The sequence below is a fragment of the Dipteris shenzhenensis genome, chromosome 8 (assembly GCF_047967505.1).
Source record: "Dipteris shenzhenensis isolate YYH24624 ecotype China chromosome 8, Dip_SZ_1.0, whole genome shotgun sequence".
NCBI classification, from domain to species: Eukaryota; Viridiplantae; Streptophyta; class Polypodiopsida; order Gleicheniales; family Dipteridaceae; genus Dipteris; species Dipteris shenzhenensis.
Window position 1 is genome coordinate 42,692,565 of NC_141603.1, and position 72,089 is coordinate 42,764,653.

General features: G+C 43.5%; 1 protein-coding gene across 1 annotated transcript; it reads right to left on the reverse strand.

The window, feature by feature from the left end:
• Positions 1-17,727: 17,727 nt before the first annotated feature.
• Positions 17,728-46,659, reverse strand: LOC147899542 (synaptotagmin-2-like). The gene is made up of 12 exons (XM_087377851.1): positions 46,234-46,659; positions 31,136-31,234; positions 30,974-31,024; positions 30,406-30,529; positions 28,530-28,648; positions 28,233-28,334; positions 28,017-28,091; positions 27,696-27,775; positions 27,359-27,602; positions 26,864-27,205; positions 26,621-26,752; positions 17,728-18,226 (listed from the first exon to the last, which is right to left on the reverse strand). The coding sequence occupies exons 1-12, from the start codon at positions 46,342-46,344 to the stop codon at positions 18,098-18,100; spliced, it is 1,608 nt and encodes a 535-aa protein (XP_087233977.1). The 5' UTR covers positions 46,345-46,659; the 3' UTR covers positions 17,728-18,097.
• Between the last annotated feature and the right edge of the window lie 25,430 nt (positions 46,660-72,089).

A 72,089-nucleotide genomic window follows, 5' to 3' on the forward strand; every position in this document is an offset into this window, starting at 1 on the left:
GGTATCAGAGCTCAGTTTGTGGTAAGGAGCTCAAGAAAGGAAACCAAGTTCGCGGTGTCTTGGTAGCAGGATCAGTGTTGCTTTCCTTTTTTGAGTTTGGAAGCAAATCTCTACAGGTAGCATAGCCGAAAAGTGCAAGAGTACACTATCTCAGATTGGGACACCCTTCGTGGTGTGGCGAGAGGGTAGTATATGCTACGGGAAAGGGCATTTTGGGGCCCGTTTTGGTGGTGGAAGTTTTCCGCAGGCATTCAAAAAAGTGCCCTCTTTTTTGCTATGTGACCACTGTTCCACAGGTCGGTGAAAAGTTGCCGCAGAAATTGCATCGTATGCCTGTGCATAGAGATATTGGGAGTGACAGAATCATTCTTATTGCCTGTTAATGCAAAATCGTCACTAGGAAGTGACTGTGTGGTCAAGTACCACTTTCGTCAGTTTTGCAGATTTGCCCTTGTGAGGCAAAAGTTGTGTTTTTTGAAGTGATAGAATATTTTTGCAGTGTTCTGTAATGGCGTCTGATGCTCTTTCACAGATAGTCACTGAAAAGCTTGACAAGAACAACTTCCAAGCATGGAAGTTTAGAATGACGAATTTCCTTAAGGGAAAAGGCTATAGGGAGTTCATTATTGGAGCTGAACAAGAACCAATTATTCCTAATGTTCCCAATCAATAGGAGTTGCAGGCATTTAAAGGCTGGCATGAGAGAGCCAGAAAAGTTATGTACTGGCTGTCTATCAGTATTTCAGATTCTATGATTGTGCATATTCAGGATGCGAGCACGCCGAAGGAGGCATGGGATACTTTGACAAAAATGTATAGCACAAATATGCAAGCCTGGAAAATGCAGCTCAAGTAGGAGTTCATAACGTGCAGAGAGAAAATATGAGCATCAATGACTACCACATGAAGGTGAAGAAGATTGCAGATGCACTTGCTTTTATTGGGTCGCCAGTGGAAGATGATGATTTAGTTTCTGTGACCTTGAATGGTCTAGGAAAGGATTATGCACAATTCCGTACATCCACCATTGCCGTCCATGAGAATTTTCCTATTTTGAGAAGTTGATTGCTCTTCTAATTTCTAAAGAGCAGAGAAATGGTGGTGCATCTTCTTCAAGAGTTGGTCAAATGGTTGAGCAGGGCTTGTAGGTCAGATTTAATCCTCATGGATGCTTTCTTGAGGATATGAAAAATAAAGGTCACTTGATAGCAAAAGGGAAGAAGAAGGCCATGATGTTTACGTTGGATGCAGACATGCTTGAATTAAGTGTAGCAATGTTTGCACATGGAACCGGTGTAGTTGCAGATATTGATATTTGGCATAAATGCATTGGTCATGTTAATGTACGACGACTTAAATTAATGCAAGCCCAAAATATTATTGCAGGATTGCCTAAGTTCAAGGTTGCAAAAATGTATAAGGTATGTGAAGCCTGTCAATTTGGAAAACAGGCAAGGAAAACATTTCCTAGACATGTTCAAGAGAGTAAGAGGCCATTGGAATTAATCCACTCTGATGTGTGGACTACTAAAGCTGCATCTATTGGAGGCTGTCATTATTTTGTCACTTTTATTTATGACTACAGCAGAAAAGTCTGGGTGTATTTTATGAAAAAGATAAGTGAAGTGTTTGGGCATTTCAAAGCTTTTAAAGCTATGGTTAAGAAAGAAACAGGCCTGCAAATAAAATGCCTAAGGTTAGATGGAGGGGGAGAGTACCTCTCAAATGAGTTTGCAAGGTTCCTGCAGGAGCATGGCATAAACCAACAATATTCATGCAGTCATACCCCACAGTAATTGGACTTGCAGAAAGGAAAAACAGGCATATTGGAGAGGTATCTCGTGCCATGCTCAACGAAAAAGACCTACCAAATTATTATTAGGCTGAAGCAATTGCTACAGCAGTCTACATAATGAGAACAGGACTCCCACTGCAGCAATACATGGCATGACGCCAGAGGAGAGGTATACTGGTAGGAAACCAGATATTTCTCATTTGAAAGTTTTTGGTTGCATTGCCTATGTTCATGTGCCAGATGAGTTGAGATCAAAGTTGGATCCAAAAGCTAAGGAGTGCATCTTTATTGGTTATTCTCTACAGCAGAAAGGGTATATTATGTATGCTATGATAGCTACTAGACCAGACATTGCATTTGCAGTGGGAGTTGTTAGCCGGTATATGGCTAATCCAGGAAAGAGGCATTGGGAGGCAGTTAAGTGCATCATGAGGTACATGAAGGGTACCAAGGAGATGTGCATCTGCTTTGGTAGAGGAGACATGCGTGTACTTGGGTACACAGATTCAGACTATGCAGGGCATGTGGATAGTAGGAGATCCACTTCTGGTTATGTGTTCACCTTTGCAGGTGGTGCAGTGTCGTGGATGTCTCGCGCATAGAAGTGCTTTGCTTTGTCTACGACAGAGGCTGAGTATGTTGCAGCCATAGAGGGTTGCAAGGAGGCTATATGGCTTGATCGGCTAGTGGGAGATTTGGGGATTCATACAGATGTACCGACATTGCATAGTGATTCCATGAGTGCTATTCAGCTAGCACGAAATCCGGTCTTTCATGCAAAGACCAAACACATTGAGGTCAGGTACCATTTCATCAGGGAGGTACTTGAGGACAAGCGCTTAGAGCTTGTCAAGGTTCATACAGATGATAACCCTGCAGATATGCTGACAAAGAGTCTACCTAGCTAGCGGTTTGAGTCTTGTCGTGTATTGATGGGCATTGGATAGTATGTGTGGGGGTTAAAGGTCACTGTGCCTTAACCCCGGTTATGTACAATACTCAAACACATATATAAATGAATGAAAAAAGAAGATTAGGGTGGTTTTGCACCCACCAAACTTGTGTGGCTCTCTGTCTCTCTCTCTCCTTCTTCCGTTCTTGCTTCTGTTGAGAGCACTCTCAACTGGTATCAGAGCCCGAGTGATCTAGCTGAGCGTGCGTGAATGCTGGAAGCTCAGCAGCTCTGTGGGAGGAAGGAGAAGCTCTGTGGGAAGCTTTGTGGGTGACTTTACTTGCATCCGAGTGTGCAGAGACCTTGGAGGAACCTTTGGAAAAGTCACTTTGGCTTTGCGAAATGGTTTTGAGAGCCTGTTAAGAGCTTTCAAAGAAAAAGTCGTTTTTTGAGCTTTTCCCTGTTCCGTTCGATGACAGAGACTCCGTATTGACTTGTAGAGGCAACTATTGCTTGCTTTTGGTGTCCACATTACTTTAGGAGCTTGGAAACACCTTCATTCTTGAATCTGGGATCATTTCATTGGATTTCTGACTCACTGTGTCAGTTCCTGCGTTTTTTGCCCGGGTGTTGGAACTCAAGTTTGGAGCAACCATTTGCAAATCTGTCAGTTCCAGTGGACTCAGGAGGTCCTAAAACTTCTATGTTGCTCATCATTCGCACTCCGGTGGAGTTTACAAACAGCTCTGTTTCAAAAAACGTTTTTCAGCCCGTGTGTTGGACCCAGTGATTGAGACCACGGTTTCCAAAACCGTCTGTCCCATTGCGTTCCGGACGCCCAAAAACCCCTACCTATCAGTTCTTGCGCGATTCGGTGGAGGATTTTTAGAGTTATAGATCTCTGTGTATTCGATTTTGTCTCTCTGTTATGCATTTTTCATTCTAAGGTTTTGAAACCTTAGATTTATGCCACATGGCAGTGGATAAGTGTTGACTCCCATTTCTCACTCATCGGTTGGGATTTTGGAGTTCTGGCAGAAGAGAGATAGATGCTATAACCCTTCTACTCGTAAGTTTACAGTAAGCAGAGATGTTGATTTTGATGAGGTGAGCAACTGGTATAAACCAGTAAATGTGATTGATGATGTAGATGCACAAAATGGTAATGCTACATAGAATTCACATTAGCAATCACAAAATATTAGTGGCCTGTAGTGTCCTCTAGCAGTGGTTCACGTACTTCACCATGGACAGGCAGATTGAGATCAGAGGATCTCCTCAAAGCAATGCAGATAGTGGTATGCAAGTATCACAAAAAGGAAAAGAGAAAGTAGATCAGCCCATGTTTGATGTGAATGCAAGTCACTCTTATGTGGATGGTGAATCCAGTGGCTCAGAACAGAGCCTTGATGATGAGTTGGGTATTTTTTCTGTTGTTACACCTGGAGTAAGGAAGACAAGGGATGCTTTGAGAGCACTTAGTAGTGAGCCTACTTTGTGCAGGTCTACCAGAGCTAGGTATTTTGTGGATAGGCTGAAATATGATGGATTTACAGCCATTCACTATGCCTGTATGGTCAAAGTGATACATGAACCAAAACCCACTTCTTTTGAGCAAGCCATGGGAAAAGAAAAATGGGAGAAAGCCATGGATGAAGAAATGGATGCCTTGGAAGCAAATGCTACATGGGAATTGGTGCCTTTGCCTAAAGACAAGAATGCAATTGGCTGCAAGTGGGTTTGTAACGTGAAGCACAATGCAGATGGTTCTATGAACAGATACAAGGCAAGATTAGTTGTCAAGGGGTATGCACAGACATATGGCATTGATTATGAAGAAACATTCAATCCAGTTGCAAGGATGGCAACCATAATCACAGTCATTGCTATGGCTGCATCAAAGGGATGGTCTTTACATCAGATGGATGTAAAGAATGCCTTCTTGCATGGTGATTTGCAAGAAGAGGTCTATATGGAGCAACCACCAGGTTATGTGCATGCTGTTCATCCTGAGTTTGTTTGCAAGTTAAAGAAAGCCTTGTATGGTTTGAAGCAAGCACCCAGAGCATGGTCTGACAAGATAGGATAGTATCTTGTCACTATTGGCTTTCAGATTTCCAAGGCAAATTTCTCACTTTATGTGAGAAAAAGAGAGAAAGGCATTATGTTACTCGTCATTTATGTTGATGATTTGATCATCACAAGTGATAGTGATGAAGATATCCTTCATGTGAAAACATGCAAGAGCTGTGGATCTGATGGAGCCGGCTGTCAAGGCGTTGCACAAGTGAACTGTTACTATCTAGTTGATGTCCTCTTCCTCAATGTCCACGAGAGACCTCTTGCGCTTGAGCTCAAAAAAGGAGTTCCTAACAATCCTAAGTCTACACTTGCCACTGTGCCTCAATGGAGAAGGACTATGTCTAGAGGATAATGTAATGTAGTTGTCCCACACATCGTTCTCCTGGAGAGGAGGACAGTCAGCCTGAAGGGCAAGGTAGCAGCTGCAAAAACAGTGGGACCTACTCGGGGGGCAGTTGTGTCAAGTAGTCCTATCTAGTTTCACCGATGGAGTATAACTATAGTGGCAAGAGCTGAGGACTTTATCGGTAGAGCAGAGGAGCCTATTGTCTTGATGAAGAAGCGATAGTGGTAGCGATTACTGTCAAATCTATACTCAAAGGAGAGGTGTGATGGAACGAAGAAGAGAGGTGGAGGGTGACATAGGGCAGGAATGGAGAGTTGAGATGTGTTGTTCTACCACGTGCCTTAACTCTTTATGTGTGGATGCCATGCTTTATGTTATGATCATCTCGTGCACTTGTGCTTTTGGCATGATTTTTGCATTCATACGTTGCTTTCTCATTTTGTTGCAAAGGTATTACCGTGAGCTTTGTTTTGCTTCAATGGTAGTGTCAAATTGCTAATGATAATTCTGACTTAATGGACATGTAGAGCTCAAAAAGGCGATCACTTTTCCTTTTTGGAATGCATGCAAATTCTTTTTGGATTGCAAGTTATGGCTTGTCGAAGTTTTATGAAGAAAGAGTGGGCATGATGAGGTGGCACAAGGAGTCACATGCTGCTTACAAGCCATTGATTAGTAAGGTACTCTGTGCCTAGGTGGCACTCTACTGACCCTGATAAATTGGAAGCTAGTCATAGTTAAGATGACCTTCCCTCTCTGCCACATGGCATTTCCACGTGGCCTAAGGTTATCAAACCTTAGCTTCTAGATAGAAGGTCTGCACAATGACGGCATCGTGGAAGGATAACTCTTCTGCGGCTATAGCTGTGGCAAATATGTCCATCCACTCCGGCCAAAATTCCGTTCATTTCCATTGATCTTCATAGCATCTCTATTTCACGTCATATTTTTGGTAGTTTTACTCCATCTCAGACCTTAGCAACTTCCGTCCAATCTTCATAAGCTTTTGTCCATGTCCGTCACTTCCATTTAGGTTGTGATAGGAGAGATGTGTTGGTTCTGGAGGCTTGCCAACGATCTTCTACATCATCTCTGCAGTCTTCTACCGACAGTCTTCGTCTGCAGCACCGAAGCTTTGTCTGCAGCAATTGCTTATTTGAGGTTCTTGTACTCGCTATGCTCGGTCGACTTGAAGGTCTTGCTACAAGCTTGTGAGTGTCTTCTACGACAGCTTCATTGTCACAGCTCTAGCATGGATCAATATTCGTGAAATGTGCACTGTATGGAAGTTGATGATATGTGAGACTTGGAGCCTGCGAACTAGCAGCAATTGCCCACCATCAAAGCTCGTGTTTGCACCTTCATTGTCCCTGGAGCCGGTTGTAGATGGAGCAGGAGCCGCTTTGGAAAGGCTGGTCGGTGGTAGCCCGTGCTGGAGAGTTCGCCGTTAGATAGTTTGTAGAAGCCGATTGGAGCTTACTGCCTTAGTTGATGGCAGCTGCTAAGTGTGATGCTAAGTGTGATGCTTGTTGTTGGACCATTGTAGGACCGTAGGCCTATATAGAGGCAGCTTTGAGCTGGAGGCTTGTAGATGGAGGCCGAGTTGTTTGTGAGCTCGGTCTTGGCAGATAGTTTGTAGAAGCCAATTGGAGCTTGTTGCCTTAGTTGATGGTGGCAGCTGCTAAGTGTGTTGCTAAGTGAGTTGCTTGTTGTTAAGCCATTGTAGGACTCTAGGCATAGAGGCAGCTTTGAGCTAGAGGCTTGTAGATGGAGGCTGAGTTGTATATGAGCTTGAAGGAGCTTGAAGGAGGCAGAATATGTTTTTGAAGTCCCTCTCTCTAAAATGAAGCAATGACTTGAATGAACAACTCAAAGAATCTGTCTCTCTCGAAATACAAAGGAAGAAGAATGGACAAAAACTCTTTCTCTTCCTCAAGTAATGAACGGAAATATTTCTCTATCACTCAATGGAAGTGAAAGGATGCTCACTCAATCGCTCTCAATCAATCTCACTCTCACACAAAGGATGGCACCTCAGTGAAAGGCAAAACCATGCTCTTCCGGTACCATGTGAAAACATGCGTGCCTCAGGATCGATGGAGCAAGGTGGATGGAACAAACATGATGAAAAGAGTGCTCATGAATGTACCTCAAGTCAATTAGGTTCCAAGTTAGATTAGCTTGGACTCATAAACAAAATCTTGAGTGTATCTATATTTCAACAATACAAGAAGGCTTCTTATACAGAGAGAGCCTTTAGAATAGTCAACACTTGTGGGATCCTCTGATCCACATCTCTCCTTTTAGATTTCCTCAATCCACATCCTCACATCATGTAGTCCACATCCAAGGGTGGCTACTTAAATACATTCCTATACCATACCTTAGCCTCTAATTATGTGCTTATGGCACCATACGCCTCAACATCACCTGCATGGTCACTATCTAAGATCTTGTCGTCTTATCTCAAGGGAAGTCTCAGTCCAATAATGTCAACCTGAGATCTCAAAATGATGCTCATTGCTTCAACCACAAACAAATACAAGAAAGTGAAAAGAGCACATCCATGTCACATGATCTAAAATTTTGAAATCTCTCATCCCCTCTCATAAGCACTTGGTTGTAGGCTGATCTATACAAAGAAAAGACCGCTCTAATCCAAATTTGTGAGGATCCAAAATGCAAAAGAGTATCCTCCAAAAAACCCAATCTACTCTATCATAAGATTTCATGAAATCCAATGGAAGGATGGCAAGCCTTTGGCCACTCTACATCGCCCAATCCGAAGCCTCCCAAATGAAAAGATATTTATAAAAAATGCTTCGACCATGCAAAAAGCTCGTTCGTGTATCATAATGAGATTAGAAGGTGCTCAAAAGACTAATTGGTCTCCATTGGAAAACCAAATTTTTGCAACCCTCCTTTGGGATAATATCAATGAGATCCTTTGTGAGTGAATCAGGCATAGTACCACATCCCCAAATGCCGTGCAAGGCTAAAGTACCATGGTCCCAATCATGTCGCAAAAAGCAATAAAAAAGAGAATGTCGACCTATATGAGCCTTGGCACTTGCTCTTGTGTAGGACAAGAAGTGCAATCCTGACTACCAGATCAGTGAAAGGTGCATTATGTGAACTCTCATACCTGGTTTCACCAATGCTAGAATACCCTGCAAAACTCCCAAGTTTGACATCCTCTCTCGCAGACATGTCAAGAGAAGGAAGGCATAAAAGTCAGTAGCTATGTGTAAGACAACATCAGGATCTGACTATAAAACCCCATCAAAGTTAATAAGCTAAGAACAACTTTCTCTATCATGTCTTGGGCAAGAGTAGGGAAGAATTGTTTATTCTCCCATCTGAGTCCAAAATGACTCCATGCATGAAAGACACTCTCTTTTCTCTGATCTAAAAGAATATGTTGATAAGCTCTTGTTTTGCTCCAACAAGGCACTCTTAAATCTAGGCATCAGTACTAGCAAATTTGCAAGAACTGCTTTTCACAGCAATTTGGCAAGCCACGGCAAGCTAAGGGAGAGCCTGGGCAGGTAGTAAGTCAGTGCCTCTAGAGTCCCCTCAAAGCTGTAAAACATTTTCTAGTGTCGAATTCTAAAAACCAATGCTTCCAAGGAATATAGATAACGTTCTTCTTTTTAAAATATGGCGGCATTAGGGGAATTTTGAGCTCAAAAAGCACCTCTTGCATTAGGCCCTTAAGAAATGTGATTAGGGGGTTAGCCAATGAGGAGTCCCAAGCATTAAAAAACATGGAGGATTCTAAACTCCCTCTCATTAGTCTATAAATAGGCTTGCCAGACATTTCCCCTTTCACCACTGTAAAGGGGAATTTGAAATCTCATCTAAGAAGGGCGGCCATTGGATCAATCTTTGATCTAATGGTTTTAATTTCTCGCATTAAACTCCACGACCCACTTATCTAAGTCTCGCATGATGACCGTTAGATCCAAGTGAGATCCAAGGGCCATCATATTTCACCTTTGAGATCCATCGGATCTCTTTTGGTCCAACGGCATCGAGAGATGCATAGGCTATCATAACGACGGCTCTGCACCTCTATTTAATAGGGAATCATGGCCGCATAGGTGTTCTTGTAATGCGTTTGAGATCCATTGGATCTCTCTTTATCCAAGGGTGGCAAGACAATCTCGGCTCTGCGTCGTCAGATCGCCGCAAGAGACGGCAGTCGTCATACTGCGTGACAATACTAGAGACACAAAGACTATCGAATCTATGGGTCCATCGGACCGCTGAGGTGAGGCACTAAATGCGGGCCATCGATCAAGATGCATCTAATCGGACAATCCTCCCTACTCATATCAGACAGTCCTCCCTGCTCTGAACATGCACGCGCTGTCGCCACTTGTATGGCTTTAGAACCATTAGATGGCTCCTCAATCCTATGGCCATGTAAAGCACTACACTTCCACCGTTAGATTTCAAGTTGATCCTATGGCTAGAATAAAACAGTGGCCATGCACTCTTAGATCATTTGAGCCATTGATCTAGGCCATTAAAAAGACGTTTGTGTTCTCATGTATGCACTAGATCGTCTTTATTTCTTGTAAAAATACCAATGTACCATGACCTTCTAATGTAGTATTAAGAAAATTAATCTTTTCCTAATCCACTCCTTATGAGGCCCTTTTTGAGTCCATAATTCCCCTAATGTCTTGTGGAATAACAGTGAGTTACAACTCTACTGCACCAAGCCTACCAATTTATGGCGAGCATTTTAACATAGCCACTCTTTGGATCCCACCGGACCTCCCTCGAGGGCCTACCTTCCCAAAGCCAGAGGCGCCATCTGGGGGCATCCTGCTTTGGGATGCTGGGAGGACCAATGTGCCACTCCTTCCCCAATCAGGTCACCACTCTAATCATCTCCCAATGGATCCCATCTAGACTCCCGTTCATCTCAGGGTCTCTCTTGGTGAGTGCCTGAAGTAGGCCTCTAGGCCCTACACAGAAGACACCAAGCTGTGTGCTGCCTCACTGAATCATCATCCTCAAGGGGATCACAATCCGAGAAAACTGACCCCTCCCACCAAGACTCAGGGATAGCTAGATCAATCTCCCTCATCCGCTGCCTTGCCCCTCGCAAGTGCGCTATGGCATTAAGCCTCGCCTCTACCTACATGGGTAATCTGCTCCCTCTGCCAAAGGAGCAGGCCGGGCCACTATCCCACTGTGCCCACCAATGTGAGTCCGTTGCCCGAGCATACGTCCATCTCGATCCTTGATCTCCGGGTGCCAAATGAGGGACTGACGCTCGAACTCCTCTCTGCAACGGGATTGAACACGGATGAGGCTTCCTGCTAATCTCTACCAGACCCTATGGAGGCTCATCACGGGGGAACCCTTCCCCATCATGGGGGCCTTTGAAAAGATCCAACAGTGTGAATGTTGTCATTGCCCCCCAGTGCGTGGGGTCTTCCTAAGAATCCCTCGTTGTAAGAGGAGCTTCCAGGGCTCTGCGCCAAAAGTGAGGCCATGTAGGACCAACTTGCACAAGAGGGCTCTACTCTGCATCTCTGGATCAATGATACCCAAGCCTCTTAATGCCTGCGGCCATGATCACCATCTACCAAGCGACCCGGGCTCTAGTATTCCTCGTGCCGTCCGATCCTATTCAAAGGAAATTCTGAACCAAACATCGGAGCTGTCTAATGCACCCTCTATGAAAACACCAGTAGTAGGCAATGTACCAAGCCGTGGCAAGGAGGACCTAGTTTGCCACTAAGGCACAGCCCGCTAGGGAGAGTTTGGCCAAGCTCCAGTAAAGAATCTTGCGCCAAACACTCTCGAGGACCGGGGCAATCTGTTGCTCTGCTCTAATATCAATACCTACCTGGTATCCAAGGTATCTCGTTGTCTAGCCCCACGGTATCCAGCGGAAGCCAAAGGCACTCTCCAATCTCTGTGTCCCCTGCTCAAACCTGTGAAGAAGCCGATGGATTTTTTTCGGTTGATCCATGCACCTAAGGCCTCGCGGTAGATAGCCAAGGCTCCCTTGACTCTCTCCAAGCTCGCTATGGGGCCCTCTATGTACAAGGCTATGTCATCTGCAAACTCTGAGTCTAGCATTGCCTCCTGTCTAATTGGGAGCCTCAACCTTGTAAGGCCAGCCACCTGCGATCTCAAGTAGTAGCCCAATGGCTCCAAAAAGAAAAAGAAAGGGAGCTAGGGGACAGCCCTGATGGACTGAGCGAGAGAGAGGAAAGGCCTCGCCCATGTGTCCCCCGACAAGCATCTGACTAGAGCTCCTCATAAATTGCAAAGACTCCTCTAATCCGTCTGTCTATTAAGAAACCCAACCTCTATGCCCTCCAAGAAAGACCATTCCACCCTATCGTTATAAGCCTTCTCAAAATCCAAGAGAAGGATGGCCAAAGGCTATGACTCCTCCCTGGCCCAATCCACTGCCTCCCTGTCCTGGATGCTACACTCTTGAACAAAGCCCATCTGTGTGTCATGGATGATGTCGGTGAGATGAGGCCGTAATTGCAAACTCAAGACCTTGGCGAGGATCTTGTATGTGGTGTCAAGCAGGGTGATCGGTCTCCACTGCCAAATGTCTGACCTATCTCCCCCTTTCGGGATCAAACAAATCCGCCCCCTACTTAGGGACTAAGAAAGGGAGCCCGTGTCGAAGATCTCCTGGCAAGCTAAGTGGAAAGGGGTGGAAATGATCTCCTAGAAGTTCCGGAAGAAGGCCAGAGTGAAGCTGTCTTCACCAGGACACTTCTGGGTCAAGAGGGCCTTGAGGGCTTCCCAGAGCTCCTTATCCATGAAAGGCTTCTCCAAACTCCTGCATAACTCCCGCGAGACTACCATCAAAACATGATCCCAAACTAGATCACGGGCCACAAGGTAGGCTAGAGTCATCCTCTCTGCCTGAGAGAGCTGGCTGTATAAAACCGTGATCAGCTCAAGAATCTTGTGGATTGGTGTGCATAATGCCATGCAGGTCCCGTAAACACTATAATTGCATGCCTGCCAATCGAGGTCTAGTGGTCTGAAAGAATTGCCTGTCCCCCTGTTGGACCCAACGGGCTCGGGTTGAGTGGTAGGAGAAACCAGCCCGCCGAACCTCCATGTCCTGGAGGTCAAGGCGCACGCTCTCATATCTATCACTAAGCCACTAGGATCCTGGTCCTTCTCCCTGAGCCTCTCTATGGAGGCGAGCTCTCATTGTAGTACATGCTCGCACTCCTGAAGAGCCCTCCTCCATCTAAGGGTGTGAGACTGCGACTCCTCACTGCTCCTCTGTATCGCATCTGCCACCCACGAAGCCCAACCCTCACAAGGTGCTAACTCTGGCTACTGCCAAATCTCAGCCATAACCTACTAAATCTCCTCAAAATAAAAAGAGTTCCTCTCGAATGCGAACCCCCTTTTGGGGAAGACCCCAGTGGAGCTGCTCTAGGTAGAGTACTGCTAGAGAATGGTCGAACATCCTGGTGCCTACTAGAATCCCTGTAGAACCACCTTGTGGAGTGCCCAGTCCCCAACATAGAAGCGATCCAACCTCTCAAGCAGTCCATCATGTCTTCTCTGGTTGAATGAGAAGAGGAGGTTGCCAGGTATCCTATTGAACTCTGGCTCTCGCCATGGGTCTCTGCCACCACTGATCGTGAAGATGAACTGCTCCCATGTGCTCCGCTCTGCTACTGGCATCTCGGAGAATGAGACACCGCCCTGCTTGTCCTCCCCGAACTCCAGGTTGTTGAATTCTCCTCCAACTATCCAAGAGTCAACATTTGAAACACTCTGTCAACCTCCTCCAAAAGACCGGACGGTGTTGTCTGCACGTTGGGGCATACACATTCAAGATCCCAATCCTGGACTCTCCCATCCTCACTCTATTCCAAACTGCCCGCCCTAGGATAACCTCACCCTGATCATAGACCTCTCGGGCCACCGCCTATGAGACCGAGATGCAGATCTCTCCGCTCCGTCCTGGACCACACCTCCGAGCCTCTCCCTAGAAGAAGGTGGTGTCATCGTCTAATATCTGATGCTCAAAACATGTGCTCCTGTATCAAAAGAAATTCCACTACCCGCCCTACCATGCCCTCTTTAACTCCTGCCGAAGGATCAAGTACTGTGGCTGACTATGAGCACGATCGTGGAGCTTATGCACGTTCCAACTGCCTATGGTCCAACTCATGAGGACGGGAAAGCTGAAAACAAGGCTCTCCTTTGAGTGGGTGCCTGATCCATAAAAACTACCTTTTGTGACTTGAAAGGGGGTTTGGAGGGCGAGTAGTCTGTGTCCGTACGTCGGTGTACTAGGGTGGACACTGGCTCTATGCCAATCTTCCATGCCCATTTTATCATGAAGGAGACTTCTTCTCCAAACAAATCAACACACTTCTGGAGTGGCCAGTAGTATGCCTGATCAATCTTTGCCTCAGGAAGGCACCAATCTAATAACCCTTACTGCTAAACCTACATCGACTTCTCGTGCGTGAAGCTCAACTGAAAATTCACTTCAGCACTATGGGCGTGCCAAAGGTCCAGTCCCTATGGCCCCATCCATTCGTCCAGCATGCCTGAAATTTGATCCCCCAACATAGCATCAAATACCACTGGAGACCACTTTTGCAACCTTGTGGAGGCGGCGAACTGGAATCTCCAAACTTGGTGCGTTTGGGAGCCCACTACGCTGATCGAACCTCCTTTCCAAGGCTGCAAGATCATAAGCATTACCTCCAGAGGAAGAGGGTAAGAGTCTAAAATCTTTAGATAGTTCCATGGCCCAATCTTCAAAAGTCCCGCGATAGAGGACACCCAAGCTGGAGTTTGGGAGCTGTTGACCGGCAGGACGAGCCCCCTCCTTGGATCCCACCTTGAGTGGAGAGAGGAGACAAGATGTTGAGATGAGGAAACGGAAGCCTCGCCGTTGTCTTACCCTTGCCTAATGGCAGGGGAGTGGAGACAGGTCCAAGGGGGGGTTGGGAGGGGGGGACGCTGAAGAAGCTGCTATGGAGAGGGAGGGGGGGACAGGGGGAGGGGGGTGGGTGGTGAGGTTGACCATAGCAGGAGGGACGAGGGGGGGAGAAGGGTGGGGAAGCTCGGGAGGAAGGGGAGGGAGAGGGATCCGAGAGGGAGGGGAGCGGGGAGGAATAGGGCCAATCACAAGCCCACCCTGCTGATCAGGCTCGCAAAGGCTCTAGATCCCCTCTTCCAGGGCTAACCTCCGCAGCTTCCGCCATCACAACTCGGAGCTCCTAAGGCTTGCTATTGCTGACGTATGGGTTACTGCGGAGGCTAGATTTCCATTACGAGAGAATCGCCTAACTGGACAGTGACTCCTGTCGCGAGGGGGCTAAGGACTCCTTTAGTTGCTCCTCCGCGGGGGTGCCTCTCAAACTACTCTGTCTCTCTCCCCCTGCGTCTAGCTCGTTGCCTGTGGCTCTTTTGAGCCAATTTGCTTGGTTTCTTTTTCTCTTTTACATGGCTCCATTCTCCCTCTGAAGGTGTCACCCAAGGGGTCTGAGAATTCTACTACTCCTGTCCAAGGGGGTGCTGGGCCCTGGCCTGCTGACTCTGCTTGCACTGCGGGGGTGGGGGGAAGGAGCTCGACGCTGGCTGCGAGTTCAGTCTCTAGCTAAATGACCCATATGCCTGCAACGAAGACACTAGCCTAGTAACCCAGAAATCTCCACTTGCTGACGAAGTGTACCCCACGCAAGGGTCTCAAGGAAGATTAACTCTAGGAGGGACTCTAGGCTCTCAACCAGCAGTCTGATCCTTGAGACCCCGTCGTCTGCTACTAATGTTGCCGAATCTGACGAGGACTTAAGCACCGTGCCAAACGCTCTACCAATGGAGGGGAGGATGGCTCTGTATTCCTTTAGGAGCCCCGAGAAGCGAGACGTCACAAGGAATCGAGGAACATGGTGTGCCGTGTCCATGTCCTCCACTATAAAGTGGTACGAAGGAAAGAGTTACAGATGCGAGCCAAGGAGGATGGGGCTCTGCTCCACCAGTGTCAAGGTGGTAGCGGGGGAGCTTAGCTGGATGAGGAAGATGCCTCTTTCATAGATGGTGACCTCCTAATGTGATCGACCTCTAGTGCCAAGCTCGCTTATCTCCTTGTGGGTGTGAGGCCCACAATCCTACCCACGACTGCCTTGTACTGCAGGGACTGAACTGCATACTGCACCTGTTGCTTGTCAACTGGAGAAAGAATGACCTTAACGCCTGTGGGATTCGAGGGTGCTACCACATAGCCCCTTTGGCCAAATCCAGGGTCACCACCAAGGTTTCTTTTTCCGAGAGAGCACAAAACTCACCTCCTGTTGCTGAAAAGGGAGGAAAAAGAAAGGGCAAAACTCAAAAAAGGAAAAAAGGTTGGATTGCAGCCACTCCAAGGACTCACGAGGTCCGGTACCGGCCCAATGTTGGACTAGGAGCAGCTTGGTCTGCTTCCCAAGAAACACCGCCTTAAAGAGGCGAGTTTACACCATACACGAGCTCCACGGGCAGCACCAAAAGGCTTCCCATGAAGCTAGGGGAGCTCGCAGCCTAAGCGCAACATCACCAGCAAAGGAAGGAGGGGCGAACAGGTGAAGAGCGGGAGGGGAGGAAAAAGGCGAGAAGGGGAGAGGCAAAGGATGACGGAGGGGAGGCAAGAGAGGCGGGAGAAAGGAAGGAGGTGAGAAGGCGACAAGAGGACGCAGAAGAGAGGCGGGGGGAGGTGGAATGGAGGTGGGGTGAGGCGGAGGAGAGGGTGGCGGGATGAGGAGTGGCAAGTGGAGGCACGGTGAAGGCAGGAGCAAAAGCGGGCGGGAGGAGGCAAAAGGAGGCAGGGGGACGAAAGAGGAGAAGGCGGGAGGTGGAGAAGAGAAGGCGGGGGGCAAGGACTGACGTGGAAGGGGACTGCTTGGGCGAAAGGCCAGGATCTAGAAAAAGGATTTGAAGAAACATCACCACTAGCCCCAACCAAAGCTAGATGAGGTACATTACTGGCCATGACGTGAACTAGGTCAGGGGCATCTCTAGCGGCGACTCAAACTGGAATATCACAGCGCTGACCAAAGCAGGGTTAAGGCAAGAGAAGAGTCTCCTAAACTACACGTGGTGGAGGTGCACCAACTCTAACCGCAACCCAAACATGGGACAGCAAGTGCAAGACACACAGCAACTGTGAATGGGCAAGAGGTGCCAATGGACCCCTCTAACGAGGATGAGAAGGAACTGCACCATAAGAGTACTTGGGCCTTTTGGTAGTATAATGCCCAAAGATCATACATATCTGATGCCTGATTCTGCCCGCCCGCGATCTCGACTTTGCCGAAAGAGAGCCATCAAGATGCCGGAACATGATGTGGCCACCAAAAATATTAGGGCCAGACATGATGACCCTAAGTCTGGGAACCCCATTCAATCTGATCGCTTCTTTTGCTGAAGAAGATAGAACTGTGTAACCAACCCAAAAGAACTCCAATTTCGGTTAAAAGTCGTCGGTATACCTGAGGCAGACATGAGATTATCATGAAGAGTAAAGCCACCTGCCTGTCCTCTATAGGGTTGAAACTTGAAGAGAAGGGTTTGAAAAAATATCTTCCTGGATCCAAGCACCAAGGCGCTAGCCTTGAGCATTGTGCTCAAGGCTCTAGGATAGTCAAAAAGCCACTTAAAGAAACCTCATCCCAGATCCGAAGGAGCATCCAGCCCCTAGCCTGTGATCTGGAGGGGTGGAATCCATGAATGCGTGCAAAGAGAGTGGTGGAGCTCTTGACCTTCACATCCTTTTGAAGCTGCAACACCTCATCTTTTAGGAGAATGCATGTTCTCACAATCCGTGGAAGTGGTCGAGGATTGACCAAATGGATGGCCATTCGTCAATGGCGGGTGGAGGGCCGATTAAAACAAGTTTGTCACTAAGAGAAGAGACGGTAGGGACTGGAGGGGGAGAGCTGAGAGGGGAAGGGCTGAGAGGGGGTGCTGCAAGGGGAGTGTCTGAGAGCGGAGGGGCTGGGAGTACGGGAGGAAAGCAGGTGAGGAGAAAGGGCTAGGAGCAGGCCAAAGGCATTGAGGGGTAGGCAACCCACCTGGGGGGGGGGAGCAATGAGGGGGACAGAGGGGAGCAGGGCAACAAGGGGAGGCTGCAGAGCAGCAGGCTGGTGATACAGGGAGCAGCTTCAATCCAGCTACCTTGAATGAGTTTTGACTAAAGCAATGGTCCTATTTGAGCGGGAAGAATACATCAATGGAACTGCCTATATTATCTTGTATAGAATGCCAAAGCGTCGCTTGATTTGAACTCGCTCCTAATGTGTCCACATTGTACATAGAGCAAGTCCCAGTAACCATGACGTGAACACCAGTAGCTCATGAACTGCCATAAGGTACAGATTCAGACAGGCAAACAATAAATAGACTCAGAATTGCACCTTTCCAAAAAATGCATCTACAGCTGCTGATGTGCTTGATTTCAGGCATGTTTTAACAATATGTTATAGTAACCTGTAGTATGTATTGATTCACACTAACAGATATTACTCGAGGCAAGAGAAGTTAGAACAAGTTTTTTCATCATTTTGCACCTATAAATATGTATCATAACCCACCTATAAATATCACTAGAATGTACTCCATTCAAATGAGGTCCAAAAATGGAAATAGATACAAACAGAACAACAAACTGGACATGTATTTAGCAATGACCACTCTAATTCTCCAGCTGAGAAAACACCAACAAACCCCAGTTGTGTTTAACAATAACCAATCTTAGTAGTCCTCAAGCTGACTAATCTTTGCAAGCCATCTCCAATATCCATGATATGATTATTTGTTTCACTAGCTGTACTACAAAACAGTATCTGACATAGTACACACAAACAAAAAAGCCTGGCAAATCCAGGTACTGCTGAACTCCATCGAAACAAGGAGGTTGAACAAAACTGGGACAAGATCCTTCAAATATTTCAAGCGTAAGTCAGCAGATTTATCAGCCTGGTAACCATTGCAATTCCACTTTAACTTTTCCATTTTTTGAGTCAATCAGTTGATAAGATTCATTTATACGTTTATTTCTGACAACATCAGCAAGGTTGATCTCCACATAGCCCAATAATTCCTGCCAAAAAGAAATGCCACAGAAAGTCATGCACAACATAATCAGAAGGCTTAGAATTGCAGGTAACCCTCTTGCCAAACGATAAAAATTTGAAAGCGTTTAAAAACTAGCACCATTTTCCCAATACATATACATTATCAGATGCAGAAGCGCAGTGAAGTCTGCAACAGTATATAAGGCATGTCATGCTAACCCACCTTGCTTTGACAGATCGCACCTTCACACAAGATAACGATTAAATAAACTGTGACCAATTATGAAACTCCGTGACCTCCTCTATGATACTCGTCTCCCAGCAGCAGCTTTAACAGAGGAAACCTACAATTTCGTACAGATAACATAGCACAGCCTTATCCATACAATGTACAAGTTTCATCAGGATGTGCCTCGACAAGATCTCATATATGAGATATAAGTTAGCAAGATGGAACATCATCCCATTGAAAAAATGCATATGCCATGTTGTGACCAGTTATTCATAGAAATCAAACATGCCCCTTAGAGTTCCCTAACTATAAGGTTCAGCAAGTTTATGCCATCACTCTGGAGAATTTCTCCAACTTCATCTAGCAAAGGCTGAGAACCAAGCAAATGGGAAACGGTTCAGCAAGGTTCTGCCACAAACCTACAGAATCTCTCCGACCTCGTCTAGTAAGGGGCTGACAATACCCACCATCAGAATTAGCATAGATGAGAATTGACCCACCTCGAAGGCATATCTGTAGTACTGCACTCCTGGCACCTGTTCTACCCTGTACGACAAGGTCCCCCTAATATAAGACTTGATAATACATTTTTCTAGTTTCAGCCATATATCAATTCTAGGTCCCTAGACCAATGATCTCTATGGAATCATCATCATCAACTCTTGCACAGATGGTCTGAAATACCACCACAAGAGCAGATTTGAGTTTTGAACCACATCACTTTAGGTACTCAGCAGAAAATCCCAAATAAACAACTGGTCTGATCTCATATGCACTCCTATATTCGAATTAACTGCACCAGCTTGAGATCTTCTGCTTGATCCCTTGGTCAACATATGGGACAGTGACCTCTAAGAGCACATGTAGCCTAGATTTAGAGCCTTCAAGTTAACTGCACCTGCTTGAAATCCTCTGCTCGATTTGTCAATCCACCTAGTCAACAAACGGGACAATGACTAAGGCATTGATTCCCCTAAGAGCACATCTAGCTTGGACTATGCCAGGGTTTAAAAGGCCTATCTAGAGGCCCAATTATGGGCCCGACCTGAATTTAGGCCAGCCCCATCCTAATCGGTCAGGAGGACTGACTGGGCTCAACCCTGGCTAAATTGACCCTCAGTCAATGTAATGAGCATGAGGGCTTAAAGTCTCTCACTAAGCTAAGTCCGTCATGTGAGTGCAGAGGAATGGAAACAAGAGAGAGAAACTGAAGCATAATTAGATAGAAATGAACACTGAGTTTATGCTAAGCTACTACCTTTCTTCTTATGCTTTGGGCCTGGCAATCACCAAATACCTCTTCACAGCTGTTGTTCCTCAATGAAGAGAGTTGAGGCAACACGCTGAGTTCCACTGGGGGGCCAGAGCTGATGGCTGAAGGCTCCGTCTGAGCTGAGGCAAGCTGTTGCCTGGAAGGACTGTTCAGGCTCGTATGACGACTGCTGAGGCTGGAAAGGTCTACGTAAGGGAGCTGGAGCTCCTGCTAGTCATGTTGCTGTCCCGAGGACCCCTGGGGGACCTGTTGGAACACTAAAAGGAAAGAGTAGAGTGGACACAAAATCAGAATACTTGCTTATAAAATGAAGAAAAGAGAGGTCCTTAAGTAGGCACCTCATACAAGGTCACTGACATCACTGATGACCTCAAAGCTCCACAATCATCTCCTCAATCTGCTCCTAGATTCACTCAATCATCCTATGTGGCTTTTCCACCACCTAACTGTGCTTGTGGGCACCTAACTGTGCCTCTAGCACTCACACATAGAAACATAAGGTGTGCCTGAGGCATACACCTTGAGATATCCCAACAAACCCCCCCTCAAGGAAATGCCTCAGGCTATGTCAAGGATACATCTAGTCTCATAGTTTCTCATGCCATCTCATGGTCGTCAAGGATAAATCTATGGCTAGGTTCTCATGCTAGCAAGGGTTCCCTTGGGTGTAAGGTAAACAAAAAGGGATACAAACAGACCTTCCAATGGTTATCTCCCCTGCATGTACATGCACACAATGTCTGCAGGAGGTACCATGGAGCAAAACATACACATGGCCTACATCATAAGGTGACCAGAGGTGTTTACAAAACACACAACACACAATAGTTTATTTTCATTCATTTTGGAGGACTATCCAGGCTGAGTACCTTGACATAAAAAGAGAGATCTGGAGCATACATAGAGATGATTTAAAATGCATAATCTTCATGGGATGCCTCATCTTGTGGAGGCAAATTCACTGTAAGTAGATTTGCATTTTCTGTCTTTGCTTTGTCTCTGCAAAACTTCTCACTATGGTTGTTTTTGCCACAGTGCTTGCATGGATTAACTTTGAAGCAGTCCTTTGAAAGGTGATTTGTCTTTCCACAGTGATTGCAAGGAGAATACTTGCCCTTCTGGAATTACATAACATAAGCAGTGTCATTGCCTTTCCTTAGCTCCATGTGTCTTTCTTCTTCTTGGAGAGCTGAGATAATGCCTTCAAGGTTTGGATTGGGAAGATTCTTCAAAGTGCTAACAATGTGATCAAAACTTTCAGACATACTCTTAAGTAGCACTGCCATAGCATCATCAGGGGTGATAGGAGAGTTGATAGAAGCTAACTGAGTCATAAGACTCCGCATATAGTTGACATGAGCAGCTAAAGTAGTATCACTTGCCATCTTTAATTCAAAGAAAGAGATTTTAAGTGATAGTTTAGATATGTGAGAGCTTGCACCAAAAATCAAATCTAGCTTCTGCCAAGCTTCCGATGGAGACTCCAAGTCAGATATATGATGTATGTAATCATCACCCAAAGCTAAAGCAATTATACCATATGCTTTTTCTTCTCTTGCTGGATCCCTTGCCAGTCGTGTCGGAGTTGAAGTTTCTCCAGCATGAGGCCGTAGAAGAAGTGGTAGGAGTAGGTTTGACAAGTGCCCATAAGTTCTCCCGCATCAATGCAAATTTTACCTTCATTTGCCATGTATGGAAGCCCTTTCCATTGAACTTCTCAAGATTATATAAGGTAGCCATGAGAGGGTCTAATTCAGATATTGGGCAGTGTCTATCTCTCTTACAAGGCAAAAATAACTGAAATGCTTCCAAAGTATAGGCACTTGATGTAGCAAATAGTAGTGACTAGTTTTCAAACAATGATGCTACTTTTTGCATGCTTCATAGAAGTGGATGAAATAAACACTTTCCAATCACAACCAGGTCTAGCAAGTCAAAACAAAACTGAAGCAACACTTGTAGTGAAGTTATTGAAAACTTCAAAAGACCAGAAATGCTAGAGTAGCATTTTATGTAGCATCATCTTCAAAACTTGTCCAAAACTGTCAAAAATGAAAAGCTGAACTTGGAGGGCTTGTAGCTCACTCTTCAAAGCAAGGAAAAGAGGGCTTTCTGAAGCAAAAGAAAGCTCATATACCAGAGAAGGTCCAGCACAGAGGTTGGACGAAATGGTGCACACTTTTGCCCGGGAGAGTTGCTACAGGCTGAAACTGAGTTTTGACGATTTCTCCCTCGTTACTGAACCAAATGACTTGAAAAATGGCTCAAAATCTTCGTCTTGAGGTCGCCCATCTACTCCTAAGAGGGCTCAGGCAATGGCGGAGCAGGCAGGGAGTATTGAGCAACAGAAGAAATTCGCTGTTTGGAGAATGGCAGCCACCACAGACGTTTTTTCTTCAATTGCTTGCAGGTGGAAGTTCGCCCATACTAGAGGAGTTTCCAGCTCAAAGGGTTTGGGCAATGGTCGTTTGTAGGTGGAGAACCAAGCTCTCAAAGATTTTGGGAAGAAAGAGAAAAATGGAGAAGAAGAAGATGATGATGTGGCAGAAATGGGCTCAAGGGGGATCAAATGGCTCTGATACCATGTTGGAACACTAAAAGGAAAGAGTAGAGTGGACACAAAATCAGAATACTTGCTTATAGAATGAAGAAAAGAGAGGTCCTTAAGTAGGCACCTCATACAAGGTCACTGACATCACTGATGACCTCAAAGCTCCACAATCATCTCCTCAATCTGCTCCTAGATTCACTCAATCATCCTATGTGGCTTTTCCACCACCTAACTGTGCTTGTGGGCACCTAACTGTGCCTCTAGCACTCACACATAGAAACATAAGGTGTGCCTGAGGCATACACCTTGAGATATCCCAACAGGACCTGGGGTTGCTGTGGGACAAGCTGCTGAAGCTGATCGTCGTCTGCCGTCTGCAGGGGTCGTTGAATCTGGAACTGCTGGAGCTACTGCTACTAGGGCTATTGCTGTTGGTGAACGAGCTGGAATGGAGGCACCATACTGCTGCTGCTATGAATGCTGTTGGGTAAACTGGAGGAACTGTTGCTACACCGGAAGATGGAAGAATGAGTGAGGACTGGTGGTTTTATAGAAGGGCTGCTGACTGGCCAACCCTGGTCGTCTGTTCAACGCCGACCATTGACCAGGTTGGTCAGAAGTCAATGCTGAGAAAGTCAACGTATTGACTTTTGGAATGGAAAAGACAACTGCGTGTTTTTAACCTGCTTTGTCTTCTGCTGACTTCTGTAGTGCGGGATCTGTCCTGCTGTGCTGCTGATGTGGCAGCATGTGAAAAGAGTATGGCGGGGGCTGTGGATGCCCATGACAGTCAGATCTCCAAAGAGGCCTAGTCAGCCAGCCCTAGATTGGATAGAAAGGGACAACGTGCCTCCTTAACCCCTCTGCTTACCCCACTGGAGACTCAAGATAAGGGAGGTGCAGTAGCATAATCATCAATTTCCAGTCCCCCTTGGCTGAGACTAGTGGTCTGCACAAGATACCTTCCATACACAATCTGTGGCACACCTATCAAGGTTCTTTTCTGCTGCAATCCTCTTCTTTTCTTGGCAGATTGCATTTTGCCTATGTGGGAAATCTTTTGATGTCACATTGAAAAGAGCTTCATTTCCATTGTTCAGCAAGGTGTGCTGGTTATTCTGTACAGCACACAACATGTCGGAGTGGGAGATGGGTGAGAGTGGACATGAGATTACGAGATCCTATTACTTTAGAAAATCATATTTATATTCAAACCCTATTAGGGTTAGGGAGGGAGACTCACATTTAGTACCTCTTTAGCACTCTATTGTGCATAATACAAGATAAATAAAGTAACTTCGATATTGTCATCCTCAACATTTTCCCTAAAAAGATGACGCTACAGCCAAATCTTTAGTGCTCCATTACTCCCCCTAATGAGCATGTCTTTCCTTTTAGTTAAAGGAAGAGCTTATCAAAGTTTAAAACCTCTCCCAAAAGGTCCGATAAAAGATGCCTGTATCATTTTCTCTCATAGCATAATGTCGACATGGAATGTCGCAAAGTCACACTCTTTGGATCATGAGATGCTCATTGGTATCTTCCCAGCACAACGCCCCATCCTTCCCTCCTAAATCTCTCTCATCCTCCCATTCCCTCCCCTGCTTAGCAATCCCCCTCTAGGTCTGCCTTGTCTTTCGCCTCAATAGCTTTGAATCTTGAAACTACATGCAAGTGCAAGATGCCACATCCTTTCTGGAATTCGTGTGCGCAACTTCGAGGATAGAGATCTAGACCTCAAAGGCCTATGATCCTTTTTTGCTCCACTAGACGATGCAGGTGCAAGGTGTGCCTCGTTGGCTATGTATGGTGCTAGTGCCATATATGAACTGGTGTTTACACAAAAGATGCAAGGGGGGCCAGAAGGTTTCTAAGTCTCAAGACCTAGAAGCCCACCAGAGCTGCTCATTGGGAGAGCTTGCAGATTGCAGAATTTTTGGAGAAGTATCTGAAAATCCCTCAGGAATAGAAAATCACTAGTTTCTTTTGGCTTTCTATTCATGGAGGGAGTGGAGTGAACCTATGGAAGTCCAGGTTTGGGTCAGCCCTTGCGCTTGTTGCCTTTCTGCTGAGGGTTCCATTCAGCATTGTTTATGGGATTGCAGAGCCACAAGGCTTATCTGGAAGGGGACTACTAGAGTTCTGAGTATTTTTGTTCTCTCCCCTTCTTCATGGCCTAAGGCTTGGTGGCTTGTTCCCGACTCTCCTTGCAGACCTAGACATGCCTTGATGGATACTTTTTGGGAGCTTTTAGCAAAGTGGCATATTTGGAGATCCAAATGCACACACTCTTGATGGATCCCAGGTCCCCCTTCACACACATTGGCTAGTATTTGCCACACACTGTACACACTTCAATGGCCATTTGGGTGAGCAAGCAGGGTTCTTCCTAGGCGGTATCTACCATGAGGACTATTTCCCCCAGGAGCAGAGTGGCTCCCCTCGTTTCTCCATAAGTTTGAAGTGGCACTTTGAGCCTCAACCTTGGTGCTTTACTAGCTCTTCTTGATGAGTTGGTTGTTTGTCCATTCAGGGTATTTTGTTCTGCATGCTATGTATGATGTATTTCTGCCATAAGCATTGCTCTTAAAAATCTTTTCATACCAAGTCTTTTCATTGAAATAAAAATAAAAAATTTGGTCAACTTCCTGTTTTTAACCGAGGATGCTACAAGAGAGCTCCTTCGGCGAGCCCTAGTACTCACCGTCAAAATACTTCCGAGAGTTAAACAAAGTCCTCTAGAACTCTTGCTCCTAAGAAAATGAGTGTGGAGAGGGTGGAAGAAAGGGAGTGCTCAGAAGGGCTCACTACACCTCACCAAGGTTGACACATTTGATTCGTCCTTGCTTTTTTTCTCTTCTCAGCCCCAGCTGTCCTTGTTGGGCCTTTCCCCTCTTTCAGCTTTCCTCCTTAACCTTTTGATAGACCCCTTATTTATTTTTCCACACCTCTTCTATTGCCAATCCTTGCCCTCTTATCTACCACAAGGGCCAAAGGCGGAGGTAGAGATCCAAAGTAGCACAAACAGCCAACTCGGCTGTTCGCAGTGGCAAGAGTAGAAGCAGACCATCCATTCATTGATCAAGATCAAGAGAAGAAGAGTGGGTAAACAAGTCAGCCTGCTCGGATTAGGCGGGCAGAAAGAGTGGAGGAAAGGCAGCAGTCATCTAAGGTTTGGGCGAACCTAACTGAGGAGAACTCGCGGGAGGGCTGGGAACAAGAGAGAAAAGGAAGGCAAAGAGGGCCGAGGGCAGACAAAAACTGAAGTGAAATGAAAACTGAGGTGGAAGGAGGCCAGGTGGCAAAGAAGACAAAGCAAAGGGACGAGGCAAAATGACAGGAGAATCCTGTTCATGGGCTGAGAAGAAAGCCTGACGAAGAGGTAAATGAAATGGAGAGAAGGTGTGCTGAGAGGGGGGGGAAATGAGGGCTGAGGAGAGGAAGCTCAAGTTGTTTGAGCACTAATTTCTATTGTGTGTAGTGTGACAACTATTGCTAAGCTGAAGGTTTCCGGTTGCTGCTAGTCGTACATTAGTGCCCCCATGGCCCTCCTTAGGCTTAGGATTCAGCCTTTCGCTGAGAGCCTGCTTTTGGGCCTTCCCAATATGCATGAGCTTGAAGTTCTGTGCATGCATGGCCCTATGTGTCCATTTTAAAACTCGAAACATACCATTGGAGGTCTCACTTCAGTCCAACCTGAAATTTACTGGTGTGTAGTTGCAGTCTACTTATAGCTGAATGGCTACCAGCATGAACCGGTTACTGTTATGACCTGAAGGCTATGGCATGAGCTGGCATCAATAATGAGGTTAGGTCCAAGAGTTTGACCCTTTAAAGGGATAAGTTAGTATACCCAGTGTACAGGTGCCCTTAGGAAAGGACACCCTCAGGTGAGTCTATATATATGGGATGTGGGCTCATTTATAAGGATCCCTTAAGGATGGACTCCTTGGGATACCGACACCTTGAGCAAGCCTATGCCTAGTCTGGACTTGTCTCTCAAAAAATACATGAGGCCCTATCGAAGAGGGCCAGGCCAATGAGCCCCAACTGATGAAGAAATCAGAGGAATAAAATCTGCCCGTAAGTCTTGCAATCCCAGCCCAAATTATCCCAGCTTGCCTGCATTCCAAAAGGCAATGCTTAATAGACTCCACCCAGTGAAGGACCAAGAGCAAGAAGGGTCAGCTCCAAGCGTGCTGCTCCGCTACCCCTCCATGAAGGAAAAGCCAAAAGAAAGTTCTATTACATCTTCAGTGCATGCTTCTTCAAAATGGATCAGACCTCATTTTTTGGCTTCATGCAAACGGCATCTCATTTACAATAGACAAAATAGAAAGTCTCGATTGGAGATAGATAATTACCCTCAAGTGCAATCCTATTCCCATGCCTTTGCTCATCACTTCCACTCTGATCTTGTCGTTCGTTGGAGGCTCATCACATATATATTCGAACATCCCATCTGGCCATTTCGGATCGCGGTTTTTCTTTAAAGGCTGCAAAATTGCCACACCTTTCTTACTTATCAGATGGTTTTTATACCATGTAAGCAACCCAACATATTCCTTATAAGGAAATACAATATAAACATCACTCAAATCTTTCACCTTTGTCTTGTGTTCAATTCCTTTGTACAAAACTCTTGCATATGGATTCGTGTGATGTTTCCCCTCCAAATCCTCTGCTCCATGTGCAGTAACAGCCAATAAGCCCCCACCCTGTGGTGTTCCATCGGGTGCTGTCTCTTCCTCGTTCTCTTCAGGAATTGTGTCATCCTCTTTGAAAGCCTTGTATACAATCTCAAGTGTGATTTGTCCACGGGGTTTATGATTTGATGGATCATTTTCATCCATGTTTTTCCTTAGATCTAGCGTCAGAGTTTTGAGCTCATCTGGTGTAAATGTCGTCAATGGAACTACCTGCATCCCTAGGAAATCATGATGTGACACCTGCAAGGTGAATTGAAAAACCATCTCCATGAGTGTTATTAAAAACTTAGGTCAACTTCTGCAAGACAAGTTTGTATGCCAAGCTTCAATCTTCCTTTATGTTCAGAGACAACAGTAGCAAAACTGGGAGACCAACTGATCTTTTTGACTTGCCTTTTCCCAGTCATACACATGGAGTTCCAGAGCTTGAGTCCCTGGATCTTGCACCACCAGAGAATGCGATTCATTCCAATCAGGATTCAATGTACTCATCTTCACTTGTGTTTTCCTTGAAAGGGTGCCTTGACCAAGTGAAAGTTTAACATATGGATCGGATTTCCCCAGGACATCAGCTTTTCTCAAATTCCTAGCATTTACGACTTTCACATGAAGCATACCCACAGGTTTATTGACAGCTCTGTCACATGAACCACAGCAGATCAGGATCCTAGAATAGAGAAAAAAAATAAGCAGTGTGTGGATGGGATATAAAGAAGTGATATAAGCTTACGCTTTAGACTCATCCAAAACAGGTATTTCCAAGGTTTTTGGCCATAAATACAATTTTGCTACCTCCTCTTTGATGAGATCCTGCCAGAAAAATAAAAAATGATTAAAGAACAAGGCGGTATCCACTAGACAACCTCTGCCATCACGATAAACACCATCTAATTAGCCAAGCATTCCAAATCTGTTTATATTAAAAAAATAATTGAGTTTCCTCATGGTGTCTATTCTCAAGTTCACAAAAGGACAAGTATAATGCTCATTTGTGAAGAATAAATTAACTCTAAAATAGGCTATCATCAACCAATAATGTACAAAATTTTACCTGTACAAAGCCGTATAAACCAGGAATTGCCATCAGATCTCCTCCAACAAGCTTCAAACCAAAATCTATATGTGGCTACGCATAGAAGATATTTTACAAGAAGCTAATCAGACAGTCTTTCAATGATAAAATGAAAGAAACTAATCAATCTTTCTTATCTTGCAGTAAGACAAGTAATCAGGAACAGAATAGAGTAACAAAGAGAATAGTAAAGACCTTCTCCATCAAAGAGACAACAATTTTGGAAAAGCATGGGAAGCTAGGAACTAGTGGCTTGAAAGTAACCCGAGCAACAGCAAATACTTGCAAGTCCACCAACTGCCATGTGGAAGAGCTCCATGACATAACCATGGCACCATATTCAATAGCACATGACTTATTAAATAATGTTGAGGATTTTCTTAATGGAAAACAATTGACAGAATCTCCTAAATTATATTCAACATCTATTTTATTTCAACTTTACCAGAACAGAAAAGTAGTTGACTATCACTGTAAACTTCAATATTGTACCTGTAGTGTTGCTTTTATACCAAATGCTTTCACTGCTACAAGGATATTGGGATTTCCAGCCCACTTTAGAGCAGGTTCAATGATCATTTCAGATTCCTGTGTGTCAAACGCTTTCACCCCTTTGTGGACAGATCAAGCATAAGGTTAGAGCTTACTACTTGAATAAATCTTAGTTAAATAGTGAATTACTACAGTGCTGCTGATATACATTTGATTGAATAGATGGAAGAACATTGAGCTCAAGGCTCACTCTCTTTTTGGACAACATTTAATTAAAACTACAAAGCAGAAATTTGGAGCACACACATTCAACCCAAAATAAAAAAGAGCAGAGCACCAGGGGTTTATAGAGATTTCTAGTGTGAGAAGCCTAGTTTTCCCTGATTTTGGAAGGTCAAATAGAAAAGACCATTTTTACTCAGTAGCCAAAAGTGGCTTTTGAGGAGACCGCTTTTGAAATAAAGCTTATATATAAACACATGTGTATACAACCGATCTATCCCTTCATCTATAAATATCCCTACATGAGATGAAGATCAACCGTTCAAAAGCTTCGCCTACCCTTCAAAAGAGAACAAGAGTTTATGATGTATATTGATAGATTATAGTCTCCCCTCCTTGTATCTCCCTACGAAAGTTTTTGTTGCTCTATCAGTGGCAGGGCTGGCAGAGATTTTCAAGTTTTAAAAAGAACTCAAAAGCATCCATAGTTATGAATCTAAAAACAAGAACCTCCTCCATCATCCAAAATTAGATGCTTCCCCTGAAAATCCAGCACATAATAGGCTGGTTACATTTGGGGACCTCTGTTGCTCCCTCTTCCATTAAAAATCAACGCAGGCTAAGATGGGCAGGCCCACTAATCTCCTCTTCTTCAAACAATGCAGATGCCATCAGCTTTAGAAGGAATTCCAACTACAGCAAAAGTTAGAAATGCTACAGTGAAATATAAGCAGAAATAGATAGCCACAACACATGCTGGCATAAGGTGATTCAGGACTAGTTAGCCTCGATGGGGAAAAACTTGGACACAAACAACCTAGCAAGGCTTGTGCTTGAGCAAGCTACCATGGAGTTACCAAAGGTTTGCGATGGCACTGACTACAATTCAGAGGAGTAGCCAAATCACATTTGAGGAGCTTGGAGCCAGGATCTTTGTAGAAGAGCCCTAAATGAAGATGTATGATGGAACAGACATTGAAAAAGCTTTGGACATAGGAAAAGGGCAGGGGCAAAAGAAAGCCAGCATCTCTAGCAAAGAAGGATGGGCAAGAAGACGATCTTCTGACTCAAATAAGGAGGAGGTTAAGAGCTTCTATTGCGATAAGATGGGGCACTATGCCACAGAACGCAGGAAGAAAGCAGCCGACAAGAAGAATGAGAATGAGAAGCCCCATGCATCTTAAAAGCAGATTCATGCCTGCACAAAAAAGAGGAGCCCACTCATCTGGTGAACTCTTCAGCAGTGTGAGACCGGAACATGTTTACTGAATTTGTCTGAAATGTCTGATTCTTGAAAGTTCCTACATCCAACCATACTTGCACTGATCTTGTTTCAAGACTCGTGTAATTGGTAAAACAAGGCACTAGCAAGCATCAATTGCAACAATACTTTGTTTCCACATCAACAAAATCAACGCCCAGTTAAGTATGGTCTAAATTACACAATACTAAATTTCAAACCACCATGAGCACCCATGAAAACGTGCTCATGCCACCGACACAAAGGTATAGTTCAGTGTATGTAAACAATATAAGCAGCACATGAAAAGATTCAACAATATCCAAACAGGAAAGCAGTCACCCACATTATTCAGTGCAAAGAAAAATAAATCTCACAAAAAGAAAGTGGATCTTAGATAGAAGATCATTTCACCTTGTATTGTTGGTGGTAATGTGCCTAGGGTTAGGCATTCAAATTCAACTGAATCAATCTTAAATTTTGCACTGTATTGATCAATGATTGGCTTTGTTGTCTCCCTGATTATCTTACAAATAGCCTGAATCATGCAAGCCAACAATCAAAACCATAATATTTAGGAAATCCTCCTTTTTCAAAAAGCAAGCATCACATAGCTTTAGTGTTGATAGTAACAATGTGTTTGTTTCTAGTATGAGGGCTCCAAGAGGCAATGGACCAGTATGGCACTGGCCCTAAATGAAACTTGCCATCGTTGTACTCTCAAATATATTGCAAACAAGGACCTTAGATTGCAAATTTTAAAAACAATAACTCTTTAAAAATACCCATCTGCAAGTACAACATTGTGTGATCTATTGTGTTACTGTAGCTTCCTGCATGTTCCCTGATACAGTGCACACTAACAAAAGAAAAACTTGTTCCAATATATGTCAAAGTACACATGCATATTTCAAGCATGCATACAATATCTACTATATAGACTTTTGCATGCAAACAAGCAAGCACAAAATTCCCTACCTACCTTATCAAGATAAGGCCACAAGTCACGGATAAACTTGTTCAACCAATCCACCTGCACATAACACAGCAGCCATAGCCACCATTAGCAGCCATACTACTGTTACGATATTTAAAACGGTTATCGATATTTATTCTATGTAGCTGTACAGAAACAAAAAATTACCCTATCATAATCAGGGTTCTTCACCCATAGAGGTATCTCCGGAAGAAGTCTTTGTAGAGTCTTTGAATCAAGCTCACCCAAAGGCCTTATAATGGGGTCCTGACAATCAACATCAGAAACTGGCAACGGTCAACGTTGGATGGTTATATCCACAAAAGTTAAACAGAAGAATACAACCATGCCAAAGAAAGCGCGACCAGCTTCAATGCAAAGACCACTTAGATTCCTGAGTGAATTTTGCCAGCTCTTTGAGCCTGAAGCTAGACATTGCTAAATTAAATATTATGGTCATTTGGAACAAGTATCTCTTACTTTTGAAAGAAAGGATCTAAAGGTAGCTTCACCATACAAGTGCATACGATTGGAATTCAAAGACAGTTGCAAGCTAAATGCATGCATGGTGGAGGGGCTCCCCGTTTTTCTCAGAGTCCACTGCAGGGTTGAGATGGCACTTGCAGCCTCAGGCTTGGTTTATTTCTTGTTTGCTTTGAGGAGCTTTTTATTGGGCCCTTCTAGGGTGTTCTTTTTCATGCTGTGATGTATTTCCGCATTGAGCATGCTCTCACGAGTTTTTTCCATACTTAATAGAAGTCTTTTTCATGCTGTGATGTATCTCCGCATTGAGCATGCTCTCACGGGTTTTTTCCATATTTAATAGAAGTCCTTTTCTTGGGAAAAAAAAATGCATGCATGGAAAAGAACGGCATAAAAGAATACCTCTAAAGCTTCCAAAACAAACGCAAGAATTCATAACTACAAAATTAGGAGATGCGAAAGCTCTTATACACTGCAAATGCAAGAAACAACACTTATGGAACTAGGACACAAGGAAATACTTATACACAAATAAAAGCAGTCATTCATCCCATATGGATGTTAGGCTTAGGCTCAAAGAATTGCAGGAGTTTTTTACAATGAAACAAGATGAAGAGTCTGGGACAAACACTCTATCATATCTTTTCACAGAATATATCCACTTGCGTGGTATTTCTGTATTGACTTGCTTTCAGTTCTGTAGTTCAATTCCTAGATTTAGCACCTTGGTGAAAGGATTAGGAGGGGGAGTGAGACAAATTTGAATATGAAAACAGAGATCTGCTCCTGAAAGCGGGGTCGCCTCTTTCTCATGGAGAGGCTCCTCCCTTCAAGGTTAAGGGGTGTCACAAGAGTCATTGACGCGGCTCTGATACCATGTCAGAATTTCAGATACTGAAGTATGTAACTGTGCACAACGGAAAACGGTAGAGCTTGCCAAAAAGATTCAAACTTGGGTCGTGGAAGCACCTTGGTGAAGATATCTACCATACTGTCTTGTGCCGGAACATAAGACAAGTGAATATCCCCCTACTAGCAATCTCTCTCTAACATCGTGATAATGAACCTCAATGTGCTTCGTACAGCATGAAACACTGGATTTTGTGCACTGGCTAAAGCACTCTGACTTCACGGTACATAGTGGTGGGAGATGTCTCACCAACATCAAGATCTGCAAGTACTTTTTGTAGCCAGTTACATCCCACCGTGGCTGTAAAAGCTTCTCTGTACTCAACTTCACAGCACCGCGTTAGCAACTGTAGGCTGAACCCAAAAAAACTCATGAAGCTCTGAGCATAAAACAACTGCCACTTGGTGACACTAGTGTCATAGCATCAAGCCTAGTCACTATCTATGAAACCATACATAGTGAGTGAAGAATGGTGGCCATAGAGAAGGCCTAACCCTTGAGTGCCTTTCAAGTATCGGTAGACAGGCTTCACAGCCTGCCAAATTGCGACTATGTATGAATTTGCTTAATTGGGAAACAGCACACTAAAGATCTGGCCATGTGCAACACAAATATATCGGGCATATAACAGCCTGTTGATAGAGAATGGCATCAAAGGGATCAATAGCATCATCCATGGAGAATCACTAACCAGCTCAACAAGTGTAAAAACCGGTTCGTAGTCCTCAAATTGAATTCTATGTAGGAGCTGCCATTGTATTTAGATTGACTCATCATAATACCCCGCTCCAGTTGAGCAAACTGAATGCCAAGATAGTAGTGCAGCTGCATCAAACGTGTCATAGAAAATGACTACTACAAATCAGCCTTAACACTAGTTTGGTAGAAGGACATAAAAATGTCCTAGGACACTTTTATGTCTATTAAATTAGCCACCTCCTAGAATTACTCAAAAGCATCGATAAGGTATTTTGGGGTTTTTATTATTTTCCATATTAGTTTATATGCTGAAAAATTTTTGAAATTATGGATTGGAATTTGCACCTATTACTTTGAGTTCTACCTAAAGTTTTAAGATCAACCTAACACCAATATTTCAAGCAGTTTTCTCAGGTTTTAGGTAAAATGGCCATACTTCTTACTTAGAATCAATTTTCTTAGAGATTGTAAGTCTTAGAGTCTAAGGATAACTATAACACATATGTTTATATTTCCTTGGAGGTAGATAATCATATTCCTTATGATCTATGGCCTTAAATGTAATTTTAGTGAATGCTGGTGGCGAGGCAAAAATTGATCTTTTACAAATTCTTTAACATGTCTAACACGTTCCAAATGCAACCATACTTCGTATATGTCTTCAATAGGATATTATGGAGTAGCGTGAGTTTTAAGGGGAACTAATGTCATGTAGAATACCAAATTCAAATGGTATATTGATTGTTCCTTATGTTGTAATCCATGCTAAATTCAAGATACACATCATAAGAACCTTCATAAGTTTAGATTATGCTTATAGAGTGCCTCTAATCATGAATGAGTGATACCAATTAAAAAAAGTTTTACGCAGAACACTTATATACGTGATAATTCAAAACTATAAAAGTGAGATTTAATGCGAAACCTGTTTTGGTAGTTGATATGAGGAGCACTTAATCTCTTTTAGTTTTAGCCTTTATTGTGATGTGGTGACTTTCCCTTATGATATAATATTATTATACTTAAGATATGACGCTTTGTGGCTATTATGTGTAGTATATAAAGATGCTTATTTATGAAATGTGACTTATAATGCAACCTACTAGGCTAACCACTCTTGTTAATTGATAAATTAATCTTGCCAAAATGATTTTGAAACAAAATTTTATCCCTATTAGGTGTTTGATATACTTATAAACACTTCGTAAAAAATGCTAGCTCCTTGAAATCAATTTTATTTTCAGGCATGCTAGATAAAGTTTCAAATCTGAGTACTGTTTGGGTGAAAGACTGTGTTACCATGTTAGGAAATGAAGTCAATTTGAGTGACTTTTAGTGTGTTTCTATTGAGCTCTAGAGTAGTACTATACTACTTTATATCCTAGAGTGCCACGTGCCACTATGGGACTTATCCCATATACATTTGACACTTAGAGTGTGTGTGTGTCTATCCTATAAAGGCATTGTACTTTCTCATGTTAAATCAATCAAGCCTCAAGCCTTTCTTGATCATGTAAGTACATTACTTTGGTTGTACATTTCTTTCTAGCATTCTTTCATTTCCATTATGTTTGCCTAGTCTTGCTTTTCTACTTTCCTTTCTATTCCATGTCTTGCATCTTCATATGGTATCAGAGCTAGGCTAACTTCCAAGAGATTGAGGTAAGAGGTTGAGCACATCAAAGCCTCTCCCCCTCATTCCCCTTGGAGGACTGCCTTCTCTATTCCATTTTTGAGCTCAACTCCTCCACCCGAGCCTCACCAAAAATGGCTTCATCAAGCAAACTCGACTAGAGTTCTCAGCTCGTGGTGACTGTTCAGTTCGTGGCAGTTCAGCTCTTAACTCCCTGCTGAAAATACCCGCTCAGCTCAGCTCCCTGCTCAGCTCGTAACTCCCAGTTGCCCATCGATCTTCCCTATGTGTTTCTTCTACACTAGATACAGCAACTCCTTACGTCTTCCCATTTCTGCTGTATGCAACTAGGCGCCACACCTTTGCCACTGCCCGCAGCAAGCAGCCTGCAATTCTCAGCCACGTTGCTGTCACCTATCCTCTCAGCTTCGCCCCTGAACAGCCCGCCATTCTCTTGCGCCTGCGCGTTGCCGGACGCCATTCTACTCCAGTTGCCCGTCAAAGAAACACACTATAGCTCTCTCTGCTTGCATTCCCAGCTCATCCACAATGGGTTCACTATCAACAAGTTCCTTGCTCATGGAAAAATTCACAGGGGAAGGATTCCCCACATGGCAAATGAAGGTCCAACTCCTTCTCATGAAGAAGAATGTTTGGGATGCCATTGAAGATTATGAAGATGATGAATATCTTGCTACATCAACGGAGCCTCCAACACGCAAGATTTGGAAGCAACACAACTCAAGAGCCATTGCAATCATCGGGCTTTGCCTAGATGATTCTTTGATTCATCACAGTGACTTCAAGTCAATAGCCAAGGAGATTTGGACACGCCTCGAGAATATATTTAGTAACAAAATCACCAACTCCAAGGTTTTTTTGAAAATGCAATTCTATTAGTTGAAAATGGCCATTGCCTCCACCAACACAAGAAAACACATTCAAACCGTTCAAGTGCACATATTGCAACAAGCTTGGTCATACAGAGGACAGGCGCTACCAGAAGCTTTTCCAACAACAATCGAAGGATCTTGCCAGTTGGGTGGCATCCGCCACTAGTGATGATGCAGACGAAGATGACCATCCGACACATGATCATGCTCTCACTGCTCAAATCAGACATGTTTGTCTCCAACATCTAGAGGAAGATGGAGATGATGATTTATTTGCTTTCTGAGCATGATGTATGTGGGTACTCTGCCCTAAGGGTGTTTTCCAAAAATGAATAATGTGTGTTGAGTCAATAAAGATACTCTACCTTGGATATATTCAGCAACTGATCAATCCCCAATTTACGGGGCAATCAAATAGCTCACAGACCAACCAAAAGGCCAGCTCTCTCAGCCAAACAAATGGCCAAAAAGTCCAGCTGGTCTGGCCGACCAGATCTGGCCGACCAGTTGGCCGACCAGCTGGCAGGCCCACCGACCAGCTGGCAGGCCCAACCGACCAGCTGGCCGACCAGCTGGCAGGCCCACCGACCAGCTGGCCGACCAGCTAGGTCTGGCCTATAAAAGGCCTCTGCCCTCACACTTCCAGTGACAGGACAGGACCTGCAGCTGCTCCTCATCTCCTCCATCTTTTGCTGCAGGCCCGCCTGCTCCATCTACCTCTCCTCTCCACTTCTGCCTCCTCTGCTGCCTCCTCTTCTGCCTCTCCTTCCTGCCTCCTGGCTGCTCCATCCTCTCCTCCAGATCTGTCCCAACTTCTGCTCCTCTGCTCAGATCTGCTCCTCTACTTAAGCTCAGCTCCTTCTGCTCCAGATCTGTCCCATCCTACTCCAGATCTGTCCCCTTCTGCTCCTCTTCTCCAGATCAGCTCCTTCTGCTCCAGATCTGTCCCAACCTACTCCAGATCTGTCCCCTTCTGCTCCTCTTCTCCAGATCAGCTCCTTCTGCTCCAGATCTGTCCCAACCTACTCCAGATCTGTCCCCTTCTGCTCCTCTGCTACAGATCAGCTCCTTCTGCCCCAGATCAGCTCCTTTTCTTCATCATGTTGCTATTCCAGATAGCCTGAAGGTTCCTTCCTCAGAGCATGCTGGTTTCAGCCATTTCCTAGGGCAGCTCCAGCCCCCATCATCCTCATCATCATTGAGCTACACGGAGGACTGCGTTACGCTCCCTCTGCTGCTATCTTTTCTACTGTCTCTCTACATGGAATCATCTTTCTGATTCACCTCAGCCACGGTCCGTCAGACACGACGGCTTGAGGTTCTTGTATTCAGTTTTTCATATTACCGACAGGCACTATGTTTTCTGAGTTCCGTTCTTCAGTTGTATCTTAGTATTGTCTATTTTCTGATCGCTCCACTGCAAACCCTATCGCTTCTCTATCGTTTCTCTATAGGATAGTCCTTCTAAAATGATGTATTTCTTTTCTATTTTTGGTGTGTGGCTTTATGTTCCTCATTAGTCTTTGGAGCTAGGAGGGGATGAACTGTGGGAGCCATATGTTTTGGCTTTGATAGGTCTATTTGTTGGTGCATTGGTCTCCTAGACCTCTGAGTTGATCATGCATCCATGCATGATGAGCCTCTGAGCCATGCTAGATGAGTACTTTTATGTTATGCTCACTAGCCTCTAAGCCATGCTCACTTGCCTCTGAGATTGTGTGGGAACCATGTCTAGTTCTAGACCGGCATGCACAATTTTGATGACCGTCATTATCATGACTTTGGTTCCATACCTATAGTCCCTCACCTTTTCTCCATGGGGGGGTGTTAGGAAATGGAGTCAATTTGAGTGACTTTTAGTGTGTTTCTATTGAGTTCTAGAGTAGTACTATACTACTTTATATCCTAGAGTGCCACGTGTCACTATGGAACTTATCCCATATACATTTGACACTTAGTATGTGTGTCTATCCTATAAAGGCATTGTACTTTCTCATGTCAAATCAATCAAGCCTCGAGCCTTTCTTGATCATGTAAGTACTTTACTTTGCTTGTACATTTCTTTCTAGCATTCTTTCATTTCCATTATGTTTGCCTAGTCTTGCTTTTCTACTTTCCTTTCCATTCCATGTCTTGCATCTTCATACCATACATATGTAAGCATTTGGTAATCACATGCAACAGTTTTTGTGCTCCTTATATTTTTAGATAATAGTCCTATGAGTCTACATTAAGCTCAAGAGAGGAAATCACCAAAAAACACATCTACAACAAGTTGTGATTTTTTTGCCAAAACCTCAAAAAGACACTTTTATGTCTTGTATTGCTACCAAACTAGTGTTAAAGGCTGGAATATGATCAGTGGAAGATCCAGTCAAGAGCATATGATCCACATACAGATCAGCAAGTCAGAAGCACACTTCCGGACATAGAAAGTGCTCTCTCTAGCATGGTTAGGTGAAAAGAAAACAGAAACGGAAACAGCAATGGTGGGGGACATGGAAGAGTTTCTAGAAATATTTAGAGGGGCTGAAACGGGGACATTAGCAAGGGGTTTTAGGGAAGGGAAAAGGAGACACCATTCAATACTCATATTTGAGAATACATGAAAAAAAGACAACCTTGTCGTAGACATGCCACATTATCCATAGTAGGTCAATCTCTTATCCCAGAACATGTGATTCTTCACCAACATTGTTGTAGACATGCCACATTATCCATAGTACATGCAATATCCATAGGTGAATGTCTTATCACACACAACAAATACTCTAGTATGTTCTAAAATTTGGAGGGCATCATTATTATACCTTTGGATAGATGAGGTACAAGCACATAGACTTCAGCTATCAACAAGCTATATCCCTCACTTCAATACCATCAATAGCACTATTGGATTTACAAGTTTCCTTGGCCATGCATAATCCATGAAGACCAACATTTTGGTGGGTTGCTGACTGTGTTAAGGGTTTCCCATGCTGAAACGGCCTGTTTCAGCTTGGGAAACAGTTCTCCAAGTGCCCCAAAAAGGGGAAATGTGTTGTTTCCCCTTGTGGAAACGTTTCACTTTAGGGAAATATTTTTGTTTGGGGGAGGGGTGTGGAACCCGTTTCCTCGTAACTATGCTCTGTAGGGCTGTTTTGGAAACCAAGGCCATAAGGCGTGTATGAATCTTGGCATACCATGCCCAGGGTGCCGGCTTCAAACCATATAGTACTTTGTTCAACTACCATACATTGTTTTCAGATGCTCTGACTTCAGAACCACGAGGTTGAGAGACATAGATCTCCTCTTGTAAATCTCAGTGAGGGAAAGTGGTTTTGATATCACGCTCATGCACTTGCCAATGATGATGTGCTGCTATGGCAATGACGCACCTAATGGTTCTAATGCATGACATGGATGCAAATGTTTCCTCAGTTGCTGAGCATAGCCTTTTCCAACAAAGGCAGGTTTATAGCTGTCAACAGTACCAAGAGTTTCCAGCAAAGGCAACATCTATGCTAATAATAACATTGCCTGTACTGGGCTGGTATAATATGTACCCTTTGCTTTCTGAGCTGTAACCAATGAAAATGCTCTTAACAGCCTTTTCTTCAAGATAGGCAGCATGCTCAAATATGTTGAGAAATCAATGATCATAGCGTCCAGTCTCGATGGCTTTATGTGTACATAAGTGGAGTGGGTATCTAAGGTTGTAGTTGTGTGCTAGGCTAAGTGAGACATGTGAGTGCTATGTGGCAACTAATTGTACTTGCTTCCTTACATGCGGGACACTTGATGGTGGTGTGTTGTGTGCAGGATAAGTGGACTCTTTCTCTTGTCTATTTAAGACCTTGTGCATGAGTTTGTGAGACATCTTTCTGTTTCGTATCCTCTTAGTGATCAGTATACTTTGTGTTGCTTTGTGATATCTTGTGTTTCATGCTTTCATCTCTTTCAATATTCCGCTTTAGCTACTCTCTAACTGGTAACATGGTATCACAACAGTCTTCCATTTAGATAAGTGCTTGAGAGAGAGAGAGACTTTTGAAAAGAGACAGAGAGAAAGAAAGAAAGAAAGAAAGAAAGATGTAATACCGTCTTCAGGAGGCCTCGCCCGCCTATAAGACAAAGTACAATATCAGACTAACACATGCTCATACAAGCAGGACAAAGGGCTCACTAAGACCTTAGTTGAGTACTATCCTATATTAAGCTCAGAAATATAGACACAAACTCAAAGTCCAAAACTAGGGGCTAATAGCTAGACTCAATCTCAAAATCAAAGTCAGAAGACATAGCCAGGTGCTACGGTGGCACTCATGTGAACTGCGAAAATATCTCGTATCAGTGTCTGCCTGGTCGTCTCACGCTATGGCGGGGGGTGTATTCTCAGTGATCTTCGTATCCAATGGGCCATATGGATAGTGATGTCTATGGTTGGATGGTCTCAATTGAGTAAAGCTGCGATGTGTCACCTCCATCGTGCATGCTCTAGTCTGTCGATGCATCGTGTGTGGCTCCTACATCTCTGGCTATATCCCTCCCCGTCGTCGTCTCATCCCATTGATGCATACTACCCTCATGTCGTGGATCTCTTCCTCCTCTACTCCAACATGTCTAGAAGCAGACTCGGATGTCTAGAAATATGTGGACGTGTCGCTACCCCTGTCTCCTGCGGCACTGCCCTCTCCTACTCTGTGATCTGACGCAGAAGGATCTCTCTATGCCCTCTCATCTCCATCAAATGGAGGCCAACGCAGACTTGGTCTTGGTGAATTAGCCGAGAGAGAGGCCCGAAGCCATGTCCCTCCTAGAAGATGAGTGGTAATGCCCTCGGATCTCATAGTACATAGACAGGTACATAGAAAATGCTCCCCCTCTCTATCTCTCCTAGAGTGCATAATCTGCAAATCCATTGCTCCCTAGGTGTACCTGTGGCTCTCCCCGTCTCAATCCTCAGTTGATGGGATGAGACCTGCACCTGTTCCATGGCAATCCTGAGGGCATGTGAAATTCGCCTGTCTTCCAGATACTGGGGTCTGATGATCACTCAATCCTCCGACTCTCTCAGGAAACAGTCATGGTAGAACCGGGTCTTGATGGGGAACTCTTGGTCCCCCACAAGTCCGTGACGTAAAAAGCTGGAGTAGATCCAACCGTATAATACAGTTGATCTCATCTCGTAGCCGGAAATGTGTGCATACCAAGCCATGCGAGCCCCACTCTCAGCTAGTCGTATAGATGGCTGTAGTGCCAATCTCCACAGCCTCCCTCTAGGTAAGGCCCACCCCCTGCAAGATGAGTAACCGTCTACAAGATGGCATCAATCTCGAGCAGTGTCATAGCAAACTCTGCTTGTATGATCTTGTGGGGGACTGAAGGCTTGCTCTAAATTATCCTGGATCCCATAGTCACCCTCGAAATGTCACCACTCCGTCGCCGTCAGGTCACTCTCGTAGAAGGGTCCTGCGTACATGGCTATTGGCCTTACCAATGTGTCAAATAGCCATCATCGGGGGTCCTGAAAATGTGCCTGAAAACACTGCCGCTCCAATCAAGCTAGAGCTTCCTGCCCTCATGTAAGTCGAGCCCTGGCTGCATAGGTCATCGTGAAGACTGGCCCCGCAAAGACTGCCCCTAAGTAGGCGTAGGACTGTACGATCTCCACTGGCTCTCCTCGGTAGGTGAAGTTATGTCGATGCTGTGAGGTGTTATGGGTTGTCCTTATCTTCGTGCACATTACTCTCACTTTACATGAGTGAAGGACTAACTGCAGACCTATGAGTTAAAAGCAGTCCTTTCTTTTTGTGGCCATGCAAGGACAGCCATTGGATTGCTTTCCCCCTTAAATTTGAACCACCTTGGTTCATCTGGGCATGCGCGAAGCTGGACCTGTTGACAGATATGGCTGAGATAATGATCATGCTCATACAGGCCTATAAGGCATAGAAAGAGATCAGTCCAGATCTCAGTAAAACTCATAAAATTCACAGAATGGATGCGACGGACGCATCAGCCACCACATTATGGCGCCTCTTCTGAACCAGATTAGAAAGTTGAAGTCCTACATAAGCATCTAGCCTAACACGACCGTGCAAGTATAGAAGTCCTAAGTGATCTGTTACCCACACACATCACAAACCCGGAGCCACGTAAATAATGCCTCCTCTTTTCAGGCTTTTCACATTCTCAGGCTTGAGATAGCCTGAGGATGTGAACAGCCATATAAAAAAATGGGTGCAAGAAGTAGCAGGAATCAAACCCTGGATTGAATCCACAATCTTGCTAGTACGTCCAAAATCCAGTGGACGACATTCCAAATCTATGGAATGAGCTTCATGCAGATGGAAGAAGAACAGGGCTGGAAAAGAGTTGAAAAGATATCGTGGAAAGAGGATTTTTGTGACGAGGTTTAGAACGAAGCAGAAGAAGCCTCAAGTAGTGCTAGCTTGTGAGCAAGGAAGGCTGATGACGAAGGCACAATAAGATGTAGAGAGCAAAGGCACTTGACTAGATGGAAAAGCAGGAGCAAACTGCAAGCTGATAGTGTATGAGGAGCAAAGGACTGTCAAATTTCTGCTATTATTGGCCGAAAACTGACCGTTCTTGGTCCAGAAGTAATGTGCAAATACTCGTGTCAGACTATGCATGCCACCAAATTGATCATTCCATTCAATGGTCTTTTGTTCCGAAAGGGTAAAGTATGCATATCAAATGTCCAGGAGACAAAAAATAAAGCCCTCTCCGAGTGCCACGACACACCCTGTACCAGACATCCTAGCATCCAACGAATGTTGGATTTGGTCAAGCAGCCCCTACCTTGGGCCTACATCTAGGAGGCAAAGGAAGAGCAAAGGTGCTGCAGACTTAGCTCCACACAGGGCTGAACCTAGGCTGTCTACATGAATTCTGGACAGAGAGTCTACATAAGCTCGAAGTGGAGCACGCGGGCTCAAGTCTACAGATATCTGGCAGATAGTAGAGTATGTGGTAAGATCAAAGGACCACGCTCTGGTGGGACTTTGGATCTATCTCTCTTTTTATTGTGTCCATAGTTTTGGACGAAAATATATATTCTTTTGGCAGCTTCTATAGCTGGCTGGATCATTGTCTATTGATGAGTCTGCACATCTAGTTGAAGCACATAAGTTTAAGAAGTTTGTGATTCCACTCCCCACACACACTGTCTGAGCTCCTAGGCTATTCTATCAGTCTTCCGCTGTGCATACCCTCTGTTGGTTGATTTCTAGCAGAACTTCCATGGATTTTATTGTTGGTTCTCCACGAACTAAACATGGACATGATGACATATGGGTTTATGCCAAGATGGCCACATTTATTGCAACCAAGACAATAATTTCGCAAAGTGCTCAAGAAGTTGGATACTATACTCAACATGATTCAAATGGACGAATGGAGCGAGTTAATCACATTCTTGAGGATATGCTTTAAGCATATGGCTCTCAGAAGCAATGTAATTGGGAAGAGTATCTTCCCATGGCTGAGTTTGCTTATAATAATGCAGACCATAGAGCCACTAAGCTGAGTCCATGTGTTTTCATGTATGGATTGTGGCTCCATGGACCATTGGTCTGCAAGACATAAAGGTATGAGCAGCTGCTGACTTTCTGCAATGGCAGCGTTCTCACAGCTCAGGATAGAGCTCAGTTTTATGCAAACCAGAAGCATTGACCTCCAGTTTTTGCAGAGGTTCAGTTTGTTTACCCCAGAGTCCCAAAACATTTTGGAGCATTACAAACTCATGTTAGTTCGTATTGTGGACCTTTCAAGGTCATCCGCATATGCAATAACACAGCTTATGAATTAAAATTACCACCTCATGTTCCATGTAAGTAGCAATAAGGCGAGGCTGATAACTTAGTTTCAGCAGAGGAACTTGTACATTACAAGATCTGTAGTCTATATTCCTCATTAACTAAAAGCAGATCTCGATTATGGAGAAAGGCCTCTTAGAAATAGGGTGTTCCTTGAACTTCTTATCAAATGGAAGGACAAAAATAGTGATGACAACTCCTGGGAGAGTGTCGCACATGTGCAGCAGCAATTTCCTGATTTCCTAACCTGAAACTTCCTGGTATAGGTGGATCAACGTTATGACCCCTAGGTCATAGCATAAATTGGATTAATGATGGGGTTAGGTTCCAAGCATTAGACCCTTAAAAGGGGTCGATTACTATATCAGTGCCTAGGTAAGTCTAAAGATATGAACCATGGGCTTATTTAGAGGGATCCCTGGGGACGTATTCCTTGGGAGACCAAGACCCTGAGCTGCCATATGCCTAGTCTGGCCGAACACCTGGATTGGTGACTCCCGTGGTATGGGACACGGGGGTTGTGGTTGCAGCATGATGCTTACCCAACCTCAGGCTCGGAGAGCTCTCCCTATTATGGTCTTCCTAATTGTTCTGCACGTCTCAGAGTAGAACCTGGATTACACCCAGGCTTGGGCCTAGCTAATCCTTGCCTTGGGTGCCCATTTCATCCAGCTGTAGGGAAGCTCCAGACATCATCCCATTGATTTCACATCAAGACTGATCGCGAGATTGAGGCACCATAACTTCATCATGAGACTATGCACACTGTGCAACATACAGGAACTAGAGACAAAGGAGGACATATTGATGAGATGAGGATGAGATGCACATGGGTATACAGCTTAACAATAATTGCCAGATAGTGGCGGTACTTACTTGCTGCCACCTCTCGTGACGCATCAGAGGAGCTGATTTTAGTACCTCGCAGAGACAGAGAGAGCAAGAGCACAATACTAGCCAACAATGCCAACAATTTGCAGATGATACAAACTTCATGCCCGAATTATGTATGCTCTGTGGGGATAACGTGCAATGCCTTGAGACTTTTTGTTCTGCTTCAAGGTCCAAGAATAATCACAATTAAACAGGTATTTGTGACAATGTGCGGCGGTCCAATCACACTGTTGTTTTAACTCCATCCTTTGCTAAAAACACCCACCAGTTCCAAGTGAGTTGCCAAGCTAAAGGAAAAGACCTATTCTATCCCTAACTGCACTCCACAGCAGTTTTGATTGCCTGAAATTCAAGGACACATGGGGTACGTCCTCTGCTCTACTACACCTGGGGGCAGTCCACATTGTGAATGATCAACCACAGCAGGGTGATTCTAATGATATCCACTTAAATTCCTTGACTCCATGATTTTGGCGACCACCCATCCAAGGAAAAGCTGCTCTCTTTCACAGGGCCATTCTCTCAGGAATGAGGATATTGTCGAAACAGTTCTGTTTGTACTGATCATCCGTCATCCAAGTCTCTAAATTTCTGTCCAACAGATCCCCCAGGATCTCACTCCTTTTTTTAATCTCAAAGTGTCTTTAATGCTGTGATCCCTTAATGGAATTTCTTCCCGTGTAATAGAAAACCAAATGCAGTCATGCGAAGTAAAGGTTCCAGTTTCCCTCGAGAAGCCTTTTCCCTCAAAAGTGGCTTACAAGACTCCCAAGATTTCCACATTGATTTCCACAATTCAGACGTTAGTATAGCAAATCGCCTTGCTGCTATTTCGGGATAACATTTGCAGGGTTGTCTCCACAAACAATTGACAATAAATAAAAGAGTTTTATCTTTTGCCTCCTCCTTGCATCCACGCTTAGCTCTCACAAAGCCTTGTGAGGCCACATGTGCACCCTACAATTCAATGGACTGAACAATTCTGATCTCAACTAGTTATTAATGATGATCACAAGCAAATCAGTTCTATTGTGTTTCACATGTATTTTACTCACAATCCAACTGGCTTCAGTTCCTAAGCTGCTTTGAACTGAGATAAGAGCATTTACCTATGGGGAACTTGAAAAAGAACCGCAATCTCATTTCAAAGTTAGATTGTGATTAAGGTGCACGTGATTCGATTTGCGGCTAAAATGTTCATTTTCTAAATACATCTGCCAAGTCTTCTCTCTCTAGGCATGGGAGATCACCACTTGAACTTCTAAACGATACCAATCAAATAAACGAGATCCTAAATACGGGACGAAAAGAGCCCCAAGAGATTAAATCAAGCACAAAACTTATGCCATGGACGTTTTCTATATTTACGCAGACAGAAGTATCACACGATGCGTGCATAACAAGGCGTGCATCGCCACATATACGTCTTGTTTCGTCACAAATATAGGCGCTGACTTTCGTGACAGTCTGCCTCCATGAGCTTTTATATGATATCTCTAAGCAAGTAAAGCATCGTCCCTTACAATCCAGATATTCCCAAGAGCAAGCTCACTACACCAAACGGGATATCGGGACGGGGAGTATCAGACTTGCACCTACTGAATGGGGCAAAACGCCTTTTTATTCGTCATAAATCAATGTTCTAAAGCTTGTTTGTAACGGAAGGACGCGTTCTCACGCACTGGCACTTTCAAAGCTGCTACATGTGGATATATAAACAGCTGCCTACGTTTTTCTGATGAGAATGATATAGAAGCAAACGCATCCCAAGTTGAAAAACCACCAGCTGATGAGATCAAAGAAATACCATGGCAATGCAGCTGAGAACCCAAAAGCTTGCAGCGGCTTGGCAGCACATACAATCGAACAAGCAATAAGTAGCAAAATCCAAGAGAGGCCTGCATCAGCTAAGCCCACAAAAGAGCGAAGCGCACCTTGACGTCGTTGGGCTGCCAGTAAATGAAAAGGAAGTAGCCGATGACGAGGCCGAGGAGGAGGCCGAAACCGAAGCCGAAGAGGCCAAAGAGGGTACTGAAGAAACCCATGAAGGAGGGGTGGCGGCGGGGAGGATTGGTGTTTTGGATTTTGCTGTTGCACTAATAATTCCTGTTACAGCTCTTGCTGTTCTCTGGATCGTCTGTCGGCTCTTGCTGTTGCTCAAGCTCTTCTCTAGCTCGTGAGAGCTTACAAAGACGCAGCTCTTGCTGTTGCTATAGATCTTCTCTGGCTCTTGAGAGCTTAAACACACACAGACACAAACACAAACACACACTGTTCTTGGCAGTTACTGGTGCTGTTGGTCGTGATTGCTTACGCTTGGCTTTTCGGGTTGATGTTCCGATTTCCAGTTGGAGGTGCAACCGTGTTGCTGTTCTGTTGTTGTAGTTGTTGATCTCGCTGATGCGAGAGGAAGGATGACGTGGCAAGTTTCCGCCATGACGTTCCAGTCGAGGCAAGTTTGTAAAGTACTATGCTACCTTGCCTGGTTTGAAGTTGACCTTCCACCTAGAATTTTGGATATTTTTTATCCTCTATCCAGGAATATCCTCGCATGTTGTAATACCTCTTCTCTGTTTGCAAACTAAGGGTGCTTCGCCTTCCCGCCCGCCCCCAGGATGAAATAGACGTGGAGGATGGCCTCCACTTATCGTCATTCACGCCAATTGTCCGTCACATCGGTTGCTAATTTGTCACCAACCTCTGATTAGTATGGCGGTCAGAGGAGATAAATCATGTAGCGGTTGCATGAGTTGCCCATGGAGTGGGCGGCCTTCATGGTCGCACTTAAAACTTTTGTGTCACTATCCGGGCCCGTCCCTCCTATTGGACCAAACTAGGACGGCAGCCCTCCACACCACCTTTGGAAAGATGGCCGTGAACCCATCCTAACACACTAGCACCACCCAAGGCTACCCATGTCCAACCCGCGGCCCAGATGCATTCAATGCAGCATGGGCGGGCATGGGTAGCTCTAGTCTTTAAACACCCAATGCTTAGGTTGGTTACACATAAGACATGCGCCCCGCCAAGCCTAAATAATATGGCTACTAGGCAAGCGGCATTGCATACACACTGCCCAAGCGTGGGCGGTAAGGTCATGAAACGTGTGGTGTAAGGTTGAAGGTTCGAGCCCCACCTTCAACAACTTCATTAATTTCAATAAGAAGGCGGTAAGGTCATCAAACGTGTGGTGTAAGGTTGAAGGTTCGAGCCCCACCTTCAACAACTTCATTAATTTCAATAAGAAGGCGGTAAGGTCATCAAACGTGTGGTGTAAGGTTGAAGGTTCGAGCCCCACCTTCAACAACTTCATTAATTTCAATAAGAAAACCCTCGCCCAAGCCCTTGGGCAAGGAGTCTTGCGAAGCTGTGAAAATTCACAAGAGAAACCATGTGGCTTAGCTTTTGAGTGGGCAAGCAAGCAAACACTCAATATTAACCAGCCTAGGAACTAGGGGAAGTTTATGGCCCCACAATTTAAGGGACTTTACACGGAAATAAAAGAGCATGGGTTGTTGCAAGCACTGCCCTTTTTCAAAGAAACTCGAAAACAAAAACAAGGCAACACAACCACTAAGTCTCCTTATAAGAAAAATGTAAACTTATTCTAATATAAAATTTTCCAATAATGAGAGGAGTAAATTCGGAGGAGAGGAGAGAGAGAAAAGCAAGTGAAGGTAAAGACATAAGGGAGAAAGTAATAACATAGGGAGGGGAAGATGACTAAAAAGGGAGGGGAGGAGAGAGGTGATGAGGAAGCGGCCGACAAATGTAAGGGACCAAGGTATGGAGCTCATTTTCATACATTCTCATGCTAAAGGAACCATTAAATACTAAATAAACCTTTACGTATAGCTAAGGTAGTCTAAGCCACTTTTAATAGGGTTAGCTTAACCCAATACTCATGAAAAAGCCCTAACTAGCAAAAAAGTCAACATGAATCCATATCACTTATGGAGACAAAAGGGGGATGCTCCACTTAAGAGCTAGGCACAAAATTGCACAAACAAGCAACAACAACAACAACAAACAAACTAAGATAAAGGTATAACTTAAGTCCTTAAGAATGACCATAAGGGTAGTGCTAATAAAATGCATCTTAACTACAACTATCATAAGGACACCTTTAGAAAGGCAACTTGACCATGTGAAATGAACCCCTATTCAAATACCGCAATAAAACAAATGCTTGTAAGTAGCCACTCTCTCCACCCTCTAGAATGACTAGGTAGGAGTTTGCTTACCTATGGACCCCTAATGACAACCCACATGTCGCCCTTCTCAATTTCTCCCACCTCAAAGACACATGTCACCACCACCATCCTAGCCACTCTCTCCACCCTCTAGGATGATTAGGTAGGAGTTTGCTTACCTATGGACCCCTAATGACAACCCACATGTCGCCCTTCTCAATTTCTCCCACCTCAAAGACACATGTCACCACCACCATCCATTTTCAGCCCATCAAAGTCAAGGATGCAAGGCTATATCACCCTCTAGAAGTAACGACAATATTAGTTTTCTCTACTAAGGGTCTTCTTCATTACCACTGACACATGCAGGCATCTTAAGAAAGCAAGCAAAAGGGTTTTGTTTATTTAGATATCAATTTTCAAGAGGGCAAAAATTGAATGTGCATTGTCACTTGGCAAAATAAAAATGACACATGTAAGCAACAAAGTCTATAAGGAATATATGTCATGAATAGACTAAAAGTTGTGTGACCCTCAAAAATGATAAAAATTTTCCTTTTTGGCAAGAGTCTCCCACACAATCTTGCACGTGAATTAGGTAATTGAAAAGATCGGTATCTATTGAGATATCCAATGCCAGCAAAAGGGCCAAATTGTACATTAAATAAAGATAATGAAATAAAGACCCACAACTATACCTTTTCATTTGAGCAGTGCACCTCAACCTCAGCATCTTTAAAGGAATGTCTCTTCCAAAGTAGAATTTGAATCATACGCCACCATATTCGATCCAATAAATTAGTCTAGACACTAAGGCAACAAATTAATAAACACACATTCATATTATTGATATGCTATGGATGTAGCTTAACATTGTATCGCACACTATTATATTTGCACGAATGTGGATGTGCACATGGTTACCTCCTAGATGATTGATCTATTCACCGTGCTCAATCATTGCAATCCTATTGCAAGAACCAATACAAATTAACAAATTTCAATCTCTTGTAAATAACATTAGTGTAACATCGCCTTCCATTTCTACTAAGAATTATAGTCATAATGAAAGGACACCAATAACAACAGAAGATGGAGGAAGGGGCGGACTTGTTTTTCAAAATTTCCCACAACAAGCGACATTAGGCTTGCTTGCTATATATACGTGTACAAGCCTAATGTCGCTCTTCAATGTAGCTTGGTCGAGTAAAGGGTAAATGTAGGAACATCCAACTATAAGGTGTCAATACCTTGTTTTCATAGTAAAAAACTATCATTGCATATTATCAAAAGTTATAGGTAGATCAAGCACCATCCCACAAAAAAGAATGTTAGTATTCATGATGCTAATGTGGGGAACAAAACCAGTATGTGGTTTGTTATCCCCTTCACAACATTTTGAAAATGTATGATGAGAAACAATCTACCTTTTGTATGACATAAACTCTGAAGTATTACTTACGACTTAATATAATTATAACTAGAAATAGGCTACCTTTTGCATGACATTAACTCTGAAGTATTACTAAAGAATTAGTATAATTATAAGTTTCATACTAGTTTTTTATTTGATAATTCATGGTGATTTTTTCATTTTTCTACTAATGCATCGAGTAATTTTAGGTCTAGCTATTTCCATTAAGCATTCTTCTTCTATAATTCAAGGTAATCTAATCTAAAAATAGGCTTAGTTCCAAAAAGAAGGGACAAGTATACACCTAACAAAAGAAATGGTAAATAATCTGAAGCGGTCACTATTTACAAATGCATGATAGCACATGCATTAATATTTAAGATATTCTATAGTCGTGCATCATATAGTGTATATTATGTGGGGCATTTATAGGCCTTCTTTGGAGTACGTACACATGTGGGGTGTCTAAAATATGAATGTATGCATACATTAGACCCTTTAGTTAAAGGAGTTTACATATAAGGGTCCTAAAATGTCCCTCTTTTTATAGGGGTGTAGGTGATTGGAGCATTTCTTAAGCATATAAAGCCTTAGAAACAATCTCATAGTAAGGGACTCACTAAAGGTCTCCCATCAATACTATAGCAGTCACAATAGATGAAAAAACCCTTACATATATGCACAAACTAAACCACATTATAGTTTTCAGGCAAATTATTTGATGGTCAAGGGATGCATAAAATCTAGAAGGTGCAATACAATATTCAATTTAGTTGTCATATAACTAGCTCAATAGTATCAAAAATAAAATTTATAAATGGGTCCAAAACATGAATTGTATAAAATTTAAGTATTAATCATGTTTGAGATTTATGAGATAACCATAATACACTTAAGATTAATCAAATTCCATTATGAAACTCAAAACTAAGTCAACACGAAATCAAAGAATAGGCTTTGTAGGGACAAGAGTAAAAAATCACTTGCTATAACGAACTCACATAAGCATGAATGATTGAGAATTTATGTTCTCATCATCCTTTGTAGAATCATGTCTACCATGTAGGCAACCTTCTCATTAGGCCTTTGAAGGTATTAATGCTATTACATTAGGAGTAGTGTTTCTCATTTCAAAGAGCCCCCTCTAAAAATGAGCACAATAATTAGGCTATACTACCATCCTCACCCTAGAAAAATAATAGCCTAAAATGGGCGACCATGCTCTAAACTCGATGGAGAAAATTAGCCATAACTTTATACAATATTTGTTTTGATTCATGCAACTTACTAAATAGTGCAAAAAACACGATACATGTACACATCATGTCTTTCCATTTGATCTCATATGTTAGATGAATCTATTTGGATTTGTCAACTAAGAGATATCGGTTGTCAAAGTTTGGCTTTTTTTGGCTATCAACATAGGTTTTTGAACTTTAAAAAAAGAATGGCACGGTCACCCAAAATTTTGCCCCAAAACCATATGCATGCCTACTTCTAAAATTCTACTTTTAAAAGGACAATGATTAGGACTAAAGTCAAGGCTCACTAAGCTAGTGTGATTCTATGAACGTAGCATTATCAAAATAGGGATAGAGCTTGGAGTTATACAAGGATGAGACTCCAATCTAGGAGACAAACCATCCATCAATGTTCTACGAGGGATCAAAGAAATAGTAGTGAGTTGTACCAGAAGAGAAGCATTGAGATAAAGAGTGCTATTTTAATTGAAAACTCGGGTAGGATGCATTGGTTGGAAAGCTATAACCAATAGTGCATGATATGCAAGGACTCCCATAGGATTTACACTCTATTCATAGTGCACCACAATGTTTGGGCCTTCTATACATATTGAAAGAAGCTACTCCTTCTTTGTCACATCACCTATGTATGACATGTCAAGATTATTGAAGTTATGGAAGTTCAATGTATCAATTCCACAAAAGTGGTTGTTAAATCTAATATCCCTCATATCATCAAGATATCAAATCTCTCACTACTGTAATCCATACAATTCTAAATGGCTATAGTAGGGTATTTATTTCTTTGGCTTGTAAGTAAAATGCTAACATGCCAAAGTGGACACTAAGGATGTTACATGCAACTACTATAGGGTATTTGCAACCTGATAATATGTAATAACAACATGAGCACTTAGGCAAACTATAAAGTAAGGTGGAATGTGATCGATTGACATTAAAACTATGTCGTCTCAACAAGGGTATAAAACTACCATTACTTGTGTCAATGTATAGAGCTAATAGAATAATGATTAGTTCTGCATAAGAAAGAAAGCAATGAGGTGCAATCTGCCCTCAAATGTTGGAATGTTATAAACTGAAAGACTACCATGGTCAATATAATCTAGCATTCTTAAGTATATATAGCAAACAAACAAATAGCCACTTATACTATCAAATATATTCTAAGGAAGGCATTTGAGCTATGATAATGGTGGCATCCTAAAAGGAACGATAAACGAGGAGCCCTTGTCTTTATTGAAGGAGATAATAAAGCCACCCAATGTGAGGAAGAAAAAGGAGGAGGGTATGACCTATAGGCTCACTGTGTGCAGATGTAAGGGGATACACAAAGGGGAGAAATATACATAATACTATAGAGGAAGTATTATGTCTTAGGTGGCCTATTTATTTAGCTTGTTGCATTGATCAAACTAGAAGGACTAGTTTAACAACTACCAATTGATCATTTTATATCAATATATCAAGTAACCAGCATGCGATGAGATTTGAACAAGCTATCCAAAACAAAACCATTATGTACTAATCTAGCCCTTATTGATCATACTTAATTGATTGTGACTACCATTAGCAAGTTATCCTCCGTTCTTCATTTCATTTTTCTCATAGCCTCCAAAAGGAAATGCTTTACTACATCCCTAAAATTTTTAATAAAAAACCACTTAATGTATTTTCCTATAGACCTAATATGGATCCTTGATTTCTTAGACTAGATCTTATATAAAGCATTGTCTTAGTCAACCCTAATGTCAGTCAATGGAGCTTCCCTCCAAGCGGTCTGCTTTTCCCTCTCACATTCTCTATTCTATGTTTATCGTCAATCCTGCCCAATTTGACAAGAATTCAATCCAATATGATATATAAAGCATCTTTTTACTATCAAGTAATAAGGAAAATGGTTTACTCAACCTTAAGTTGAGTAAACCTTAAGAATTCAACCCAATATGATGTATAAAGAGTTTTTTTACAATCAAGTAATAGTGAAGAGGCGCATGTGTAAGCATCCAACAGTTGTTTGTCGGGGTCTTGCTAAGGGAGGTTAGGTGTGCGGGTAGTTTGGAGATCTTCTTGAAGGGGATTAATTTATTGTTGCCACTATTAGATGAGAGTGTGGAACCATTCACTCCATTGGGCCTATTGAGCCTTTCTAGCTTCCAGGGCCGACTTCACTTCCTACACCCATGCATATTGCTGATGATCCATTGTGGCCTACCTCTGAAGAGCATCATAGTTGGTTTGGAGCGTGTCATTTTGAGAGCATTCGATGGCAAGGGCCTCCTATGTCTGTCGCAAATTTATCTCTAGTTGCTTGCCAATTTCCACTTCATTTTGGCCACTTGCTTGTACCATCATGTTGTTAGCATTTTCCTTCTGAAGTCCCGCCTCTATCATCTAGAGTCGTCGATGAGCCCGGTTCGCGGCAATAGTCTGTTGAGCTGTATATTCCTATTTCCTTACCAATAGGTTATGTGTGATCGTTGCCATGGTCGTCAAAGAATCCATGAAGAATAACTCTTTTTGTGGGGCTATCTTGTCTTCACACATAAGTATGGGATATCTCTTCAGAGTTATAGGCGTCAAAGGTACAATGTTTAATTACTATGAAGGAGGGTGGCGGCAAGGCCACTATGGCTATTGTTGGGCCTGTTCCTATGTTTGCAGTCTTGCTTGTAGCTTCTTTGACCTGCTCCTAAGCCAAACTCTATGCCCGACCACCTGTTGGACTTTACGGAGGGGTCTATCCAACTTGCTCCTACATAATATCAACCAGGCTTCTTGAGGGCTCATTTTTTCCTAAGCTTTCCAGTGGCCTCTACTTCCTTCTTGCAGTTCTCTTCCTCCTATTGTCATTTGAGCTCTGCTTGCCGCTATTGGAGTGCCTCTTGCTCTTTTTTTTTTCTTGGCCTCGGTCTCTTCTTCCACATTCTTGCTACTCTGTTCCTCTTTTCTTTTCTTGGGCGAGGGATTTGTGGGGGTAGTCCTTGAAGTTGGAGTTGAGAGCAATGTGGTGCCCTTCGAGGCGTCTCCATAACCTTTTGGGACTGGATCATCTGATAAATAAGGGATGATCAGCATGAAAAACTTCAGGTTGCCAATTTTATCCTTGGAGTAGGTGCACACATTGATGATATCCTTGTAGAAATGATTAGCCCAGTTGGTTCTTCAGGTTGATGTAAGCATGCAAGCAAATTTGGTAAAATGCCACTTTGCTCAATGTGATGTATTTGTGCCAGGATTGTGATTACCCAAGTGGCCTTGGTAGTGGCTTCGTTCTGGAGCAAGCTGATAGGTATTCCACCCCTATGAATTTTTGTGTTATAATCGACAAGTCCCTCGAGCCACTCGTCCATGCACTAGAGTATCGCATAAGATTTGGAGACGCTAGGGAGCCCAAAAGCCAAGAAGATTGTTCTGACTACTGTGAAGTGATAGAAGTGTCTGTCCACGTGGAGCCATCTAGTGGTCTGGGAGGAATTATTATATCGGTCCACGAAGTCAACCACCTATCGCAAATTCAAGTGGCAAGGAAATTTTTGTCGGCTACCATGTGAAGGCCCATGGCTCGAATAAAAGGAGTGACTTTTGGGTCATGGAGCACTTGGTAAGGGCTGCATTATGATCATAAAGCCAAAAATCTTTTATGTTGCACTTGAACAGTGAATGAATTACTACCTCCTGTATCTGCTCCAACCATTTGGGTCCAAGGGAAGAAAATCATGTGATCTGCATGTTATGCTCAGAATAATTTTGTACATCCTCCGTATCGGTGATTTTGCATTTCCTTAGGGGCCTGGTGGTAGACTGCTACACAAAAATGGAGCGTGAGGATGAAGCTGACATAAGTGGGGGTTCGAGTGTAAGCGAGTTTTGGAGGAAAAAAGGGGCTGTGGAAACTTGTTAAAAATTTTGGGAGAGTTCTGGTACGATGCAAAGTGAGGATCTATAGAATGAGGCTATCTCCTTATGTAGTGATATTGGTAATGTAGTAGGTCAGCGTTAACCTCAACACAGCGAGTGGAGCTATTAGCATAGTGACTAGCATTATCAATGTTATTATCGCAGCAAGTAGGCATCATTAGTATAGTGGGACAATATCAACCTTAAAGTGGAATTGTTGCGTTAGCATTAAAGCAATGACTAGCGTTATATAGCAATGGGTCATCATTATTAGTGCAACGGGTCTGGAGTCGTTGCATTAGGCTTATTGCAACAACTAAAGCATTAGCAGTTCGTTGCATTAACTTTAAAGCAGCAGCTTGAATTTTTGTGACCTGTTCTAGAATTTGACTGACATGTTGACCTTCCTAGACTTCACCTATATGATTGTGAGTGCATGTGGAGTTGTGCTGATGCTTTGACAATGGTGTGTGGACAAGACATTTGTTTTGACTTAGAATGTGCCCTTATGATTTGGGACTCTAGAGATGGGACTTGTTGGAACTAGATGGCCCTAGTAACCTAATAGACTTGTGCTGAACTAGCCTCGTTAATGCATCTCCCAAGTTTAAGGAAGAGTGCAATTTTCACCTAAGGACAGACTGGACATGGAGACTCACCTATGTTGCAAATTGTCTATTCTCACCTAGACTCAATGTATGAAAAATGAAATCAAGACTACTAGGACTTGGTGTACTTGGCTTCTTTCCAAGCCGCATACTTTTTCCTGAGTGAAGAGGGTGAAGAGTTGCGCCTTAGAATTATAAACGAACGGTGTTATCAACTCATAATGTTGAATCAATAAGTCAGGTACCCTAATCAATTGGTAATAGTATGGCTTGAAGTTCTGCATAAGATTCTGGATCTGCTCAGATCTCTGTGGCACTTGTGGGGATGTTTGGGGCTGAAGATTGTACCTCCTATGCAGTAGTGATAGTAGGTACTTATGGGACTGCTCCATTTTTAGGATCAAGTTCTTGTGTGACTACGGTGCCTATTTTGGATGTGTCAAGATGGAAACGAAAGTTGTCTCTAGCAGGTGGCTCTTGGGGACCCATCGGGCCTCACATTTTCCTTGTGATGCAATAGGTTCTTGTGTGATTGTCCCATTCTTAGGAACAAGTTCTTGTGGCATTGTTGTAGTTGCTGGCAATGTCTTCCCTTGCAACATAAGAACTCTCGGATAAAAGGGAGTTGCCTTCGGCTTTACCTTGGCGATATTTTATCTTGAAGAGCTAGCAGTATGTTCCTATGGGACCACCTCCATTTTAGAAGTAGGTCCTTATGGTACTATTGTTGCCCATTTTGTAGATGATAGTGATGGCTGCTTGGTATTAGCATGCGATTTACAAGAAGATGGAGTGGCTATTTAGTAGGCCTTTGGTACCTAAATATAGATGTTGCCTTTGTAGAAGCCTTGAGCATGGAGCAGCAAATTAGGGATCCTCTTGGGGTGGCTGCTCCGCTTTTTACCTATTGTTGTGTGTCCCCTCCTTCAAGATTTCTTTAGCTTAGCAGCTTGTATCCCCGTTGGTGTGGGAAGTAAAGGGGCGACCGAAGCTGCACGTTAGCTTTGACCTTTCATAGATTGAAGAGTCAAGGTTGGGAGTGTACTTTTTGGAATTTAGTGGGATCATTTCCCTATTGAGGGAGAGGTAGGGGCCATCGGTGACATAGCTACTGCTGGCCCTTTCACCTTCCCTTTTGGTGTTGTGATGGAATCGTCATGGGAGGATATGGGTGCCACTTGGGTTCTTATGGATTACTGGAGGCATTGGGTCCAAGGCTCCTAAACCAATTGAAATGACTGAGGTGTGACCATCATTTGTTGATTTCACGGTGCGTCCCCACCAATCAATTTGGCAGTTAACAACCCAGATCACCTAAGCATTAGGGGACCATAATAGTGTTTGAGCTTGCTATTGTTGATGTAACCATCCATCTCAACTCCATTAAGGGTCGTGATTTGGCATGACCTTTGTGATGTGATTTCCACAACTCTGTATGGACCCATACCATGATATTTTAGCTTGCGTTTAGTATTCCTTACGCTATATAATAACATAAGGTCACCTTCTTCAAGGTCCTTATTTTGGAGATTGCATTCAAACCACTTCTTGTAGTAGAGTTGCTAGACCTTAATGCCATATGGCACTCTCAATCTTGTCTCATCAAGCTTTTCAAGCTCCAATAGCCTTTTTAGAATCACCTCATCTGATAATCTAATCTTTGACGGCCACTCTGAGGCTTGAGACAATGAATTCCATAGGCATAACTACTTCCACCCCAAACACAAGGCTAAAGGGCATGCAGTTAATGGTGACCTTGTATGCTGTTCAATATGCCCACAGTGCCTTGATGAGTTTGTGTTCCCGATCATTATAGCTCACCTCCAACATGCACAACATTGTGCAACACAAGATTTTATTTGAGATTTCGGCTTGACCGTTGGCTCGCAAGTAGTAAGGTGTGGATTTCTTGTGGATGATGAGGAAATTTCTCATGAATATGCAAATTGTATCATTAACAAAGTGTGTCCCTCAATCACACAGAATTTCAAGTGGAAGGCTGAAGCATGATATGAGGCTCTCATACAAGAAATTAACGGTCATTCTTGCATCAGCCTTCCTAGTGGCCTTGGCTTCTGTCCATTTCATTAAATAATATGTGGCCATGAGAATGTATCGAGCTTGAGTTCCTTTAGCTGCTGGACTAATAGGTCCCACAAAATTGATGCCCCCTTTCTCAAATGGTTGATTTGTAGGGACTCCTTTCAAGGGCATGTACTCTTGTTTGAGAGGAATGGAGACTCATTAGCAGGGGTCACAACATTTAACAAATTTAGCAGCATCTACGAAGAGTATCGTCCACGATAATCCTGCTTGCAATACCTTGCGGGCTGTAAGCTCTCCATCAAAATGACCACCTGCGTTGCCCCAATGGGCTTCATTCAAGACCTCCACAAATTCATTCTTAAGGATGCAGTGGTGGTGCATTATACCATCCTTCCCCATTTGATAGAGTTGGTCGGCTATCGATTGGTATGGAGCCATGTCCTTACTAAGTTTTATGGCCCTGACCACCAGTTGCATGAATTCATGCAACAACAACTACGCCTCTAGCGGGTGGATCCTCAAGACAAGGGCAAACAGGTACAAGGGGGGCCTATTCTCATAGAAGACCTCCAAGGCAATGAGACAATTGAAATCGGCCTCCATACAGGAGCCGAAACTATGTCGACCACCCCCATTGTGCCCTACGTCTCAGTCTCCACCACCCCTCAGGAGACAACATCCTTCACCATCACCACCTCTTCCACCCCATGGGTAGGCCTAGTGAAGGCCACACAATTTTGCAACACACCCCAATATAAGGCATCAGGTGGGTATAGCCACATGATGACAGAGCAATTCTCACATGCGGACCTGATGGAGCTACACCTCTTTGAAGCCATGGCATAATTCCCATAGGTCGCCGACACAATTTTAGAGTAGAGGCAGGAACAAGCCTCACAACCTCCGCTAGTCTCACCCAAGCCTCTCTGCGCATGAAAGCCAATCGACAATGGTCCCAGCCTAGGCAACAGGCCATACCGTAATACATAGAGGTGAAGAATACTGGGCCAAGGTGGAAGAGCTCTTACAAGGCTCAAGGATGACCTCGCCACTAGTGAATTTTTGGTCCAAATGCTTATGGATCAGGTAGACAAGGCAGAGTCGAGCCTACGCACAACACGAGAGCAACGGGCACATGTAAAGCAGCGCTATGCCCACTCACAAGAGCCCCATGAACAACAGATCCACTCCTGGCACAAGAGAGGAACCTAACGATCGCCCTCCAAGAAGAAATCAAACTCCAGTGCACCACCGGCCAATCAGAGGAGTCAGGATTGGAAGACCGTGAGCAATAGGACTTTTAGATGTACAGGGAGGTGTCTGCACAATTAGCCACACACACACTTGCACCACGCACCATCACCCAAACCCTTCAAATGCACTTTGATGCACTCCGTGCACAAAATCTCATCTTCCACCTAGACCTCACTACTCCACTTCCTCCTAACGCCCTCTACACTATTCTTTGCCGTAATCCCAACCAATGCCGCCCCATCTTAGCCATGTCATATTTCTCTCTTGATCTTCAACCCACTTCTCTATCTCTTCACCCCTCCGATCTGCAAACACGGTCCGTTCATCCTATCCTTCTCAATTTTCAAGCCTGCTGCTGTGTCATCATTGAGTCCCTTAATTATCCTACGGATGATGAAGTGATGCAACTCACAAAGCCGGAGGAACTCACGCCATGGGTCTGCACTCCCACAAGTCTACATGCAGACATCAATTGGATGTAGACCTATGGTCGCGAACCTCAGCCGTCCAATCTCAAGGGCACCTTGCGGCCTATCAGTCCACAACCTACCACCCCCTCCGTATAATAATCCTCTTCAATAGGGTGTTACAGGCTCTCCAAAGACACTTGAGGAAGCCTACCTAGAGGAAGTCACTAAGGAAGAGGGAAATGATGCAATCACCCTCTTTACTACCACCGCCCCCTGCGAAAATTCTGCTACTGCCTCCTCTAGTTCCTGCCCTACCCACCCAACAAGCTGCCCACCCTCCCATCCCTCGGACAACATTGCTCAAGTACTCATCTAATGCCTCTAACACCACCACTGCATAGCATGGACCCTCCTAGTCAATCTCCTTCAGTGCTCTAGTCGACCTTCCTGATGAAGCCTTTAACAGGCTGCTCAAAGCAGCAAATTTTATACAAAGAGCTGACGTAGCAACTCCTGTAGGCACAATGAAGCCAAAGCCTGTGCCACTAGTAGATGATGATGCCCCACCATCCTCGTCGGTTTCTCCCTCGAAAGATGTCCTCTGGCACCCAGACTTACAGTCCTTTCAGGAGCTACCAGATAGTGCGTTAATGCACCATTGGAAGTGCCAACTTGAGGGCTCACACCTCCACCTCTATGAAATTCTTGAGGTGCATCCCTTCACATAGTTCATCACGTAGTCATTTAATGATTGACACTGCACGCATCCCAAGCGCATGAGAGGAGGATACAACCTTGCCCTCAATGCCCCAGTACCGACAACCGATGCCGATGTCGGTTTGTAGCCAAAATGGTGGCTCCCCTCCTTAAAGCTAGAGAAATATTGGCTCTACTACCATAGTGCACCCATCGGTCATCAAGTCCACCCACTCTACATGCTCATGGAATGACAATGGACTTGGGCAGCATTTTGAGACCTCCAATAGCAGGACCCAAATGTGTTGTACAGTGTTTTTAGTTCTTTTATACTAGTTGTTCTTTACTGGATCAGCTTTTACTACTTTTCATTGTCAGCATTTTGTCGCGATAATAGTAGTTGTCCCACTATGGGACAACTATGAATGTAAATGCTTTCTTAATGCAAATTTTCTTTTACTGTTTAAAAAAAGGTAGGGGTGTGTGTGTGTGTAAGACAAGACAATAACCCCTTTTGCATAGTGAAAGACAAAAGAGTCAGGGTAAAGGATAGAAAAAGAACACTTTCAAATTAAGGAAAAGTTTGAGTATGTAGGTAAAGCACATACAAAATTGCATAAAAAGTATATGAGCCTTGATAAGAAATGACAATAATGTTTTTGCAAAAAACATTTTGCAAAAAAAAAAAAGGATCTTGGTGAAGTCTTGATAAGCATCTCTTTTATTGAAAAGAAGAGTCTACATACCTTCCACCATCCAACAAGAAAACATGGTAAGAACCATCTTAACTTTAATTGGGAAGACAGGTGTCATAAACACCCCTCCCTTGTTATCATGTGACAAAATATGAAGAGGGGAGAGGAGAAGAGTGGAGATGAGGAGAGAGGGCACAGCTAGAGAGCACACCACAAATGACTAACTGTACACTAGATTTAGTTGAAAAAATAGAATATAGCGGTCTCGAGACCAAATCCGACCAATGCAACACAACAGATAGTACCAACTGCAGATGAGATTCTCACATGGACAAGAAGAAATGCCAATGCACTGTGTTCTATTGTCTGCAGTGTAAGTGATTTTGTCATGGAGTTAATTCAACATGTCAACACAGTGGAGGAGGCATGGACAGTCTTGAAAAATCAAAACGAGACCACGAATCAGACGCGGATTCAGAATCTAGAGACTCAACTCGCGAATGAGAAACTATCTGAGTCTGAAGTGGCAGAGAAGTTCATCACCAAGGTAAACAATCTGTGCGATCAGATGACTGCGATTGGCATCACCATCACCAGCAAGAATCTAGCACAGAGGTGCATACGGATTCTCCCACCAAAGTATGACGGTCTTGTTATGGCACTGAATATACAAAACAAAAATCTGCCCCTCAACTTTGAGGACTTCAGGCAATGCTTCTAGAGGAGGAGATGCGTCAAAAGATGAGGACTGGAGAAGATTCAGCTTTTTACGTTGGATCAAAGAAAGGTAAGGGTAAGGACTCTGGTAACCCATCTTCTTTTGATGATAAAAAGAGAAAGAAGAAGATCAAGTGCTTCTATTGCAACACAGCAGGGCACAAGTAGAATGAGTGCCAGAAGAAGATTGCAGATGAGAAGAACGGAGTAAAGAAAGAGTTTAGCAACAGCGCGCAGGCAGTACCAGTAGAGCTATTCGTAGCAATTGAGGAGATTTGCATAGAGGAAATTCATGTATTTGCATATGAACCTTGGATTATTGATAGTGGTGCATCGCACCACATGTCCAATCAGAAGGATTAGTATACCTCTCTACAGTCGGTAGGGAATGACATTCTAGTAGCAGTCGGCAATGATGCAAAATGTCCAGCAAAAGGAAAAGGTATGATTGCTCTCAAGTCAGATGGAGTTGTAAAATAGTTGTCCGATGTTCTTTATGTGCCAGATATGAAGAGGAACTTGTTGTCCATTTCTGTGATCACGGATCGGGACCTCAAAGTTCAATTTGATAAGAATGGTGCACAGATTTTAGATCTTCAAGGGAAGGTCGTTGGTAAAGGTACACGGCGCAAGAACATCTACGAACTCTCAGCTTTCAGTGTTCGAGCTAATGTGAAGAACACTAAGGTTTGGCATGAGAGGTTTGGTCATCTAAACCTTAGTTCTTTTAAGGAGATGCATAAAAGTGGAATGATTGCAGACCTACCAGAAATTATAGATCTACCCGATGTATGTGAAGCTTACATGATGGGCAAGCAGCATCGGCATCCCTTTCCTAAAGAGGCCAGTAGGGTAAAGGCTCCTCTAGAGCTCGTTCACACAGACCTCTGCAAAAAGATGGAGATGGAAGCTTTGGGCGGTTCCTACCACTTCATGACGTTGATCAATGATACAGTAGAAGGATATGGATATACTTCCTAAAGACTATAAAGACGAGGCTTTTAGTGGGGGAGGAAGGTGAAGAAATTGAGATCAGACAGAGGTGGAGAGTTCACATCAACTGAATTCAAAAGTTACTGCAAAAGTCACAGGATCAAGAGGCAGAAACCCTCGCCACATACATTACAGCAAAATGGAGTAGCAAAATGCAAGATGCGCATCATCTACAAAATGGGCAAGAGTATGATGAAAGGGAAAGATTTGCCAATGACTTTTTGGGCTGAAGCATGTAACACAACAGTTTACATTCTAAATCATAGCTACACGAATGCTATGAATGGGATGACTCCACTACAGGCCTTTTCTGGTAAGAAACCTTCAACTGCACATTTCAGAGTTTTTGGATGTGATTGTTTTGTGCATGTCCCTAATGCTAATAGGACTAAATCGGAACCGAAGAGCCGGAAGTGTATTTTCTTGGGCTACAGTGAAGAGGCAAATGGTTACTGTCTCTATAACCCTGTTACCAAGAAGGTAATGTGGTCTTCTCAGAACAACCGCATCAATTGGAGGAGGATGCTTCTTCCTAGACAACCAGGACCAAGATATCCATCCAGTATAACCACCAATAGAAGACCAAACTCCCCCAACGGTGCTTGGGAGGATTTAAGATAAAGAAGAGGAAGAAGAGCCTGTAGAACCACAACAGCAATGACCATTCTCGAAGTGCATAAAGTAGCTTTTGGATGGCAGAGAACCTCTAGCCATTGAGGAGGAACCATCCAAACACCGCCAGTCCAAGAGATTAGAGGAGCAAAGAAGGGTGCAGGAACACTTGGTCAACAATGCTTTGATGACAGAGGTGATCCGTGCTAAAGAACCCAAGTGTCTTGAAGAGGCATAGGGTGATGATAGGTGGATGGAGGCTATGCAGTTGGTGTATGGCTCCATAATGAAGAACAACACTTGGGACCTTGTGGATGGACCACCAAAATGCAAGGTAATCGGCATCAAGTGGGTGTACAAGACTAAGTACAAGTCTGACGACACGTTGGATAAGTACAAGGCTCGGCTCATGGCAAAAGGATTCGCACATATACATGGTTTTGATTATCACGATACTTTTGCTCCCACATCTCGACTAACCACAATTCGCAATGTTTTGGCTTTAGCTGCCCAGGGAAGATGGATGTAAAATCTACCTTTTTGAATGGAGATCTCAAGGAGGAGGTATACGTGGAACAACCACCAGGTTTTGTGATCCCCAGTTCAGAAGGTAAAGTCTGTAAACTAAAGAAGGCGCTTTACGGGCTGAAACAGGCCCCACGAGCATGGTACCAGTGAATTGATGCCTACTTTCTGCAAAATAGGTTCAGGAGGAGCCCATCTGATGCAAATTGTTATATCTTAAGAGAAGGAGGCAGGTGTATGATCGTGGTCCTTTATGTGGATGACCTTGTCATAATAGGGAACCATGAAGAGAAGATCTCACAGACAAAGCATTTGCTAGGAAGATAGTTTGAAATGACAGAACTCGGACTGATGCATTTCTATTTGGGGATTGAAGTTTGGCAAGAGCCAAAACAGATCTTATTTCACAGCTAAAGTATGCTGGAGAGATACTGAAGGCATTTGGCATGGCTAAGTGCAAGACAGTTGGTACCCCTATGGAGGTTGACGTGAAGCTCTCAAACGAGGATTCATCACCACTGGTGGATGAAGCAAAGTACAAAAGGCTTGTGGACAGTTTGATTTACTTGTGCAACACGCGGCCGGACATTAGCTTTGCGATTGGTGTACTAAGCAGGTTTTCCAATAAGCCCCGGGAGAACCGTTGGAGGGCAGGGATGCGGGTGCTAAAATACATCAAAGGCACACTTGATTATGGCATCACCTATATCAAGGGCAACATCTTAATCGAATTCTATGACTCGGATTAGGCAAGAGATGTGGACAGCAGGAGATCAGTGACAGGTTATTGTTTCTCACGTGGATCTGGAGTTGTCATGGGTCAGCAAGAAGCAACCCATAGTTGCTCTTTCTTCTACCAAGGATGAGTATAAATCAGCATGCTTTACTTCTTGTGAGGCAGTGCGGTTGAGAAGGATTTTAGAGGACATGGGTGCAATGCAGAACAAGCCTACGCAGTTATCATGTGACAATCAGAGTTGCATGGCAATTGCAAAGAACCCTGTGTTCCACGCTTGCACAAAACACATTGAGATTCAATATCACTTTGTACGGAGCTCATCATGGATGGAGAGGTCGACTTGGTGTACTGTTCGACTACAGAGAATGTTGCGGACATCTTCACGAAGGCTCTTAGAAGAGACTTGCTAGAGAGGCATCTTCATCGACTTGGCATTGGACCGAAAAAGTAAGTTCACTTGCGGGTGGACATTAAGGGGGGTGTTAGATATCAATGCTCCACTCTCGTGTAACTACACGAGAACCAACTAACTCTACTTGTAAGCCCCCCATATGAGGAGAAGGCATTTGAGTAGCTCTATTATCCGGTAGGTCCTGGTTTGGACACCATAGCAGTTTGCCATTCTGGCTTGTCTACTGCGTCTTCGAAGTACACTGGCTCTTCTGTACCCATGATGGTAGTCATAAAAGCATAGTTGGTGGTTTCCACCTAAATTGCTTTGCCTTTCTAAGCATATGTCAATCTGGCTGGTGGTCTACTTTCCCTAGTAGACCGTCTAAGCTACTGTGGCTCTGCTTGGGGTATTGCTGGCAATTCTTGCTCTTCATCATCAACCTGTTCTGTAGATGACTGTGAAGTCGAGTGTAGGTGAGGTTTTCCATTCTAATTCCTCATCAAAGATTACTGTAGCCAACCGTGATGCATTTGCGTGACTTTGCATCTTTTCTTGCAATGATCATCATGTATGTGAGCATATGCTATGCAACCAAATATGCGGAGATGCCCAATGTGTGGCTTGCGTCTAGTGAATGCTTTATAAGGAGTCATACCCTGTATCGGTTCGGTAGGAAGCCGATTAAGCAAGTAGTTTGCTATAGCTATTGCTTCTGGCCAATGCTGATTTGGAAGATGCTTTTCACTGAGCATTGCTCTAGCATTGTCTACTAAAGTCCCATTTTTCCTTTCATCCCTTGCATGCTGCTGAGGAGTATCTGCACATGTGAATTGTCTTCGAATGCCGTGATTTTTGCAAAAGTTCATGAATGTTGAAGACATGTATTCACCTCCTCTATTTGATCTCATGACCTTGATCTTTCTGCCTGTCTAGTTTTCTACCATGGCTTTGAATTCTTGAAATCTAGAAAACACTTCAGATTTCTCTTTCAGAAAGTAGACCCAACAATATCTACTGTAGTCATCGATGAAAGTCAAGTAGTAAAGTGAACCATTGATGCTGCGGGACTGGGCATAACCCCATACATCTGTATGTATCAAATCAAGAATACCTCATGCATGAGAGGTACTTTTGACAAAAGTGGTTCGCTTTTGTTTGCCGAAGCAGTAGGCTTCGCAAACTTTTCCAAGAAACTATAGCTTCGGAATCCTAATTGCCATATTATGTTTCCTGAGATCTAACAAGTACTTGAAATTGACATGACCATATCTCTTGTGCCATTTTGCAGATAGTGACATCTGTTGCAGTTGAGCTGACATGGCATGCTTATCTGGTACTGTAGCTAGTATTCTGTATAAGCATCCTTCCTTGACACCTTTTGCTACTAGCTGACATCTTTTGGATTTGTCTCTGATAGTGCATTCATCACTGTCAAAGATGACTTTGTAATTGTGTTCCATCATTTTACCTACTGACAAAAGTTTCTTGCTGAGCTTTGGAACATATAGCACATCTTTCACTAATCCTTTCGTACCAGTGAAAATGTTCATAGGGATAACACCTATCCCTTGAACTGGATTTGGTGTATTGTTTACCGTGTAGATGATATTTTTCTATCCTTCTAATGGTTTCATCTCTGTGAACCATTCCTGATGATTTGTCATATGAGATGATGCACTGTTGTCAATGTACCAAGGATCCTGTTCCACTTGGTCGACTTGATAGCTGTAATCCTCTTTGGGATTAAAATCAATATTTAGGTACACTGTATCAGTCTGATGCATTTCTTCGCTTGCAAGAAACATATTCCCATGTTCATTTGCAACTGACTGTGACTAGAATATCCACCACGATGATTTCCTCTGCCTCGAGAATTCCCTCAAAAACTGCTAGATTGACTGCCTTGGTCGTACTGCTTCTTGCAGCAATCTCTTTCATAGTGTCCAAACTTGTGACAGTAGTTGCACTGAATGTTTGACACATTGGTGGATGCATTTCCTCGTCCTTGGAATCTTCCTCGATTGGAATGATTTCCTCTTTGCTGATTCTGATGTTGCTGAGGATGATGCTGATGCTGATGCTGATTCTGACTTTGATTTTGTTGATGATGACCACTTTTTTGGTATGATCTACCTCTGCCTCTGCCTCTGCTTCTGTTTGAAGCTGTGAATGCGTGATCATTAGAATGACCTTTACGTGCTTGAATTGCCTGAGTCTTGAGTTCTTCACTAAGTAGGACTGACTGAAGTTCTTCCAATGTCGGAATTTGCCGTTGGATGGCAATACTCTGGACTAGATTCTCATATCCCTCTCCTAGTCCATTCAAAATGACTTGAACCATTTCTACAGGGTTCATAGTCTCTCCTGCTGCTACAAGTTGATTATCGTAGTCTTTTATGCGAAGTACATAAGCATGACCAGTTTCATTGATGTTGCGGAAACTCTGGTTTATCTGGTTTCTCAAGGTGAGAATCCTAGATGTGTTCTTCGACTCGTAGAGAGCTACGAACATATCCCATGCTTCTTTTGATGTCTTGACTATATTGAGCTGTCCTAGCATGACATCTTGCACATTCTACTTGATCAAGTGATAGGCATACTTGTCTTTCTGATCCCATTCTACTTGAGCTCGGACAATGGCAAGATCTGCTACTGGTGCGGAAATTGTTTGTGTAGCTATAGATGCCGTTGTAGATCCTGTTGCTAGTGTTGTGACAACAGATGGAGTAGAGCTACTGGTGGCTGGATTGTCCAATGGTCTAGGTGTAGACCCATTGACATACTCCCATTTGTCCTGAAGTACAAGAATGGTCTCTATTCGGTATTTCCATGTACTGTAATTGGAGTTGTCTAACTTAGCAGATGCCTCCAAATTGAGGTTGCTAGTCGACATGGTGCAAGAAATGTACTCAAAAGTGTCGTGAAAATCTCTGTATGAATCAATTACAAATACACTGACTATGCCAAGTGAAATCTCTGAACTGTCAGTGAAGATAGAACTTCAATATATAAAATCTGATCTGTATTACAAGGCTTGTCGCAATGATGCCGGGAATAGCCAAGAGGCTTTACAAGGCTAAAATGATGTGCATGATGTTGTGAGACAGCCGAATAGGCTTTACAATGGTGGCATGTGTGTGTGAAATCAAATGCTATCTGCCCACTGAAACAATCTGCAATGCCTTTGAACTCTGAAGTCTGCTCATTGAACTGATGAACGTAAGGTTTCAGGTAATGTAATGATGTGAAAACATATGTGAGCATATGGACTGGAGTAGGTACTAGTCGAGAATTTTGGGCATGGCTTAAATTGGCAACTTCGGGAAATTCAAAGCATCCCCTCTATGGCGATCTAGTCTACTCTGATATAGATCTAGACCAACCGTTGATCGATAAAAGAACAACAAGTAATTCCTTTTCTTTTGTGCTTTTTAAGTGCTGGGTCAGATGCGTCGATGAAGAAGCAAATGTGTGTGAAGGAAGTGGTTTTGCCAGCAAGGCTCAAATGTGAGTGTAACTTCTGCCAAAATGTGCGCGTGGTGATGAGCGCGTAGAGCACGAAAAAACGAGCGACTTTCCTTTTTGGAGCACCTCAAATTCTTCCTGGATCAAGAGATATGACTTGATCTAGGTGGAGGGGCAAAAGGAGTGCAAATGTGCTTAATGATGATGTGTCGCTGTGAGTCACATGCAGTGATGATGTGGCAATGTGCCTAGCACGAGGTGTGCCAGTGGAGCCCTGTGCTGAGGTGGTAAGAGTGGTCACATAAAGTGACTATGGAGCACTATGTGTGCCTGTAGAAGTCAATGCTGACTGGACAAGTGAGGTGGCACTACTGATGATGTTAGTAGATGATGATGTCAGCATGGTGATGTGGCAATGATGATGTGGCAGGATGATATGTCTTGATGACATGGCAAGATGATGTGTCCTGATGACATGGGTATGTTGATGTGTCAATTGACGTGGTTGCCACCGTGGTAAGTGATGTGGTAGATAGGATGAGGATTGATGATGTGGTAGTCGGCTACCACGTGTCAGGATAAAGTGGTGATATGGCACACTGAGCGAGGCGATGACATGGCCAATAAGGTCTCCCACATGACAGACTATGGTCCTAGTCTAGGGGTGGCTGGAATCGCAAAGATTCGATGAAATCTAAGAAGATTCCATTGAAGGTGCTGTCCTCATCACGGGAGCTGTTTATCTATGTCAGAGAGGCTTGGACTGCATGGGAGGCATCGGACGTTTGAGGTTGGTGCAGCCCGTGTGCTACTCCTTGTTGGTCGGTCGGCTTGTCATGCAAGTTGTGTGCCCTCGTGAGGCATGCGGCCACTGTTTGCATGGAGTCTTGTAGAGGCTACAGCCCGTGGCTATAGACTGCTATATTGTGTGCCTACTACTGATCACTAGCAAGTACTACTAAACTAAGGTCCATTGGCCCATTGCAAGGCTAGAGCTATTGGACATCGATGGAGGAGTTGTGAGGCATCAGATTGGCATTGGAGACCTTTGGCAAGTCATCCGCTGCTGGAGTTTGTTTGTTGGGCTGCAGTCGTGGTTGCTTGAAGGTGTCTTCCCTTTCACCATCATCTATGGGTACAAAGGAGTCAGCATTGCTGGTGTCATGCTTTGTTGCAAAGCTCTATTGGAGAGCTGAGTATGCCCTAGAGATCGTGAACTGTAGGGGCTTGGAAGCATTGGTTGTCGGTGACTTGTCCGTATGTAGGCTATTGCTATAATGTTGGGAGAAAGCGCTACTTCATTGGGCTATGTGTGCGTGGTTGTCGTTTGGAGAGCAACAAAAGCTCGTTGAAGAGGCACGGCTGGATCTAGCGTATGGAGAGTAGTGCAGCTTGTTGTGCAAATGCGAGCTTGCTGGAGAGCTTTGTCATAGAGTTCGTTGGAGATGCAGCTAGGCTATTCCCTGAGACTATGCAGCCGATCGGTGTGTGTGCTGAAGCATGCTATTGGATTTGCGAAGCATGCTATTGGAGAGGTGCGCAAGTTGTTGAAAGAAAGTCTCTCTTTTGTGAACCATGAGAGAAAGAAACTCTCTTAGCTACTATGTAAATGAACCTCCCAATCGGACCCTTCAAAGCAAGAACTCTCTCAATAGATTTCTCTCAGAATGAATAGATTTCAATCTCTTTCTCTCACAAAAAGAAGACACTCCCTATCTTTCTCACGAAACCTTTGAAGACCTCTCCGTCCACGGAAGTCTCTCTCTCTCACATGGACGGAATTGTATGACGAAAATTCCTTTAAAGGAAAGCGGAAGTTCTCTCAGCGGAAGAGAACTCTCAAGAACTCTCAATTACTCTCTCACACTCTCAAGGATCGCAATGCCTCAGCGGAAGGCAAGGGAGCTCTGATACCATGACAAAATATGAAGAGGGGAGAGGAGAAGAGTGGAGATGAGGAGAGAGGGCACAGCTAGAGAGCACACCACAAATGACGAACTGTACACTAGATTTAGTTAAAATAATAGAATATATACAAACCCATTTAGGGTTAGGGTTAGGGGATCTAACCCTTTCCTTTATAGCACTCTATAGGGTTAGTGTTATGCAAATATGATCACGTCATAGTGCTATGCACACATAATCACATGATGTTAAGTGTGAACTCTCAACATCATGGTCATAATAAAATAGTGGCTTAGACACATACTTAAACAGCTTGATGTAGACTTTCAAGGTGTATAAAAAGATGCCTAGAGAGAATTTGAAAAAAAGGACAAAGGATTTAAAAAGTTAATTCTAAGAAATTAATAAAAATAATTACAGGGAAAGCAAGTGAAATTAGGGGAAAGGAAGAGGGAAAAATCGGGAAGAAAATTGGAGAAAATTAGAGGAATCTGGAAAAATTAGGGAGTGTTTGTGAGATAGAAGGAAAAGGAGTTAGAAAAAATAGGAAAAGGAAAAATTAGGAAACTAATTGGATGCAAAAGAAAAAGGAGAATAGTAGGTGGGTGGGTGTGTGTGTGTGTGTGTACCCAACTTTGCCCCAGTAGGATAAAACACACTAGGTGAGACAGTAGGTCATCACCTAGTGTGATGGCCTACTGTCTACCGGAAAAGGACTAGTAATGTCTTAGAAGTATCAAATAAGCAATGGAAAAAGAGTAAGAGAAGTGCTTGAGTAAGACATGTAATTTTGGACAATGGGAGCTGTTGGTTTTGCAAGTAACCACGGGAGAAAAGAGTTTATATGGTAGCCATAATATGGATGGATTGCACTAATCTGGGAATTGTTTGGGGTGGGAGACTTCTTAGAAAGAAGAAAAAACCAAAAGAAAGAGAAAATTGTTCGGCGAGCAATGAAGTGAGTGAAAAGGCAATGCCATGATGACTTAAATGTAATAAATACAACAATCCAAAGATGCTTGGGATGATGGAGAAGGAGTTGGAAGAGGGTTGTTGAGAGCTTCTAATTAGAGCGAAGCATCCCATGAAATTTTATGAAAGGAAAAGAGGGCAAAAGTTAGAGAAAGGAATCAAGAAGCCAAAAAATGCCTTAATGACTTAAGTGTACTATGTGCAACAATCCAGAGTTGTAGGGGAAAGGACATGTGTGTGGAAGACAAGACAACCCCTTTTGCATAGTGAAAAGACAAAAGAGTTAGGGTAAAGGATAGAAACATAACATTATAGAATTAAGGAAGAGTTTGAGTATGTAGGTAAAGCACCTATGAAATTGCATAAAAAGTATATAAGAGCTTTGATAAGAAGAAATGACAATAATGTTTTTGTAAAAAACATTTTTGCAAAAAAAATTGGAGCTTGGTAAAGTCCTCATAAGCATCTCTTTTATTGAAAAGGAGAGTCTACATACCTACCACCATCCAACAAGAAAACATGGTAAGAACCAGCTTAACTTTAATTGGGAAGACAGGTGTCATAAACACCCCTCCCTTGTTATTAGGGTCACAATAAAATAGTGGCTTAATCATAGACTTAAACAGCTTGATGTAGACTTTAAAGGTGTAAAAAAAGGGGCCTTGAGAGAATTTGAAAAAAAGGAAAAAGGATTTAAAAAGTTAGTCCTAAAAAATTAATAAAATAATTGCAAGGAAATCAATTGAAATTAAGGAGAATTATGGGGAAGAAAGAGGGAAAAATAGGGAAGAAAATTGGAGAAAATTGGTTAAAGATGCGGGAGGAGACACACACACACACACACACAGAATTTAGAGCTTTAAGAAAGAAATTTAAAAAAAATTAGGAGGAATCTGAAAAAATTAGGGAGTGTTTGTGAGATAGAAGGAAAAGGAATTAGAAAAAATAGGAAAAGGAAAAATTAAGAAAACAAGTGGATGCAAAAGAAAAAGG

Excerpts from the sequence above, each read along its gene's own strand:
- LOC147899542 (XM_087377851.1), bottom strand. The coding sequence starts at position 46,344 with ATGGGTTTCTTCAGTACCCTCTTTGGCCTCTTCGGCTTCGGTTTCGGC. Across the intron at positions 31,235-46,233 it reads GGCAGCCCAACGACGTCAAG|GACCCCATTATAAGGCCTTT; the intron begins GTGCGCTTCGCT and ends GTTGATTGTCAG. Across the intron at positions 30,530-30,973 it reads TGTGGCCTTATCTTGATAAG|GCTATTTGTAAGATAATCAG; the intron begins GTAGGTAGGGAA and ends TGCATGATTCAG.